Source organism: Megascapheus bottae, chromosome 9 (genome assembly GCF_031878675.1).
Source record: "Megascapheus bottae isolate mThoBot1 chromosome 9, mThoBot2.hap1, whole genome shotgun sequence".
In the NCBI taxonomy this organism is placed as follows: domain Eukaryota; kingdom Metazoa; phylum Chordata; class Mammalia; order Rodentia; family Geomyidae; genus Megascapheus; species Megascapheus bottae.
In genome coordinates, this window is record NC_143517.1 from 54,994,007 (window position 1) to 55,066,095 (window position 72,089).

Consider the following 72,089-nt stretch of genomic DNA (forward strand, 5'->3'; position numbering starts at 1 on the left):
TTTTCACTCACTTGTTATGTGCAAGAACATTTCTCTGGATTCATTAAGGTGGAGGTGATGGGTAAAGGCAATAAAAATCACTTAGGAGAAGCAAAATGAACTTTCATTTTTCTCCACATTTCCCAAAAGAAAATTACTAAGAAATGTGGAGTCTATCCAAAGAGAACAAATGGGAAGAGTCTCTTCCCGGCTCGGAGTTAGCTTTTCAAAGCCATGTGTCACTGCGATGGCAGTCTGCACAGACCCCTATTGTTCAGGCCTTGCTTGAGGCATACAGTGCAGGACTTCCTGAGAGTGGGCTGCTGGCTGTTGACTTGTTGCTACAACAAAGCTCTGAAAGAACTTCCTAAGAGTGGTTGTTCAAGGTTCTCCCATATCTCCCAGATCTGCTTGTGGTTGACCCACAATGCCAGCGCTTCCAGAAGTATGATAAACCCTAAATTAGGGAAACATGGAAGGTGAATTTTGTTGGAACTTATTTTTTTTTTCATCCTGTGTGCCAGACACATCCCACAAACACATACTTATCTCTAGCATTTACTAGAGCCTGGTAAGATTAGTATGGTTATCCCTGTTTATAGAAGAGAAACTGAGACTCATGGATAGAGATAATTCTGTGGCTCCTTAGCAGCTTAGAGGCTATGGAGGAGCCATGATGGGATCTCAGATTGACTTATTTTTAAAACCTAAATAACACTATTACCACTTTCCTAGAACTATGCTGGGATGAGGTCTTATGAATGCATACCACAAACTGTGGCCTCCAGGATTTAAAGTGGATTGCACAGAAAGATTTCCAATATAAGAGAAAAATTACTTTATCATTATAATGTTGTGACAATACAAGCCAGGTGAGGAATGTAGGAAGCAGCAGAGGTTGAAAAGATGAGACAGGGATGAGCTTGCACCATCTTTTCCTATATGACAATCCACTTCAAAACAGACTGACATAAAACATTTGGCTCAGGGTTCCCTCATTCCCAAATGCTCTGCTCAAGACTTTGGGCCTCAGTTGGGCTGACTGACGGATGAGAGGCTTCAATTGTTTTCTGTCTCTTTTATTGAATTTCATGGCCTTTTTTTTCTTGTAGGCTATGTGTGTCTCTTCCTGCTCCAAGATGATAGTCTATATTGCTTTATATCTTAGAAGTGGATTCTGACCAAATGAAAACAGAAACCATCACATCTCTTAAGGGCTTTTCCTACATATGGTGTGATGTCATTTCTGTCACATTCCATTGGTTAAATCCAATAATCGCCCAACTCAGATTTCCAGAAGGAAAGACTTCATTTCTATAGAAAATACATAATGTGTGCACAGAGAGAGAGGAGGACATCTTCAAAGTCATTTTGGGGGGAAAATCAGTACATGTACAGAGGCTGTGGGGAAAACAAAATTCACTGGTCCAAATGGCAGAGTGCCTGCCTAGCAAAAATGAAGCACTGACTTATCATTTCTGAATCTATGAGATCTGAGAAATTTGAAAAGCTGCAGTCCACCTTATCACCACAGAGGAAAAACCTTTATCTTCCATGAAACAAGGAGAAGTAGGTATACAAAGCAGAGCAATGGAGAAATACAGTGCCAAGTTGGAACATAATGAAGCCCTAAAACCAGCCATATCTGAAATTAGCAAACTCCGAGGCCAGACATAACTGAAGCTACAGTGTTGGGTAACAAATACCATTCTTTTTCTTTTACATTTTTAACTGTTATTATAAAGGTGATATAGATGATGGTTAAGGTTACATAAGTCAGAAGACTATTCCTTTCTTAAGACAAATTTCCACTATCATCTAGAATTGGCAGCTAAAAATTCCAACTATTTGTTTGTATATTTGCTTAGGCAATACTTTGGTTTGAACTAGGATCTCCTGCTTGCTAGACAAACACTGTACTTCTTAAGTACAGTTTTGGCTGTTTGTAGATTTAGTCTTGTGCTGTTTTGTCCAGGCTAGTCTTGGACCATGTTCCCTCTACCTCTGCCTCCTTAGTAGCTGGGATTTTACATGTGTATTACCACATCCAGCCTAATATTTGATTTAAATGAGTAGTCAAAGATGTCCAGAAATCAGTTAACATGAAAAGGTTCACATACACATTAAATGAAAGAATTGAAGTTCTATTCCAATATTAGTTCCGAATGCTATTGACTGTATCCCACCATGACCTGGAATTATGGACAGATTTTCAAATGTGCCTGTCTCCACTAATGCCCTCAGATTATAGAAGCCACTGAGGCACGCTCCCATGGGACCACCCCACCCCCTAGCTCTGTGGTCATGCAACTCTGGAAATTGTTGTTCTCTGGAAACTGTTGTTCTCTGAATCGAGGAAGAGCTGTGACTGCCTAGTGAGGAGAAGAAAATAAATCATACTGCTTTGGGATACACTACATGAAAAATTTCCACAATAGACTCTGGAGTCTGTGACAAGTCCCATTCTGACCAGTGGCAGGTTGCCATATTTTGACAATGGTCTCAACACAAGGCAGCCTGGTGGGAAGCAGGCTTGGTAATGCTACTGGAAAAAATTCCTTTTGAAAGATTCAACGTGCTTCCCTATTTTGCAAAGAAAAAGAGAAAATGTCACCCAGGGAATTGGGGGGGGGGACTTTTGAGACTTGAACAATGATATCCATTGATAAAAGTATGACTGTAGTGGTTCAATTAAAAAGAAAAAGGAACACTCCTTTCTCCCTTGGTAGAGATCTCAGAACACAGCAGTGTTCTTTGAGTACACTATGTCTGTGTAACTGGATCTTTGCCTTGTGGACAAATCAGTCAGACAGACATGAAGAAACACAAAGCAGCTCCTCCAAACACACACACACACACACACACACACACACACACACACACACACACATACACCATTTATATATTCCAAACAAATGAATTCAGCAGATGTCACCTTCTTAGGAGATAAACTGCAATGTCAGTAGAAGTACAACAGAAGTGTGTGTTGTCTTTGGAAACAGAAAGCTTTATAGTAATTCTGTCTGTGTCACCTTATGATTGTATGAAGAAAGCAAAATTGACTTAATATCTCTAAGCTTCATCTGTAAAATGGAGTTGTTAACGCTATTGCTTTGGCTTTGGGTAAACATTCAATAAAGCAGCATGAGAATATTCTATAAAATATGCCTCTTGTTATTTATTTTCCCTTAGGGACTTCTCACTCAGGTCAGGGCTCCCACACATGCCTTGAAGCATGTCACAAGGACGAATAAAACTTTGATTTGGGGTATATCTGGGTTCATATCTTAACATGATAAACTCCTCCCTCTGTGACTTAGGATAATATGGGATCTAGCATTTGCTACATAAGAAATAGCCACAAGATCTCAGTGGCACATAATTTCTTAATACCTGCGCAGTAGGAACAATACTAACCACATATTGAGATCTTTCAAAAATGAAGATGATATATTGATATACCCAGCATGCTAACTCATAAAATGACTCAATAAATGCAGGTCAATATTAGTAGTATGAATAAGTTGCACCCTACCCCACATATTTCCATAGTGTTTTGTCATGAAGTATTTCTTCAGTCACTCATTTATATACATTGCATTGAGAGACCAACCACACAGTTACCATGCATCAGAAACTTTGCCAACGTGCTGAATCCCCATAAAGAGTGATATCAATTGATATGATATGACATAAACTGATATTTACATAACATTCAGAGAGAGAGAGAGACTTTAGGATGGTCCTGTCTCCATGACCTTCACATTTCCATCTCACCTGGCATTCATAGATTCAAAAAGATATTAAGGATACATCAAACAAACCCTAGGCTGCATCCTATTGGTTCCATGTATTTTCTTATTCCTTCATTTATGAAATCATGGTGCTAAGCTTGCATCTAGAAGGTTGAAGTAGGAAAAAAGAGGATCTTAGAAGTGTCACACCTGTTTAAAGAAATAACCAGCAAGCGTCCTTCTACTCAGGTCCTCTGCAGAGATGATGGTGCAGATGAAAAGGCTGAATCTGGCAGAATTCATCTCATCCTTAGAAACAAATCACACAAGAAAACACTGTGAAGAAGAAATCTGATAAATACAGCATCTGACTATAGCATCTCTGAATCAGGGATCCACAGAGAAGAATGTTTTATCTCATTACAGATGTGAATATCACCATTCCCCACAGGGAAGTGAACTACCTGGGTTCATATAAGAGGGAACTTCCTCAACTTCAGACCAACTAAATACACCATCACCAACATACCTGAATACCTATTGTGTGCATTGTGAGGCTAGAGAGCCCTGTGTCTGCCTCCATAGCCCTAGAATGTTATTGTGAGTGGTAACATCCATTCCTCCTGTTCTCTCCAAGAATTGCTTCCTCCTTTCCTCCTTTAATCTGGGCTCCTATGGAGGCCAATGGGATTGCAGACACAAGATCACACATGGCCAGCACCAGCTACAGTAAAAGAAGAGGTTCCTCCATGTGATAGAATACCTAGGAAAAAGCCAAAACTGATGATGCTGCATGAAGAGGTCACTGTACAAACACCCAGGATGCAGCCAAAGAGCCACTGAGATAGCCCATCCGGCCTAATCTACCAATCTGTCCAATGTACATTGTCTTAATTGTTCCAACTCTGTTGCAGTAGTGGGTTCTTCAAGCAGAAAAGCCTATCAGTGCCTGACCAATATCTTCTAAACTTAGCCTTCCCAAGGCTGAGGAGTCTTCTGTCTAACCCTTTGCTGTGAATACTCAGTCTATATTCTTTTGGTCTTGAAGTTCAAGGTCTCCAAGATTTTTTCTTTCTGGTCCTGGGGTGTGAACCCTGAGTTTGGGATCAGACCCTGGACTTTATTTTTGAGCAACACCATCACTTCTGAGTAGTTTCTTTTTCTTTTTCTGAGTAGTTTTTTTGGAGATCAGAGTCTCATGGACTTTCCTGCCTGGGCTGGCTTCAAACTGCCAAACTGTGATCCTCAGGTCTCAGCCTCCTGAGTAGCTAGGATTACAGACACGAGCCTCCGGAGCCCATCTTCCAAGCTTCTGTCTCTCTACTAATGTTCAAAGCCACTAAAGTTCCCTAAACCTGATCTCTACTTTCCATCTTCGATTTACTAACCCAATCTTCCAAATTCCTCAACAGAAACTATACTTAAAACATACCAGAGACAGATGCTTTACTATAACAAAAAGGCAATTGTTACCATAAATCAGAAGGAAATAGAGGGGAAGATGAAAAGAATATATTTAAAGAAATACATCTGGGGTTAATAGTCTGTTGGCAAATAATCTTTCCTTGGTTTTTCCTAAGGCTTCTGAAAAGAACTAGTGTATTTTTTAAGAGAAGGCTCCTTTTGGAGCAAGATTAGCTGTGAAACAGTAGTTTAAAAAAATAAAAGGCAAGGACCCTGCTTCCACTCTAGCTCTCAGGTCCCCCCACATAATTTGTGCCATCTCTGTAGGCTTTGAGACGCTAGTCTGGAAAAGAGGGAATTGGGCGGGACATGTTCCAGGAATGTCCATGGTTTCAACTCAAATCTGGATAGAAAATTAGAAAGCAAAAGTTCACAATCCCAGGGAATTCACACAGCCCCTCTAAGCTGAATTGAGCCCCATTACTCTTCCTTTGTTTAGTCTCTGGGATTTCTTTTCTTGCCATGAATCTATCTACATCCTGAAATTTAAAGAAAAAAATTCAACTAAGCTAAGAGAGAGGACTGGTAGAAAGAAGAAAGAACCATCCTAGGTTAGCACAGATTAAGAAAATCTAAACAAACACTCTCTCCCAAATCACTTCCAAGTAAGATGGACAGAGAAATTACAGCATGGCTCAGAGGAGACCAGGGTTCTGAATCCCCTGTAAATGAGACCCAGGACCACACTGGTGTGTCTCCCATTACCAGCTTCCTTCATATCTCTGTGTCAGCTGAAACCCCGTGTGGTCCACATTATAGGACGACGCCAAGCCAGCTTGTCACTCACATTCTGAAAGAGTCCCTCTGCCCTCAGAGCTCTGAAAGCTACCTCACAACAAATGCTGAAATAAACCCTTCTAATGGCAGCTTCCATATACGTCAGAATTTCCACAGGTAGTTTTGAAATAGCCTAAAAATCACTTATCCCGTCTCCACAAAAGAAAAGATGCTTTAGAATAGGAACCCAAATTGGTGAGATATGTGAGTTTAGAGGATGTTGACACTGGGGACTTTACCCACAAAAATTGAGTAACTGAATATTACCTAAATGCAACCAAGAAGATCTCCTTTATAGAAATGGAGCTCTCTCATCGAGGAGGTCAGAACAGAAACCCAACAGTTTATGAAATTTAACAAAAGGAGCACACAAAACACCAGCTCCTTTGGGACACAGCAAAGGCAGTGCTCAGAGGAAAATTTATAGCTCTGGGTGCTTACATTAAAAATCTGGAAAAATCGCAAACCCACAATTTAATGTGTCATCTTAAGCTCCTGGAAAAAGGTAACAAACCAACCCCAATCCCAGTAGAAGGAAGCAAATTATTAAAATCAAAGCAGAATGAGATGAATCGGAGTCCAACAAAACTATGTAAAGAATTAACAAAACAAGGAGTTGGTTCTTTGAAAAAATTAACAAAATTGACAGACTCTTAACAAATCTTACCAAAAAAAGAAGGGAGCACACCCAAATAAACAAAATCACAGGTGAGAATGGTAATATCACAACAGAAATTACCAAGATCCAAAGCATCATGAGGGAATACTTTTCAAACCTTGATGCCAACAAAATTGAGAATCTAGAAGAAATAGATGAATTTCTAGCCAATATTAACATACCCACACTGAACCAAGAAGAACTAACCCAACTAAACAGGCCTATTTCAAACACTGAAATAGAAATGGCAATAAGAGAACTTCCACCCAAGATGGAGTCACAGCTGAATTCTATAAGGTCTTCAAAGCAGAGCTCACACCAATACTCCTCAAGCTCTTCAACAAAATTGAAAACAAAGGTCTTTACCAAACTCATTCTATGAAGCCACGATAACCCTCATCCCCAAACCAGACAGAGATTCATCAAAGAAAGAGAACTATAGACCCATTTCTTTGATGAATATTGATGCAAAACTTCTACTGGCCAACCATCTTCAACAACTCATCAAAAAATTATACACTATGAGCAAACAGGATTCATCACAGGGATGCAAAGCTAGTTAAACATATACAAGTCAATTAATATAATTCAACACATCAACAGGAGCAAGGACAAGAATCACATGATTGTCTCAATAGATGAAGAAAAGCAGTTGACAAGATCCAACACCCCTTCATGCTAAAAGCTCTGGAGAAACTAGGAATCCATGGAACATTCCTCAATATAATAAAGGCTGTGTATGACAAACCCACAGCTAGCATTATACTTAATGGCAAAAAGATAAACACATTTCCTCTAAAATCAGGAATGAGACAAGGATGCCCACTCTCTCCACTCCTCTTTAACATAGTATTGGAATTCCTAGCCAGAGCAATAAAGCAAGAAGCAAGCATAAAGGGGATCTAAATAGGGAAAGAGGAAGTGAAACTTTCCCTCTTTGCAGATGACATGATTCTGTATTTAACGAACCCTATAGACTCCACTGTCAAGTTGCTTGAGCTGGTTTGAAACTTTGGCAAGGTATCAGGGTATAAAATTAACCCTCAAAAAATCAACTGCCTTCCTCTATGCCAACAGTGAGAGGAACAAGGCAACAATCAGGGAAAGCAACTCCTTTTGCAATAGCCTCAAAGAAAATAAAATGCCTAGGAATTAACTTAACTAAGAATGTAAAGGATCTTTTTGATGAAAACTTTAAAACCCTGAAAAAGGAAATTGAAGCAGAACTGAGGAAATGAAAAAACCCTCCCATGCCCCTGGATTGGAAGTGGAAATGGCAATCTTGCCAAGGGCTATCTACAAATTCAGTGCAAGATATCCATCAATATCCCAATCTCATTCTTTAAAGAAAAAAAGAAGCAATCCAAAATTTCATATGGAATAATAAAAGACTCCATATAGCAAAAAAACAATTCTCAGCAGAAAAACAGTGCAGGAGGAATATCAATACCAAACTCTAGGCTCTATTACAGAGCTATAGTGACCAAAACAGCTTGGTACTGGCACAAGAACAGGCCTGAGGACCAATGGAATAGAACTGAGGACCCAGGAGGCAGGGGTTGTTGTCTACGTGGGGGGCTTCGTCGCTGGGCACGCAGTTTGTCAGCTTCTCGTGAAGTGCAGTAAATAATACACATCTCTAGTCACAAAATGATCCTGGAGTGTGCAGTTCAAATCTTTCGCTCACTGAAGAAAGCACCGGTGAAGTTAATCATGGAGATGATCCTAATGGTACAGATTGTTTTGAAGCATCTGCAATGACTTTAGATCCACATCATACAGTTCTTTCAGTTCCTAAAGAAGTAACATAGAAGGGACAAGAGGAACCTGATAACCTAGTAAAATATTTCAGTGTTGTTTGGTGTAACGCTTCAAAGAAAAAACACAAAAAGTGGGAAGGTGATGCTATTCTCATTGTTAAAGGAAGGTCATATTCATTGAAAGATTTGGAAGACAAAGACATTGGAAGAGGCATTGGATATAAATTCAGAGAGCTTGAAAATATAGAAGAAGGCCAAGCACTTACGATTGGTGGAAAAGAAATAGAAATTATAATCTCTTCAGATGACTTCATCAGTGGAAGGTGTTTCCAGCTTGGTGGAAGAAGTCCTGCTATTTCAAGTTCTCAGACTGCTAGAAAGTACTTTCCTAAGCCATTCAAAAGTGTTTGTGAACCAAATTCAAAGGAAAATAGAGGGTATGATTTCCAAAGTTGCAAACCACGCCATGATCCAAATACACCAAATTCACTAGTAATGCCACGACCAGATAAGAATCATCAGTGGATGTTCAATAAGAATTGTAACCCTCTCGTGTATGTGCTGGTAGATCCTCACCTTGTGCATTTCCTTCGACAACATCAGAAAGAAGGAATCATATTCCTTTATGAATGTGTAATGGGAATGAGAGACATGAAACATGACTATTATGATTAAGGAAAGTACAATTATTTCTAACAGAACGGATGGCAGATATGGAGCTATTCTTGCTGATAAAATGGGTTTAGGGGAAACGTTGCAGTGTATTTCACTCATCTGGACTCTCCAGTGTCAAGGGCCTTATGGAAGCAAGCCAGTAATAAAGAACACATATTGTCACACCTGGCAGCTTGGTGAATAATTGGAGGAAAGAATTTCAAAAATGGTTAGGAAGTGAAAGGATCAAAATATTTACTGTTGATCAGAATCACAAAGTTGAAGAGTTCATCAAAGCCACATTTTATTCTGTTCTTATCAGTTATGAAATGTTACTTCGTTCCCTGGATCAAATTAAGAATATCAAGTTTGATCTTCTAATTTGTGATGAGGGTCAGTCATTGTTTGAAAAACGCTGCCATTAAGACAACTACAGCCCTCATTAGCTTATCTTGTGAGAAAAGAATAACTCTAACTGGTCAGTGTTCACTTTCTGGAATCTTTGTCTTATGTGTCTATATATGACTTGTATTTTGATGGTTGACAACCAAAGAACTAGTAGTGTTAGATGTCATTAATTCAATCATGGAAGGATTCTGACTCTTCAAATCCATGTATAATTTTCTGCAGCTTTTGTTTTAAAAGTTTTGAGGAGTAAAAACAGAAGTAATATGTTATACCATTGTGAATATAGAAAATAGAACTGACATGCCCGTGCTTCATTACTGAGTCTGACATTTATAGCTGTGCAGCTTAGGCAAGTTATTTAACCTCTATGTGCCTCATTTTTTGTGAAATGGAAATGTAATACTGTCGGCTTCATAAAGTGCTTGTGAGAGTCAAAAAAAAAAAAGAACTGAGGACCCAGATATTAACCCACAGACCTATGGCCAACTAATCTTTGATAAGGGTGCCAAAAAAATAGAATGTAAGAAAGATAGCCACTTCAACAAGTGATGATGGCAGAACTGGTCAAGCACCTGTGGAAAACTAAAGTTGGACCCTTCTTTGTCACCCTGCACAAGGGTTAACTCCAAATGAATCAAAGACCTGGAGTTAAAAGCAGACACACTGAAAACTCTACAAGAAGGAATAGGATACACTAGGTCTCCTTGGCACAGGTTGAAACGTTCTTCATAAGGACCCAAAAGCACAACAAATCAGAGAAAGGCTGGATAAGTGGGACTGCATTAAACTGCAGAGCTTCTGTATAGTAAAAGACACAGCTAGCAATCTAAATAGAAAGCCCACAGAGTAGGAGAAGATTTTCACTAACCATACAGCAGACAAAGGCCTCATATCTAAAATATATCAACAGCTCAAAAATCACTCCAAAACTAATCTCCAAAGAAACAAACATCCCATTAAAAGATGGGCCAAAGACTTAAAGAGAGTCTTCTCTGAAGAAGAAATAAGAATGGCCTATAGACACATGAAGAAATGCTGGACATTCCTGGCCATAAAAGAAATGCAAATCAAAACAACTCTAAGATTCCACCTCACTCCAGTTAGAATGGCCAGGATCAAGAAATCTAATAAGAACAGATGCTGGTGGGGATATGGCTAGGAGGGATAACTACTACACTGTTGGTGGGAGTGCAAACTCATTCAACCACTATGGAAAACAGTATGGCAGTTCCTCAAAAGACTAAACATAGAGCTCCCCTATGACCCAGCAATTCCACTACTTGGCATTTACCCAATCATCCAGAAACAAGGATATACTAAATCCACTAGCACAACGATGTTCATTGCAGCACTATTTATAATAGCAAAGATATGGAACCAAACTAGATGCCCCTTAGTTGATGAGTGGATCAACAAGATGTGGTATTTATACACAATGTGATTTTATGCTGCTGTCAAAAAGAATGGCATTGCCCCATTTGTAAGGAAATAGAAAGACTTAGAAACAACCATATTAAATGAAGTAAGCCAGACTCAAAGGAACATAGGCTCAATGGTTTCCCTCATTTGTCATAATCAGTAGAAATCTTGGGCTCTCCTAGCAGAGATTTACAATAGAACAAAATCTAGAGACGTAAAGCCATCTAGTAGGACGCTAAATCAAAGGACCTCCAGGATAAGGAAACAAAAGCCATATAATGAGTGATTGTTGTCCTTAATGTACTATGTTATCTCTCATCTCTTTTGCTGTCCTTTGGTTATCTCATATTGTTACAATATTTCACCTTTTTATCTGATATATATTATATGTGCTTAATTGGTTATTTGAAATTGGATAGGGAAGGGGGGAAATCAAGATGAGCAGGGGAAAGGGGGGGAATGGGGACCATGACATGAAAAAGGGTATCAATGTTTATGAAGTAATGCACCTTTTATCTGGTGAATATAATCTAACCCTTCTATTAATTACAATAAAAAATATATGGAAAAAAAGAAAGTTTTGCTACCCCTCCCCTTGGCATCCAGTGATGGTCTTACAGTCTTATACAAGCACTTTCATCCATGAGTCTTAAAGAGGCTAGCAAGTTAACTCAAATGGAAGGACAGAGATATACTGGGTACTATTTCATTCTAGAAGCAGAATTTTCATTATCCATTGATAAATCTGTCACTTCAAGGATATCCTCTAGGTGCCAAATAGCACAAGTGCAGGTGCTGGGGACAAGTAAATCCATATAAAAATAAATGTCCTTGTTTAAAGTGTTATCGATGCCTGAGAGACAATAGGCTAGAGGTTATAATGCTTTTCCAGGGGACCATGTGCTAGAACACCTAAGAGAAAGCCAAAGTGATGATGCTGCATGAAGAGATCACTGGACAGTAACTGGGGATGCAGAAGAGCCACTGAGACCGTTCATCCAGCCTAACCCACCAGTCTGTCCAATGTACATTGTCTTAATTGTTCCAGCCCTGCTGTAGTAGCGGATTCTTCAAGCAGAAAAGCCTATTGGTGCCTGGCCACTACATTCTAAATGTAGACCTCACTTTAAGGAAAGACATCAAGTAACTTGACTTATTGCTATCATTTCTAAATTTATCATCATGTTCCACTGTGTCTCTTGAGATTTAAAATAAAAGGTGTAGAGTTCATGTATTTTTACATGGGCATAACTACCCATTACATATATATAGTGGCCAGTTCTTTTCTTGGGCATTTCAGGTGCTTCCAGGACCTTGCTATCATAAACAGTCCAGATGGGAACATTTTCATCTGCATTATCTTAGGCAAATACAGACTCCTCATTGAATTAGGGAGTATAAGAATGTACAAAATTACAAGCTAATTCCAGTTGTTTCTCAAAATTCTAGGGCTATTCCAGGGGGAGAAATTACGTTTATAAAAAATAATAAATTGCCAGAAAGAAATGATCATACTTTTATATTCTTTAGAATAAATAAATGGATATTTGTCTGTGTAATGTGCTATGTCTCATTTGTCTTCTTTGTAAAATTAAACAGAAGGAGGAGAAGGCGGAGGGGGAGAGGGGGAGGGGGAGGAAGAAGGAAGAAGGAAATTATTTCCCCATATTTTTTCCAGGAAAATCGAAAGCCAGAAACACTGGTATAACTGACTTTCCCAAGTTTTACATAAACCATGGCATTTGCATGTCCACACGACACTTGCTACCATTTTCGCTTTAATGATTGGAAGTAGGGCTGTGTCATCCAGAGACCTCGCTGTGTATTTACTGGTCAGCCTGTAGGACTTTATCTGCCTCTTGCTGTTTACCAGCCTCAGTCTCTCCCTGGAAACCAACCCTTCTCCACTTGTGACAACTCCTTCCAAATTTAAGACTCCACGCTCACCCACTCAGACACATGCATGTGCCTCCCACCCCACTTTCCTTCCATCCTGCAGAACACATTACAATCTTGTGTTAGCCTGGTATTGTGAGAAGAACACTGTGCTGGCTCAGAGCAGAAGGAATGTGTTTTCATCTGTAATTTGCATAGCTACACATTTTAGAGAAATCTTTCCTCTCTTTGAAGTTAAATTCTTGCTATAGTGAAGATCAGATGAGGCACAGTAATGTGACAGTATTTTCAAAGGTTTTGAGTACTCAATGGAACCAAGTTTTTGTGAATTGCTGTTGGCCCTCTTTTATATTATTTAAACTCTGAACAGAATGGGCATTACCTTGACACCCCAAAACCCTGTTGTGACAGAGCAAGGTTATAAAGAAGAGGAAAAGGTTGCAATAAAATACATTTGAGGGCCAGGAACGTAGCCTAGTGGTAGAATGCTTGCCTAGCATGCACAAAACTCTGGGTTCGATTCCTCAGTACCATACACAGAAAAAACCAAAAGTGGTTCTGTGGCTCAAGTGGCAAAGCTCTAGCCTTGAGTCAAAAGTGTCCAAGGACAATGCCCGGGCCCTGAGTTCAGGCAACAGGACTGGCCAAAAAAAAAAGGAAGAAAGAAAGAAAATCTGAATTTCAGCTGGCTCTTCAACCTACTAGGTGTGTAACCTTCAACTTTAACCTCACCTGAAAACTAATTATATGGTCTGCCTCCAAAGATTTTTGTAAGGCGTAACTATAGGGTTCACATAAAGAATCTGTGGTAAGTAGGATTCAAAGCTGGTCTCTGTCATTGTACACACCATATAAACCTACCAGTGCCCTGTGGCCAGAACTTGTGAATATCACCAAATTTCAATCCTTTGATTAAACTATGAACAAACTGTTCTTAAGTCAGTCAAAATGCAAAGTACCGTGGTGGCTTTAGTAGAAAAATTCATAAGAGGCTACTGGCCTTTTCAGAAGACAGACAGACAGACAGACAGAAAGAAAGAAAGAAAGAAAGAAAGAAAGAAAGAAAGAAAGAAAGAAAGAAAGAAGGAAGGAAGGAAGGAAGGAAGGAAGGAAGGAAGGAAGGAAGGAAGGAAGGAAGGAAAGAAAGAAAGAAAGAAAGAAAGAAAGAAAGAAAGAAAGAAAGAAAGAAGGAGAAAAAGGAAGAGAGACTGTTCAAGAGAGAGAGAAAGCAGAGAGTGAGACAGAAAGACAGGCTCCCATTGGCCTTGAAGTAGTGAATCACCATGCTATGGAGTAGTTCTTGAGGTGACTTCTGAAAGCCAAGAGAGGTCCCAACCAACAGCAGCAATGATCCTGAGCAGAGAACCTAACTGAACCACACAGAGACAGACTTTGGACTGTGGTATGTGTTATTTGAAGTAAGAAATGAGCATTGTCTAAAAACATTAATTTTGTAATTATTTATTACACAACAGAAAGCGAAAACAGTATGTCATAGACTGCCAAGCAGACAGTATGTGTGCAATGAAAAGAACAATCTTAATTCCATCAAAAATACATTTTCTGTATCCAAAATAAATATTCTCTGTCTGGATTCCTGATCTTTAGGCATGCTGTATTCTGTGCTTAATGTTCCTTTCTCCTTTTCCTTTACACATTCTACAGCCAACCAGCTCTAAATCACCCCCCTGAACTCATACCTATGAAAAGCTTCTGGTGGTAGAGTACACCAAATCACAGGGATTTTTAAATTGCCCAACATAGCTATTATATGTACATATTATATATTACACATGCATCACACGTATTAAATATTGTGTTTCATATTATATATATTTTATTGGCATCTATTAAAATGTACATAGTAGGGGTTCACTGTGACATTTCATCATGCATATGCTGTACTTTGATCATATTCACCCTCCCCACACCTCTTTCTCATCTCCGCCATTCCTCCTGTCTTCCTTTTCCCTTCTATCCCCCTAAGACTTCCCCTTTCATTTTCATGACCTTGTTTTTGCCTTCCTCTAACAAATGGGAGACGATATCCAATTTTTTTGTTTCTTTGTGGGCCTGGCTTATTCACTTACCATGAACGATTTCCAGTTCCATTCATTTTCTGGAAAGCAACTTGTTTTCGTTCTTCTTGATGGCTGAATTGTGTTTTATGGATAACTCATGTTTTTTATCCACTCACCTGATGTAGACACCTATGTTGATTCCATAGTTTGGTTGATTGCAAAAAACAGATCTTTAATGATTGTGTTGGGTTTAGACACGCCGCTAATAATGGAACTGGGGTCATAGTCCCAGTTTTCTGATAGCTACAGTAGTCAAAATCACTTTGCCTCATTTTCCCCAGTGTGCTCCCAGCTCTAGCCCTTCTCTTCTGAGGAAGCCAGGTTTCAGTTACCTACCATGCATGCTTCCTCCATGCCAGCTTCTCTTAGTAATTCCTTTGAATCAAGCATCCCTATCCTTTTGTCCCCTCAAAATTCATACATTGAAGCCCTAAGTGTCAGAGTAGCTGTGTTTGGAAATGAAGCCATGTAAGTAATTATGTTTAACTGAGGACATCCTAGTATTAGATTCTAAGGATTGGTGTCCTTATAAGGAGTATAAGAAATAGATTCTCTCTCTCTCTCTCTCTCTCTCTCTCTCTCTCTCTCTCTCTCTCTCTCTCTCTCGCTCTCTCTCTACACACACACACACACACACACACACACACACACACACACACAAAGTGCATGCATATAAAAGGGTCATATGAGAACGCAAAAAGAAACTGTCATCAACAAGCCAAAAAGAAAGATATCATTAGAAACCAAATCAAGTTCTGTTGTTTAAACCACTCAATGTGTGGTGTTTTGTTATGGAAGCCAGAGTCAGCTAATATATTTTCCCAGTGGCTGAGAGAAAACTTCCTTCAGATATCATCAGAATCTACCAACAAGTCCAAGTAGCCTTATCAAAGTTGAATAATTGAGATTATGATCCAGCCTCATCATTCATTTTATACCATGCATACATAGGAGGTATTTATCAGTAAAACAACTCTTTAGACAGGACACTGACTTTTATTGTCATGAGTTATGTTACAAAAAAAATCCATTAAAATGCATTGCTGTTTCTTATCACAAGTAAAAATTTCTTTAAGAGTGTTAGTCCAGGTGGGTGGTCTTCAAAGGTGGTTTACATATCAATGTTGCCCAAAGCAATGCAAAGCACTATAGTAATCTGGCTATTGGGAAAGTTTTTGTAAGAGAATCCAAAGCCTCTGACCAAGCCCCCTTTCTGTACAGTTTCTCAGGAGAGGCATAAATTTAAAAGAAAAAAAATCAGGAGATGATAAATACCATAGTTGAAGAAACTAAGAATGCTTACTTGGGAAAAAAAGACACCATGATTGTTATTTTCCCAGTATATTTATTAAATATTTATTTTGTGGAAAACACTGTGAAGATATGACCTCAACACAAGTCTCCTCTGCACTTCCATATAAGTAGAGAAGTAAACAATTGTTGTAGTATGAATGCTTGACCACAAATAATGATACACACAAAGAACTACTACTTCCCAGTTATCCTGGTTTTGTTTTGTTTACACTAAGTGGAGACTCCAGGAAAAATATCCTTCCTCAAAATCTAAAAGGATTTTCCTAATTTTTAGAGCTGTCCAAAAAACAGACTGACAAAAGGAATTTGAATTCCTGATCCCTGAAAGTAGTCAAACTCAAATTGAAAACCTATGAACTGAGATCGGATAACATAAGATATGCTCAGAAAGAAGTACAATTCCAGAACTGGGTTTTCAACTTTGAAGCTATTGACAGTTTAGAGGTTTTGTTGTGGTTATCTGACTTGCTTCAGTCAATGGAATATCAGCAGAACAGCCAGGGTACCAACTCCAAATCAAGATTTTCTAAGGTACCATATACCTCTTAAGTGTGTGTGTGTGTGTGTGTGTGTGTGTGTGTGTGTGTGTGATTTATCCAAATATGAGCAAGCCCCCAGGTGACTACATTGCCTTCATCTGAGTCTCAGAATGAAAACACATGAAGCAGCCCTGGGCTTGACCAGATACCTCGAGTCCAGATGAACCAAGCAAACTCTCCCTGAGACAAAATCCTGCCATCCTCTATGGGCATTCAAACAAAATACTGTAATTTAAATCACCAAGCATTTGATATTTTTGCAGCCAAACAGATCTATTGTCATTAATACATTCAAATAATACATAAGTGAGTTTGTGCTTTAAGCCAAGCACTGTTCTAGGAACTAGATATACATCAGAAAACAAAACAAACACAACTTTTCTCATGCATCTTGAAATGAAATGGTAGAAGTTGTCTACATGAAGAATTCTCAGGATCAATGCCCAGGCGGTGTTCTTAGATAGAGAAGGTATGCATCATACTTGACTTCAAAGACCTTTCAATGCATTTTTAACAACTAATATGAAAACTTTTGTCAGGTAACTTTCCCGTTAATCTACACCCGAGGGATTTACCAGAGGTGCCTTTGTGAATAGTTCTCCCCTTTCCTCAGAATTACCTGGAGAGTTTTTAAGCTGTTTGGTCCAGGTTACAACTAACTTCACTGATTCTGATTGAAATGGTTAAACATCAAGCATGGTGGCTTGTTTTGATTTCACATTATAGGCTATTTTACTGGGCTTGGCTGGATTTAGAACCACTACATTAGATCTCTCTGAAGAGTAGACAGACTGTCTTCAGCCAGCCGGACATCAAACACAGCCCATGTAATAATGTCTCTAAGTACAGTAATTGTTTTACTCCTAAAGCATGGGGAAAAATGGGGTTCAGGATACCCAAGTTCCTGCTGCAGACTGAGAGTCTACAGCCTATGGACTGTTACACCAACGGACATCAAAATGAGCCAATATTGCTCCTTTGTGATTATTCCTTAAAATGTTTGGCTGAGGATTTCTATCCCTCACCAAACAGTTAAACTTTCCAATTCAGTAAATTTCAGTTATTCTTAATCAAAATTGATATGAATGATATGGGGAAAAGATACTTGAAGCTATATTCTCAAAAGTGGTGTTTGAACAAAAAAGACCCAGAACCCTTTCAGCTAGGTCAGAAATTTCACCAGAATGTTATTAAAGTTATTTTATTGCCCTTATTTTCTTCCCAAACAATTTGGAGGGTAGGCTCCCTGGAAAGCAATCAAGATAGTTCTTCCCATGTGCCAGGAACTACGCAGTCTTATTCCAATTCTCATTGTCAGGAATATTTTTTGAAGTTATTATTTGTCAACAGTTTCAGGGATCTGAAAAATAGGCCAATTCAAGATGGAGGTTTTATACATTGTTTTCTCTTTTTCTGTCAGAAAACTCAGACTAATGATATAGTAGAGCTCACAGAAAAAGGTATTTCACATCTTCTCAAAGTCTTTCTCTCTCTGTTTTTAACCACATTTAAGTATTTCAGCCTTTCGAAGACCAGTTAGCCTACAAACTACGTAGTAGATATCAATAAAGAATGCGTAATTAGAATGAAGCCATTGGCTCAGGTCTACAAAAGGCTTCTTTCTGTTTGCATGCTTTGGGAGAGCTAATATTTGATTATGCTTATCTTTTGTCAGGTTCCCAGATTTGGACAGAACATGATCACATAAAGAAAGATGAAGACCATCAACACACACTTTGGTTCTCTGCTGTCTTTATTCTACTTTGGACATCTGCATTTATTCCAGGGCAGCTCCTCTCATTGCTCCATAAGAATGACAAAACAAAGATGGAGAGATTCCAGAAAAAAAAATTAAATTAATGACCAAAGCATTTGGCAGCTTGCCAAATGAATGCAGAGAAGTCCAAAAACAAAGATAAACAGGGTCGGGGGGGGGGGGAACACAACAAAGTCTGAAAAGGGATATGGTTGAAATCTATTAAACTATTACAGATGTGTACAAAATATCTATTGGTTCAACAAATCTCAAATAGAAGTTCTGGTAAATATCCGACTAGAATCCCTAAGGAAGACATTTGTACAGTGAACTCCACAGTGCTTTCCAGTAGACCAGGCAATCATGCTATGAGATTGGGTTTCATTTCCTCCAACAAATATAAATAATCTGAAATTAAAATTAAGTGACTTGTTCAGGTTTTCACAGCTAGGATATATGTATAAAAATAATATCTAAACCTTGTTAGATTTTTTTCCTTATACTAACTACTTCATTAATCATTTTTGTTCTTTATTTTGTCCATTTAAAATCTTGCAGCAATGCTTTCAATTTTGTGGCATTACTGTCTTTTTCATGTAGTAAAGAAGATTACACTGTAAGGATGAAGAGAATGTCTCAAAATTTGGATTGTGTGTCATGGAAGGAATTTTAAAAACCAATTCATCTGATTCAAATTGTCACAATGATCCCAGCAAGGAATTACAAAACCTTTAATCTATTTTATTTTAGGGTATATGCATACTTATTTAGAGATCCAAAAAAATATGATTTTAGCAACACACTTAGAATTGACAACACTGAAATCAAAACTTCAGACTTCTCTATAGGTCTCTGATCCCTTCCTCTAAATCACAGTTACTTGATTTTGTACAAATAAAGGGGAATTTTTATACAGCTAAGTATAAATATCATAAGCCTCATCAACACAAAATTAATGGGTCAGGATAAACTATGTAGTAGTTTAAGGAAATGTTGATACACCTGTATATTGGACATAAATTATCAAGGGAAGTTGGGACTTCAGAGTTCTCCTATGACCTTTGACACCAGCATCACGGAAGGAAGTTCTACCCTTCGCACCCTGCACTAGCTGACTTGCAGTTCCAGTACACAGAATTTTTCCTGGCCCTAAGAAATATAAAAGTAAGAATTTTCACACAGCAAAACAGAAATGAGAGGAATGAGGCCATCAGGTTTGGCTGGGCCTTTAGATGGAACTTGATTACCAGATCGCCAGGCCCTGGACCATCTAGCCCTAAGATCCATGAAGTCTAAATGATTTCCAGAGGCCATGAGTGTGGCCTAATGGTAGAGTGATTGCCTAGCATGCACAAAGCCCTGGGTTCGATTTCTTGGTACCACATACACAGAAAAGCTGGAAGTGGTGCTGTGGCTCGAGTAGTAGAGCTCTAGCCTTGAGAAAGCCCAAGGACAGTGCCCAGGCTCTTGAGTTCAAGTCCCGGGACTGGCAAAATAATAATAATTATTATAATAAATGATTTCTATTGGACGTTGGCTACAAAGCTTCTTTGAAAAGAAAACAAGAAGGATCAGAGCCCAGTGTCCCTGGGAGGGGATGGGGTGAGCCTAAGCTTCCTCAAGATACGTACCTGTGCTTACACTTTACTCTTAGACAATGGCTTTCCTACTTCTTACCTTGACCACGGTGGTTGAGTTGGTTCAAGGTCAGTATACTTCTCTCAACATTCTCATACTTCTCTCTGCTGTTACTTTCTCCAAATCCTTGATGGTTTAATGAAGAGCCATGGCTCAAGTGGTAGATTGGTAGCCTTGAGCAAAAGAAGCTTAGGGAATAGCACTCAGGCTCTGAGTTCAAGCCCCAATACTGGAAAAAAAAAAAACAAAGAAAGAATAACCTTTATAATTTGTGGTAAGCAATGTACCTTAATTATCTTCATCACATCCTATTTTACTTAATCTTCACCATACTTTAATATCAAAATAAAATAAACATCTTTGTTATTTTATTCTGATGATTGACTGAAATGATGCATTCAGAGATGGAAATGTTCATAAAACTATTGTAAACGTACTAAAGAGATCTCTTCATTATTTTCTGAGAGGTTGAGAGTCATTCTCTTATGTCAATGATGGCTTCATTACTTACAAATAAAATAAACTGTGAGAAGATTTGAACAAAATAAAATGTCCTTCCAAACAAAAGAATAACTTTTGCCACTACCAGAAAACAGACAAGCACCATCATGGAAGTTATATATTTATTCCAAATAAACATAGGATGCATTTATTATGTAATATACACTGAGTAAATTGTTGTGGAAAACATATAAATGAATGTTTTAACCTTTGGGCTCACAGAAACTTCTGTCCAGTAAAGAAAGCAAGCCTCTTAGTGGAGCAGTCACTTTAATATGGAATTCAAAGTCCTACCCATGAGCAATCATGAGACCACTTTGCTTCTATGCTGTGTCTATGCTGTTAAGATCATGTATGAAAACTAAGCACTATGGAAAGTCAAGGAAGTCAGCCACCACAAGACACAAGAACATAACCCCAGCTATAATGAGACCACAGGTGGCTAGGAGATTTTAGGCTGACATCTGGAGCATAATCTTCTAAAATGCATGCAAGATGTAAGAGATCACATTCACAAAAAAAAAAGATTACTGTCACAAAAATGGTTATTTCCCCTACCCATAGTTAGTTAGTTCCCTCTTCTACCACAGTCAATACGAAAATTCCCACTGTCTCCTAGAAACCTGACCTGCATAGTTAAAAGTTCAACAAAAAGAGGGGCCTGGGCAATTGAAAGTTTAACCAGGTCCATTTCAGAGGTGATGAAGTGGTTCTTGTGCTCTGCATTGGGTCCAGGATTTCAAACATCATTTGTTTGTATCCCCAAGCTGTACAGATTGGGAAGGAAGAGTATGCAACAGAACTCAAGCTCAAGTAAACTCCATCCCACAACCTGAGGAACTGAGTATCTCCGGATAGGTGTTCAACAAACATTATTCCTGCCCATGTGTACTTCTCCTCAGTTGGAATACTGGTATCCCAGTAATCTGGAAGACTTGGGGCTGCCTGGGAACCAGATGCTCTGGGTGGAGTTTAGAGATATTAGCAAAGTCTGGGCAGAAGTCCAACCTTCAGCTGGCCAAGAGAAGGAATGTTTGGAGGTGATACCCACGCCCTTCCCTGTCTCTTTTTCCCCTCCCTGTCTATTTTATCCATTCCCTGTCTCTTCCTCCCTCTTCTGTCCATAAATGAAGTCTGGCTTTCAAGATCTTGATAATGAACCTAAACCACTTGGTTATATCTATTCTTTTGCCAGATCATTTCACTACTTCCACCTCAGAGAGAATGAAACTGTGACAATTGTAGTGCATGCTTCAACAAGACTTTATCAAGTGCGCTTGACATCATTTCATACCTTTGATCCTGGAAATGTGCCAGTAGGGTCCACTTCACACATCCCATTTTATGGAGAAAGACCTGAGAATGACAGAAAATAAGAGACTTGATAAACTGGCAGTGAAATAGGTGGTATGACAACTCAAACTCTCCAATTTCAACCTTGCTTTTCCTTTCCTATGCCTCAGGGACTCTCTACTGAAATTAGTAAGATTCTGTTTAGGGAAACAAATGGAGCCAAAACAAAGATGTACCCTCAAAGTAAAATAGCTCAAGGAACTTAAATATCCCTCAATGCAATATCCATCAGCAGAACTAAGAGAAGCAAAAGAGAGGAACGGGAGTCAGCCTCAGAGAGTATCAAAGCACATATAACTGATTCTAACTTACTTTGTCCTCCCTGTCTTTCCATTGCAAATGTTTTGGTTTCTTCTCAGAAATATTTACAGAGTAAATACTCTGGCTAAGGAGTGACTGCAAGCAAGCTGTATAATTGTATGTCCTCTAAATGTGTCAATTATAAGAATGTCTCTTATGAAAAAGGATAGTATTCTGAAAAGTTCCCTTGTCTATCTGACCAATTTGTCAAAAAGAGAACACAAATGCTTTTAATCTTCTTATTAATATTCCATCAGCCAGAGAAAATTAAACTCCTATTGTAGAAAAACTAGTTTGTCAACACATCTGAACAGTCTTGTCACATGCCATTTTCCTCTATTTCGCTTCTTTTAAGAATCACTTATGCTCATGCCTGTAATCTTACTTATTCAAGAGGCTGAGATCTGAAGATCACAGTTCAAAGCTAGCCCAGGCATGAAAGACCATGAGACTTTTATCTCCAATTAACCAGAATACTGGAAGTGGTGCTATCTTTCAAAGTGGTAGAGTGCTAGCCTTGAGCTGAAGAGCTCAGGGATAGTACTCAAGTTCAGAGTTCAAGCCTCATGAAGGAAGAAGAAGAAGAGGAAGGAAAAGAAGAAGAGGAAAGGGAACCAGAAGAAGAAGAAGAAGAAGAAGAAGAAGAAGAAGAAGAAGAAGAAGAAGAAGAAGAAGAAGAAGAAGAAGAAGAAGAAGAAGAAGGCATTGCCCAGGCCCTGAATTCAAGCCTCAGGACAGGCAAAAAAGAAAAAAGAATCACATACAATATACTACTATCTGTTCTCCAATCCAGCAAAATTGATCTCAGATTATTGCACGTTTTCCAAACCCATTGAGTTCCCTAAAAAGTATTTCCTGTCCCACAGACATTTCCTTTTCTCTCTGTGCCCTATAGAAGAAAAGAAACATGACCTACGAGTTTCTAAATCAAGTTAGACTAGTAGATAATCTGGGTTTTTCCCCAAGATACCTGATATTCTAACAAACACATGTGCCTTTTACTCTACTTCATCCATACACTGCCAGCTTAGACATTTGCCCTCAGCCAGTGTTTGCCAAGGACACAATGCTATAGGAAGATGGAGTCCAAGGACATTTTCCAAGACAAACTTGGATCCACCTGTGTGCCTGGTTAGCCCTTCCCTCTACTTGTATTCTTGTCAAAACAAGAAAATGGATCAAAGAGACTATAGCTCAAGAACTAAAATGCTAACATTACTTAAAGTGTGGAAAGGAGGATCAATCAAGGACAAATGGTGTATGGTAGTACCAAGAGATGATAATGGAACTAAAAAATAGTTCTATCACCTAGGGACATTATAGCCATCAAAATGTTCCTGCCTCAGATAGTTAAACAAACTCACTGCTCTACTAGTTATGTGAAAATATAGAACATAAAACTATGTAACATACATAATACTTGATAATGGTAATAAATGACTTATTGGTTTATGTATTTGCTGAGAAAGAAAAGAAGATTATTTTATTGCTTGACAATGCACTCTTCTGTTTATTTTAAAAATACTATAAAACAAGCTATTAGGCAAGGCACCAGTGACTCACACCTATAATCCTAGTTACTCAGAAGAACCATAGTTTGAAGCCAGCCAACACAGGAAAGTCTGACAGATTCAATCACTAACTAGCTAAAAGTTGGACTGAAGAAGTGTCGCAAGTCATAGAGTATCAGCCATGAGCAAGAAAGTCAAGTCAGAACCCAAGGTCCTGAGTTCAAGCCCTGGTACAGGCAAAAAAAAAGTCTGCTGTGTTATGCTAGCCATAGCTTTTGGTTTATCATATCTTTTGGTTACACTAAGAAACTGCACGAGTGATTGACCTGTGTTAGCTAGCTTTGTGCAAGCAGATACACACTGTGATGTACACACAGTAGCAAATTGGCTAACTATTTTTCAGTCCATATCCTCCTCATTAAGCAATGATGCCTGTTTTGGAGAGAGTGGCTTATGTCTGTGAGTGAGTTCAAAACACTGAGCCCTGGAACCAGAAAGGCCTACCCTGAAATAGCACTGATCTGAGCTGACTCCTGACAACTTGATGAACACAGGAACTGTCCTAGAGATGTAGTACAGCCTCGTATGCCCAGGAAAAGCCTGTTCACATGGAAAACAGGAAGGACCAGAGTCCTGCATGCCCTCCTTGGAATTAGCAGCTCATGAATTGCCAGCTGGACAGAAAGAACCTGTGCACAAGCATGGCAAAGGAGTAGAAATGCATTTCCTTATCTAAATTATATGACAACTAGGAAAGAGAGAATCTTTGCCATTTTTGTTTGGGTATTTTCATCAGTTTCACAGGTCTTTATTGGGCATCCATATTTTTCCTAGCCTTTGTGCATAGATTTCCTAGCCTTAAGCTGGAAATACAATAGCTAACAGGACAGACAAAGTACCTGGCTCTGCCAAATTTGTGCTCTCATTCTGGAAGCAAGATAAAGAAATATCTGGAAAAGTAATATGCTGACACCCCAATATGAGTTATTTCTATGAGGATCCAATAAGACATGAGAATGTCTTTTACATAGCAAGGTCAGAGAAGATCTCACTGAGAAGGTTATGGAGTCCAGCCACCTGCACACATGCCTGAAAAAGGACCTATCCCCACAGAAGGGCGATCCAGTATAGAGGTCTCAAGAAAAACTATCAGGAAAATCTAGGAGGTCAATGTGTCTGTAGCTCAGTGTGTGAATGGAAAGGAGAAGGGGTGGGGCAGGGGGAAGCCAGAGAAGTGGCTATGGAGAGATTAAGTAGTATAGATGCTGTTAAAGTCTTCCTGAGCTCTCTCCCACAGTACTTGGACTTTAAGTTTTTCTGTCTAGGCAAACAATGCAGGCAACTTGAATATTGAATCTCATCATGGTAGTTTTTGAGGAAAATCGATACATCCATGTTTAAAATGTCATTCAGGTGACTCATTCAGGCAGAATTCTTGTGTTTGGATATATAATGTAATTCAGAATGGATGAGAAAAAAAATGATGTCTTCCTGAAGTCAAATGGAATCTGATATGCACGTTATTAAAAACCATCCCTTAAGTCTAAAGTAAAATCTTCTTGCTGTCATTCAGGACTGTTTCTTCTTGTGGTTTCCTAACATCAGGTAATAAACCAATGAATTGCTTGCAAAATAGTCTCTGAGGAACTGCACTTCCAGGAAAAGTTCTACCAGGTCACTTATGACAAAAGACTTGAGCAGCCTACCTCATATAGCCAATTTATACTTGAAAATGTTTCTCTCCCTTCCCCATTTTCTCTTTCTCTCTTTGTCTCTTTCTCACTCTCTGTCTCTCCATCTCTGTCTTTCTCCCTTGCATTTGACTTTACAAACATTATTTCCAGATAAACAATAACGGGGATCAAACATGCCAGTTTTAACAGTGTTGAGCTTACATGGTGCAGGCTAAGATTCCAGAGTCTCTCCCAAGTACACTAACATTCATAAGTTCTCTGACAAAAATATTCATGTATGGGTACCAGTACTCTGGGGCTTGAACTTGGGTCACCATGATCTTGCTTGGCTTTTGCCCTCAAGGCTAGCACTCTATCATCTGAGCCACACCTCTACTTTGGGTTTTATTTTTTGCTGGTTAATTGGAGATGAGTCTCACAATATTTAGAAAAATGCTGGCTTCCAACTGAGATCTTCAGATCTCGATTGAGTTGCTAGGGTTATAGGCTTTTTGAAAACTAAATTGGAGACATTCTCTCTTCTCAGTCTAGTTCTTTCATTTGTCCTTCTACATTCTTTCTCTACCTTTCTCTGGTCTACTGAGACAAGCACCCAAGCTCCTCTATCCACTGACATTCCCCTTGGTTTCACAGAAAGGGGAGAAGCAGTAAGAGTTCAGGATGTTGGTTTCTGTCCTGAAGGATCAGTATTAACACTAAGCTCTAGCTTAGCATCCCTTCTTCCATGCTACTGTGAGCTTATAACCCTTCCTCATCCCTTTGTTCCTTCAGTCCTGGAAGTGCCAACTGCATCTTTCTGTGGCTTGTCTGGTTTTATCATCACTATTCATGAGTCCCTTAACTCTAACCACATGGTTGTAGGTGGCTTTGATGTTCAAATCTCTTCAGGAAGAGTATCTTAATGGAATTGTGTTTCTTTTCAGAAACCTCCTCTCTTAGTCTGTTTTGCGCTGCTATCACAGAATACTTGAATCTGGGGGAAATTGCAACAAGCTGAAATTCTAGTGGCTGATGAGTCCAAAGTCAAGGCCTCTAGCAACCAGAATTTTATAAAGATGGTCTACTTGGTGTATCCTCACAAGAAAATGGATGGTCTAAAGGGCATATGTTTATGTTGCAGAATCATTGAAAAGAGCAGAAACATTCCTTCACCTAGCAGTACTAACCATTCAGCAAGGCTCCAACCCCAGGGCCTAAATATCTTCCATTAGGGGATGATATTTCCCCTAATGTTCATTGGGGATTAAATTTCCAACATATGAATTTTACAGGGACCAAATCATCCAAACAAGCTTAAATCAATTGATACACCAAACCCAGTCTATGTCCCATTCCTTCAGTCCCTCAATAAAAGTACCAATTCCTTTGGAGAACAAATCCAACCCTTTGCCTCAATCTTAAATGTTCATCAGATTTAGAGACAACAGGCTAGGTCACTCAACACTATACTTTCATTGTATCTTCTCCTTTTCCTTCCTCAATTTTTCTAAAATTCTGTGGGTTTTTTTGCTTATATTTTTCAGGGGTTGGGGTTGTTGTTGCTGTAATAACAGCAACAGAGTGAACTCGAGGCCCGGGCACTGTCTCTGAGTTCTTTGCTCAAAGGCTAGTGCTATATCACTTTGAGGCATAGTGTCACTTCCAGTTTTCTGCTGGTTAATTGGAGATAAGAGTCTCATGGACTTTCCTGTCCAGGCTGGCTTTGAACCATGATCCTCAGATCTCAGCCTCCTGAGTAGCCAGGGTTATAGTCAGGAGCCACTGGTGCCCAGCTTAAATTCATGTCTGTATTTTGGCCAGTCCTCGGGCTTGAACTCAGGGCGTGAGCACTGTCCTTGGGCATTCTCAAGGCTAGATCTCTACCACTTGAGCCACAGCACCACTTCTGGCTTTTTTCTATGCATGTAGTACCGAGGAATCAAACCCAGATCCTCACACATGCTAGGCAAACACTCTACCACTAGGCCAAACTCCCAGCCCTCATGTCTTTCTTGAAACATTGACTTAGGATTTAAAGATATAACCTTAAATTTAATAGTGAATAAAACACAATCCTTGCTTGAAATAGTTTGATGTCATGTGAAGGAAAACATAAACAAACTAGAAAAGAATAATAACAAAGAGAAGAAAAGATAGACAATGTAGTTCAATGTGAAGAACAACTTAAACACTGGACATCAAAAAGAAGTGTACACTACATTTAGCATCTGTTAACATGTGATACAGAAGAAAAGTCATGAGAGAGAGACAGGGTTGGAGAAGAGCCAGAGCAAATCACGGAAGACTCAGCAAGCCTTCCCTAAGTGTTTGGATTTTATTCAATCATCATTGTGGAATAACTGGAGGTACAAAAAGCAAAAGAGCTATAAAGAACAGAATGAAGAGAGCAAAGCTAATCCCAGCAGTAAATGGTGGTGGCCTGAGGTCTACAGTTTTAGTGAGGATGGGAAGAAATAGGCAGAATTAGAAGAAGTATCCAAGGAGGTGCGGATGGCCTGTGACTGTGATCCTAGCTACTAAGGAGGCTGAGAACAGAAGAACTGATACTCAAGGCTAGCCGTGCAGAAAAGTTTACAGGATCCTTTTTCAGTTCACTGGTGCATACCTGTTATCTAAAGGTATGTGAGAGACTGAGACTGAGAGAGGCACAATTCTCTCTTTAGTTATAGAAAAGTTCTCAAGCCTCCATCTCTACAAATAGAAGCTGGACGCAGTGGTGTGTACCTATGATCTCCACCAGGATGGGAAGAGCCAACAGCAGGCAAACAGAGGCTCAGCTCTGTCCCCAGTGAGTAGAATCCATCTCAAACCTAACCAATAAAAAGGCGGAAACATGGCTCAAATAGTATCACCCCAGTACTGCCAAAAAGAAAAATATTTGAATGTTGTGATTAATAGAACACCATGACTATTATCAGATATAGAGATGTAGAAATAGTCACACAGAAAAGTAGCTTAAGCAAGAGTATACTGGTACCATTCACAAACACAGAAAACCCTGGAGGAGAGAAGATCAAGGGTCAATATTCCTTAATACATCTATTGAGCCTGCAGTTCTGGCTGGACTTGCGGCAGGAGTGTTTCCATAGGCAATTGAGCGTACAGGTCCAGTGCTCAGGAAAGATGAGTGGGCTGAATCATCTTTCCCAGGTGGCCATTTACTGAGAACTTCTCACTCTCCTATTGCCTTGCTTTGCTGTGAATGTGTTTCCAGTTGTGATTGCTAACCTTTCCAGATGTCTAAACAGTCCATTCCTTTATAATGTCAACAACTAACCGGCCTTAGCAACCCAGAATTCCTGCCTTCCTCTCTAGCCTCCAGCCTCCACTTCCAGGCTGGCATGAGACCACCAGCCACCCAATTCCCATGAAGTGCCCCCCCGACCATTTCCCCCAGAAAAATGCAATTCAAGTTCACTTGCTGGTTCTAGCTAAGCTGATGACCTTCAAGTGCCCTCTGACTTGCAGGTAGGTATTGTTTTCAATAAGTTGTGGCCATTGGAATAAAAGATAAACATCTCCACCTGGAGATGTTATCAATCTTCCATTCACAGAGTAACGGCTCCTGCATTGGGAGTGAAACAAAATGAAAAGAAGCAGCGTCTTCTGCTGCAAGCAGGTGTACATAAGCTACCAAATCCACCCCCAAACCTTTCCCACTGAGCACAGCTCCCAAAGGCCCAGGATAAATCTAAATCAACTTCCCTTCAGCCAAAAGCAAATCCTTGCCAAACAGTGACAAATGCGTTGATTGGCCCAAGCTAAATTTTCATCTCTGCTTTTCTCATCTTCTACACCTGTGGCTGGGCTCTTGCTCTCTCCCCAGTGGCAGAAACTAGAGGAGGAATGTACTGAACCTGACAGCAACTGGACATTAGTGCTATCCTACCCTTGCTGGCCAGTGCATCTGATTCATTTCAATTCAGTATGTGTCTCTTAATACCCATTACATGCCAGCCTCAGCAAACAGTCTTTTGCACATAAAAACATAACTAAAGTTAGCATTGCTACATTATTTGGAGAGAGGATGAAAGTGTATATACATGCATTATATTTTTGTGATAAACTATCTCAAAAGTGCTAGGGGGGATATAGGCAAGGAAGCAATAAATCCTTCCTAGAACAACAGGTGTTGAGGCAAGAAGACTGTAAGGGAATGAAATCAGTAAAGCAGAAAGGAAAACAGAAAACCAACCAGCCCCACCCCCCTCACCAAGAAAACATCATGAAGCTAGAGTGTGGAAAGGCCCCTGCTGTCACAGTGAAGAACAAGAGTTTTAGTCTGTATTCATTTCAAAGCACCCTAGCTTAGGGTGTCACTCAAACTATGGTCTTCAAACCACTGCATAGATACCAGTTCACCAAGGTCAGGGCCAGAATTGAGGCAAAACCTTGACATCAACATGACATTCAAGTATCTAACCCATGAGTATGTCAGGGTGTAGACCAGTTCAGCTGTGGTCACGTGTGAGGTGACGCTGCACCCACAATAGTATAGCCACCAAACTACAGGGTGGTTGCTATAGAGGTTCTCTCCAGCACCTCGTGAAGATGTTGTTCTAGGAAGAAACAGAAGAGAGCTTTCCTGGAAAAAAGAAATTGGACACAAACTCTTGTATGAAGAGTGGGTGGGACTCGTCAGAGATCAAACGGGAGGGAGCAGAGAGAAACTGGACTGACCCCATGAGGGGAACCTTCTAATGAGGTACCCATTTGTAGTGCTACCCAGAAAGGATTCTCTTTTGAATTTCTTCAGACAAGGATGAAGTAAAATTCCTGATGCCCGGAAATACAAACAAGGGTATCATAACATGAACATTATTAAGACAAGTCCTTACTAGGAATAATTGAAACTTGAGCTTGCTGGGGCCTCTAAAAGTCACTGACTCATCAATTCAAAGTAACCCCAGCTGAGGACAAAGGAATCACATAGGTGGTTACTTATCAACATACACAAGCCATTAGTGACAGCCACCAAGCATCAAAAGCTAGGACTCTAGCCTCCAGAAAAATGTCAGCTAGTTAGAAGTTGAGCAACCAATCACCTTAATGGTAGACTTCAAGGAGACCTAAGTAGCAAAAGACAGTAACTTCAGTAGGGTTCTAAATATTTGAATGCCCTGTCCATTCATTTGTTCAATTAATCATCTATTTATTCACTGGTCACTTAATGAGTAGCTATTCATTAGGGAAACCTAACATGTAAACATATAACTTCAGAAGTGAAAGTGGCTTTATAGTTTTTTTAACTGAAAATTACACATGTACTAATAGAGGTATAGATATATAGATATATATCATCTGAGGAGCTCTCTCAACATGCAAATTGTTGGGCCTGGCCTGCATAGTTACAAATAAGCTAGACATAGAATGCCTCTCACAAGTTTTCAGCTCAGCGATCCATGGGCTTTGAGAAACTCAGATTATGTCCAATCCCTCCATGCCCTAATTTATCAAGAAATGTGAGATTCAAACATGAAGCTAATAATAACATATCTACAGCATTTTATATAGTTCCAAGTCTTTTGCTGCCTTTGCTTTCCAGTCTGTTAAGATCTTCCCCACCTCCAGTCTCTGGGGTAGCTGGCAAGTTCTGACTCATGCTGAAAGATCCAGTTCTGGTATCTCTATCCCTGAGGAATGCAGTCACAATCCTCTCGGCTGTGCTTACCTAAGTCCTACTATACACCTTTCCTATGCTGTCACTCTAGTTCCTATAATAACTCCCATCTATTTCCCACTAGCAGACTTTTAGGGCGACACTTAGGATTTACATGCATTTTATCGCCAATAGCAGCATAAATGCCTCCCTGACCTCCAAAGAGGAGACTTTTGGTTGACTATCCTGGGTCATAAGAACCCTGTATACATCAGGGGGGCTGGGAGGAAATCTGTTTCAGTTGCCCTGCATTAAGTGGCATGGAATCCCACAATCCTAAAGGTGAAGAATGAGGTGCAAGCCCTGCCAATCATTGTGACTCCCAGATTTTTCTCCACAGGAAGAATAGAATGCTAGCATCAGAAGAAAGAGCTAATCTGAAGTATGAACAGGAAACAGCTGGATGTTAGATCTCACCTATTCACATATCAAGGGAGATTATTAATTTAAAGAGTGGTATTATCCACAAAGCATCAGCTTCAACTTTTGTTTTCAATAGAAACTACACGTTTATTTTCTAGGGTGGAGAGAAGCAGAAAAGGGCTACAGAAGGAGCATCTGAGACACATTTTTTCCATGGGTGGAAGGTTGCAATGCTTTATTGCACATCAAGAGAATCTGGTTTGGACTCTTATCCACCCAACTATAAAACTGTCAACAATACAGTATCATTTATACTCATTTTTGAAGTACTGTTTGTAATTTCCAATATAGGCTAGCCAGCTTCCTTTCATTCTACCGATTCTAAAGTTTTACCATTTATCATTCTTTCCAGGGGTCCCTTCAGAATGTCTAACAAGTGCCATAGTGGATAAAAGAAACCTCAGTTCATTTTCCAAAGCTTGCAAACAGGCAAGAGTCTGTAGATGGTGTTTTGGCTCCCTTTCCACATAGCATATGCTTGTTGGGTTCTTCCTTAGTTATCCTATGAGGGGCGGGACCCCCAGACTGGAGCAGTCAACACAGAGAACATGATACAATGAATTCCTTGCTCACTTTGCCTCCTGAGACTAGAATTTTAAACAGAGAACAACTCACTTAGCCCTAATATGTAACAGGCAACTCCCTAAAAACTAGGACGATATCTGCCTTACTTCCTAATACATTCTCAATTTCTTACATGCTATCTGAAACATAGAAAGCACACAATTGAAAACATGAATGAAAATGCATGTGAATAAATGAGTTCTAAAACAGTTCTGCCCTTCCCGTGAAAATTACTAGGTAAAAAATCAGAATCATCTACAAAGTTAATTAAAGTCAAATATTAAGAGTAATTTCTATGGCATATAGTATACACATATATAGTATGTGTACACATAAACACAGTGTATGATGTACACATATACAATGCACACATGCCTCTGTGATTCAGCCACAGTCCTAGTGTGACTGGAGATCTCCCCAAGGTGTTAGTAAAATCTTAACAAGTAGTAATAAAGACAACATCTGGCTTGGCTAGCCCTGACTCTTATCCTCTAATCCACTGTGGTATTCCCTACTGGCTTGGGAGCTATGCTGATTTTCCCAGGCCTAGTGAAATGTGTCACTCACCAGCTTGATCAGAACCGATTGCTGCTCTGTGCATTGATGAGACTCTCAGCTCTTTAATTCTGTTTCTATTCAGAGTTCTGTCTTTTCTCCTTCCTATCTAATTACCTTTGTATATATCAAAAAAAGACAGCTAATATGATCTCTGGAGAAAAATTGTAATCAAATGGAAATAAAAATGGGAAAACTATCATCTATTTAGTTGGGTTTTTTTGTTTTGTTTTGTTTTTGCTCACAACAAATAATAGTGATAAAAGTCCTAAAGTCTTAGGGACTAGCTAAAAATTCCAGTCCATGGGAACAAGGGTTTTCCTGACAAGGGTTTTCGGGTCCTGCTTGAGGACCGAAAGGAAATCAAAGTGTCCGAATGTGAGGGGTACAGTGGTTAAAATCATGGAGGGAAAATTGGGGATCCTAGGCTCCTGGGGAAGATTTATGATTTCACTGTAAAAGAGACAGAAAGCCACAGGAAGACTTAGAGCTGGAACGGTCTCTTCTTAACTTTGAAAACAATCACTCTGGTAATTGAGAAGATAATAGATTTCAGGGAAGGACAAGAAAAGGGATTTAAATTCAAATGCTGTTGAAATGAGTAACCATGACTTGGACAAGTTTGTAGCCATAAATATGTGAACCCATTAACCCATTAAAGTACCAGGTACTGAGCCTGGATGATTAAGAAAAGCCCTCAGGTAGCCAATAATGATTATCAATATCATTATTACCCTATTATAGCATGGGTCAAAACCTAGAGACAAAAATTCCACAGATGAACCATTGTTTCTTTGGGGTATGTGATGGTTAATTGTTCAAGTCAACTTGATTTTTATTGAGAAAAACCTAGATTTGTTCAGCACACTTCTGGTGTGTCTGGGAGAATGTTTCCACAGACAATTACATTCAAGAGTCTGACCAGCTGAATCCATCAACTTCTTTTCTCCACTTCCTGACTGCCACAGTGTGCACTGTTCTCCCTCACACTCTCCTCCTCATGACTGACTCACACACTGGAGGGGGTGACCTCCTTTGAAATTGTTCTGAGGGATTCTGGTCACCTCAATAAGAAATCCAAGTAATACAGAACCTAAAAGAGACCGCCATCCCCTACAAGGTTTTTAATCATGATTTTGGTTGATCACAAACCTTTAGATGATAACAATCTATTAACTGTAACATGTTAGAATGAATGTCAATGTAGTGTTTTTAAGACAAAGTAGGCATCCAGTCCCTACGGGTCTGTGATTCTTTTCTTGGACTGTTTGCATCAGTCGCATGGGTGATATTTTAGGTAATTTCCATAACCAAACGCCACAGTTTGAATGATTTAAACAACAGAGATTTGTTTTCTGATCATTCTACAAATCGCAGATCAAGGTGCCAACAGATAGATTCTCTTTCTAGTAAGAAATTCCTTCCTAGCCGGGTGGCTCACATCTGTAATCCTAGCTACTCAGGAGGCTGAAATCTGAGTATCAAGGTTCAAAGCCAGTCCCAGCACAAAATTAATCTCTAATTAACCCCTAGAAAACAGGAAGTGGGGCTTGGCTCAAGGGTAGGATGGTAGCCTTCAGCTGAAGAGCTCAGGGACAGCGCCGAAGCTGAGTTCAACCTCCATGACCCACAAAGAAAAAAAGAAAAGCAATTCCTTCCTGACTTACAGAGGGCCACTGTCACCATCTTGCTTTGTGCTCACATGGACTTGCCTTGTGGTTTTCCCATGGGGCAATGGGACAAAACCAGCTCTTAGATGTCTGATCCCATCATGACTGCTCCACCCTTGTGATGTCATCCCAAACTCAGTTATTTCTCAGATTCCCCATCTCTTTCACAATCACATCATGGGTTAGGGTGTCAATATACGTCTTTAAGGAGAGACAATTTAGTTCATAACATGTGTATACGCCCAGCCAAGCTCAGTGTCACCAACACACACCCCCAAAGACTAGCATGACTGGTTTTGGTTTGTTCATGTCTTTGCTGGCATTGCCCCCAGCATCTCTGAATTCTGTTTCCCTCACCCTGTGCAATTTCACAGAAGTGTCCTCTTCACATTTCTTATCCCTTTGGCAGACATGCTAATTCAAGCCCTAAAGCAGAAGAAACTGGTCACTGCCATTTCCCACTTTGCCTGGATTTTTTTTGAGCACACACACACACCACACACACACACACACACACACACACACACACTCAGGCAGGGTGTTGCCTCACCCCTCTGCTGAGAGTGATTCTCCCTCACTTTGATGTCTTCCAAATGTTACCTCATAAATGTTAGAGAACCCATCTGGGGCTAGGGGAGAGCTCCCTGGAAGAGATTGCTTAATCAAATGTCATCTGTGATTAGGGGAGATGGATGGCTTGCAGGAGCACTCCCTGGGAGTTATAGACCAGAGCTCTATAACTGAAGCAGCAGAAGGATGCTCCTTTTGATCCACCCATCTTTTTCAAGTGGGTTCTTTCCCCCTTGGACCTTTCTAAATGTACTCAACTCCTCCCCATCCCCCACCATCTATATGCTTGTTTATTTTCATGTCTTGTAAGGAGTCTTGCATGGAGCCATACCATGAACCAAAAATGATGGCTGAATGAATCCGCAGAGCTCGGAATCAGCTCGCTGAGCCTGGGTTCCAAACACCTACCAAAATAGCTGAACTGGGGAGGATGATACTCAGAGGGAGGAGAGAATGGAACTGACTGATGGAATTGCATCATTCAAGCTGGGAAATGGGGAAATACTATAGGAAGGAACCAAGTCAAAATAGTTGATTTGGAGCCGTGATTTTATTCTATAACTTGTTGGCTAAGGGATTTCCAGGACCTGCCTTAATGTCCCTAAGTCTCAGCTCTCATGAATATCTGTGTTCTTACACATGCAGAGCATTAATGCAGGACTCCGTGTCAGCAAGCAAAGTGACACTGCACAGCTGTGGGAAGCCCCATCCAAGCAGACACAACAGCAGTCTGCCAGCACTGGCTGTCTGCCTGGACCTCACTCTCCTTGAGGGAAACTCAATCCCTTGCTTGATTCTTCATACTATCAAAAATCTTCCTACCATAAAGACTTTATGTGTTTGCTTGTTTTGCAGGGAAGTATTGTATGCATAGGTACGATGAAGTGACAATCCTTTCTGAGTGAATCTACACAAAGAATTATAAATGCTAGTAAATATTTAGGAAAGCAAAGAATGATATCAATCTTCAGCAAACTCTTGCAGAAAAATTTGAGAGAAAAGGATGTTCTCCACATAGTATAACCTGACTATTAAAATCTGGAAATAATTTATAAGAAATCATAATACATTCCAGTATGCTCCATGAATGGGTAGTATACATGTGTGTAAAGTTACTTTCTCATTTCCACAGGTGAGAAAAAAACAAAGCTTGGAGAAGAAACTTTTCCAAAGGCACAGAGCTAAAAAGCAGCAGGTCTAGAATATAAACCTGGGTTTGTGAACTCAAGAACTCCTGCTCCAAGGGACCTCCTTTTAGCTTGATGCCGGAATGAGCTGGAATCCACAGAAATGACTTGCCTACAGGTATGCCTGACTTGCACTTGATGAGGGAGGAAAGTTCTTAAGCCATTCTGATGACAGCCTCATTCCCAGAGCGTAGCAGTCCTTACCACGCTTTCAAGGTTACTTCCAGTTTTGCTCTGCCTAGCCAGAGCATGCTCATCACCACAAGCTAAAGACTCTAGGTCTAAGAAACGTGGTGCCAGTTCAGTTGGAGCCACCAAAGTCACAGATGTTTAAGAATTTTAATTCCTTGCAGACACAGATGTTCTAGAAATGCCCATTTGAAGCCAAATACTGAGATGATCTGACACGTGGCTCATTAATGGCGTAGGCCTCACAACCAGGGCATGGATGTAATTAATTAGATAAGTCACACACGTGAGAATCTCAGGCCCCTGGCACCTTTCCCAGTCTGGGCCTATTTTGTACACTCTCCAGCAACCCCTCTTGAACCTAGAGGGAAACATGCAAGACGGAGACTGAAGTCATTACCAGAATCACCATCTGTCTAGGAGTCTGTCTCCTAGTTTGCTGGTACCACCACGACCTGTATCTGGGGAGGGGGTGACTTCTGTTCTCTTCCATTCAAGTCTAGGATAGGCCCTCCTCACTGAACTCCCCACTGACTGCTTCAGAACATGGATGTAGGACCTTAACTTAACACCCAGCTCTCAGAGTCATCCTCACTATTCACTCAAAGGCAGAGATGAGAAGTGCTGTTGTTGTTCAATGAAATTTAAAAGTGTTCCTAAGAAGATGAGCCCCTCTAAGACCTCAAGGAACCTCAAAATGCCCCAAGTCCACACAATTGTACAAGCTTCCAGAACAAACTTTTCATTAATTTACACATCCCTCTTAAGCACAGAGAACCAGAGATACCCTAGATCTTTCTCCTAGCCTATCATACAACTTTGTATGGCTTCTAACAAAACACTTCCCTCTAGACAGGTACGAGCTCCAGAGAAAGAGGCTGCTCATGGCATAAGAAGGTAGTCTAGAGCATTCTGGGCCTGTGTTTTCATCCCCATCCTCCCCACCCCAGGCAATCATAAGCAACTGTTTGGCCCTCTAGCCACCTCTCAATGGAAAGCCACCTTGCAGTGGAACACTAAGACATGCCAAGAAAACTGTGAGATATGATGTGCTTTTTTTGTCTTTCAGAAGCTAAGTTTGGGGGGTCATTTCTTATGTAGCCATAGGTGACTAACTCTCAGGCCTTAAAGAAGAACTGGGAGGATTTTAGTCCTCTGAAGTGCTCATGGGGAGGCCCTTAGAAATAGGAAGCTGGGAAAGCACAGGAGAGACGAGCAAAGAGAAACAGAGAGCAACACACCTAGAGAAAGAGAGTGCGCCCCACCTCCACGCACTGAGGATTAAAAGTCCTTTAACTGAGGGCCTTTAATTTCAGGGGGAGGAGTCTCCCAAGGGAAAGAAACCCAGTTTCGAGTTTTATCAATTGCTACAGCATTTTCAAACCACCAAGGAACACACAAGTCAAGGAGCATTTTGGCAGAGCACACCCAGAAGTCTTTCACCCTTAAGTTCACAGAATATGGTAGCTTGATGTTGTCATACTCACCTGATGTATATATAATACCATAACATAATTGTGTATATAATAACATCAAGTTATCTTGAGGCAATTCAAGTTTAAGGGGAAAAATCATTTGTGAGTAAAGAAACATCAGATGTGTCTCCATATCCCTCTGAATGATTCTGCCACCCAAGGCAGTTAAAAGCAATTCCAGATGAATGTAGTCATAATACTCAGTGAACATATGTGAACATGCAACCAGGTAACAAGGGAACCAGAAGTGGGCATAGATGGGGGAGAATGAGGGAAGTGTACTGTGGAATTAAACCCTTTGTGCAACTAAAGACAAATAATAAGAATAAAAATGACTCTATTTGTTGCTGTGTCCTTCCCACTGAATAGCTAATGAATATGAACCCATACCGCTTTATACAATAATTGAAACACTACCTGCTCCTCCTTCAGGCCAGCCCCATCAGAGGATTGCACTGCCAGTCTCTGTGGCACCATGTGCAGATATGTGACTTCATTAGCCAGTGAAATGTGAGGGAAAGCAACGAATCCCACGTGCCACTTCAGAGCAGAATGTCCTGCTTCTCCATTCCCCTTTTCCACCTGTCAGGATTTCAGCAACACCTGTCCTGAGGCTGTATGTCTGCCTAGGTCTCTCATCCAGATTGAGGATGGAAACATACAGTGAGCCAGAAATAAAACTACATTTGTAAGTCCCAAAGGCTTTCTATTGGTAAGGGTCATGGATGAGGCAGGGTCACATTATATAGCCCAAGTGGCCCTTGAATTTGTCACCCTTCTCTGCCTCCTGAATGCTGGGACTATAGGCACGTGCCATGCTACTCAGCAAGGTTTTCTTAATTGATTAAAATTTAATCTGTTCATAAGTTATGACATATGCTTTTAATAAATCAAGCTAATTAGGACATCTATTATTTCACATGCCAACCTCGCTTTGTAGCGAGATCCCTTAAAGCCTACTAGGTTAACAATGTTCTAGCGTGCAATGTATTGTTATTAGCTTTCCCTCACTGCATTAGACAATAAGTTAGTCCTCCTCTCTGAGATTTTTGAGGTCATGAATTACAGTAGTATAACAAAGCCTCAACTATAATCATAGTCCAGATTGATTCTTATCTTAGCATCCTGAGCAAAGGCCAAAAAGAACTGAGTGCTCTCTGGGCCAAATATATTTTAGATATTAGCCTGTAAGTCAGGTACCTGTGTCTCTCACCTGGAATCCTAACTACTCACAATTCAAAGCTACTAGAAAAGTCTATGAAATGCTTATCTCCAATTCATCACCAAAAAGCCAGAAGTGGAGCTGAGCCTCAAGTGACAACACCAGCCTTGAGCAAAACAAAGCTTAAGGATATAGTCTAGGCTTTAAGTTCAAGCCCCAAGATTGGCATTAAAAAATAAATATTAGTGGTATAGTTCCTTCCTCAATCAAAGCAGCCTAGTGTAATACCAAGAACTCATGGGATCCCAGCCAGTTAGGAAGCATATCCTAAACTTCAGCTACTTCTTTGCAACGCTAATAAAGTGTTGTAACTGAATACAAACCATACCTTTATTTAATTGGTATTGTTTATTTGTTCATGACTGTATTTGAAGTATATCAATTTCAAAGAAACTTGATGGCCCTGAAATCAGTGAAACATCTTGAAGCTAGAAAATTAAATACCTATTTTTTTGCCAGTCCTGGGCTTAAGCTCAGGGCCTGAGCGCTGTCCTTGGACCTTCTCAAGGCTAGAGCTCAAACACTTGAGTCTTAGCACCATTTTTGGCTTTTTTCTATGTATGTGGTACCGAGGAATCGAACCCAGGTCTTTGGGCATGCTAGGCAAGCACGCTACCACTAGGCCAAACTCCTGGCCCTAAATATCTATTTTTAACATATATGTATCTCATTCTATACACATACAAATCTTTTTAGGGGGGACTCTTGGAGAATACTGCTGTAATGAGCCAGACCCAAATTCAGAGGCCTGGTTCTGCTAGAGATCTATGCCATTGTAAACATGGACAGCTTTCCCTGAACCATAGAAAGAAGTTACACCACAAGGTCCATTCTGCACTAACTTCATGTCATCTGCTGTTCTAAGATTCCTGACCCACTCCTCCCCCAGCTAAGAGAGCTAATACTGCTATGTGTAAAATCATAAAATACTCACGGGGTGGGGGAAGAGAAATTAGCTCAACCGGAGGACAGAGCCTGTTTTGGTTGTACATACATCTCTCTTCCAAAAAGATCCTATCAAAATTATAAAGCCCAAACAAAAATTCAATTTATTTCATTTGCCTTTATGTGTTGCCAACAACTCTTAGTTGAAATTCTCTCATGGATCCAAATGATGTTTCTTCTCTTTCTCCATGGGGTGACTTAGAAGCAAAGAGACTTCGGAGACAGAGGAAGGAAATCATCATTTCACTTATCAGGCAGATGCTGGCTATTAGTTAGCAGTGAATTCCACATTGGTTTATGCCAAGTAAAGGAGTATCTGAGCCTCTGAAGAACCTTCCCCTTTCTACTAATTCCAAGTTTTTAAATCCTTTCAATGCACAAGTTTAAAGGACTCCCATTCTTCAGGAAAATGAACATATGCAAAGCAGGCTCACATCAAAATTATAGAATTGGAGCCTGTAAGGAAATTTGGGAATCATATGGTTCAATAATATTATACAGATGAAGAAATTAAGACCCCCCACCAGCCCCACACCATGCAGCTTAGAAGCAGCAGAACTGGGATGTAAAGAAGGATCAAGTTCATAAGACAGAGTAACAGTGTCCTCTAAATATTGCTTCTATTGCTCGGCTCTATTGGCTGGATTTTTGTTCATGTCTATTACCACCCTGGATTTCAATTGTCCCACTTGTAAAATGGTGACCTGGGTAGGATTCTTCTAGGAAGAATAAACTGCTCTAGCTCCAATTTAGAGGTAGCGATGACTTCATACATTCTGATTCAGTAGTTTCAGGCAGGAGGAGAGGGCATGGTCCAAGATCCTGCATTTCTAACCATCTCCTAAGAGTTCTAACCATCTGCCCCGTCACACTTCTCTGAGTAATCACAGCCTCGAAGAAGGTCAACAGTCAAGGCCCTGAGTTGCAGCAATGAGGTCAGGTTGAGGATGAGGAATGAGTCAATGGTTCCACATGGGTATCACAGGCTATGTACTGGAAACATGCCTCAGACTCCAGGACACGTCCAGATGACCAGCAAGCACTTTGATCCTAACAATGAGAGAAGTAACAAGAAGAAAGAATTGTTGTAACACCTTGCATATCACTGTCATTGCCTGATGAGTAGGAAGCCTCTCTGGTGCAGGAGGAAGGCCATGGATGCATATCTGTGTCCCTCCAAAAACCCAATTGGGTTTAGATGAAGTCACAAGAATGGACCATTCTGATGAGATTAATGCCTGTGTAGAAAGAGATCAATGAGAAGAGTCTCTCTCCCTCCTTCTCCCTCTCCCTCCTCCTCTCTCTCCTTCTTTCTCTCTCTATCTCACTCTCTCCATCTTCCTCCCTCCCTTTTCATCTTCTTTTCCTCTACTTCCTTCTTCCATTTCTTCTTCTTAGTTTTCTTCCTCCTTTTTTCTCTTTTCTTTCTCTCTACCACCCCTCCCATCCTCTCTCTCTCAGACATAGCAAAAAGACAGCCATCAACACATGAGAAAATGGGCCTTCACCAGACTCTAAGTCTGCTAACACTAGATCTTATACTTTCCACAGCCTAGAACTGTGAAAAACAAATGTCTGTGGCTTAATCTTTCAGGCCTATGGCATTAGTTATAGCAATCTAAGCTGACAAAAAACAGAGTGGGGCTGGGTGTGGTGGCTGACACCTGTAATCCTAGCTACTCAGGAGGCTAAGATCTGAGAATTACGGTTCAAAGCCAGCCCAGGCACTATAAAGCCATGAGACTCCAGTTAATCACTAGAAAATGGGAAGTGGAGCTGTGGCTCAAGGGTGGGGCAGTAGCCTTGAGCTGAAGAGCTCAGGGACAGTGCCCAGGACCAGAGTTCACCCCATGACAAAAAAAAAAGAGCAGGTAATATTAACCTCATCATGAAACAGAGATTTGGATCTTGAAGTCTCTTCAATGAGCAAATGAGCAAATGCTCATCAAGGCAAATAGCATCCTCCTGTCGGTGCACCCAGTCCAAGGACACATGGAGAGCGAAAGAGGTGATATTTTACAATGGCATCATGAAAATCAGAATGAACCATAATCTGTACCAGCCAGGTACATAATGCAAATGGGCAGAGGACAACCCTTAGGGCTTTGTGAAGAAGCCAGGGAGTTGCAGAAACACTAGAAACAAAGTATCTGCAGCTATTAGATGCCAGAATATAAAATAAGTAGGACATTCAGCAAGAGACTACTCAGCATAACTCTATAAATAGCAACAAAGGTCTGCAAGCCTTTTTGTGCAAAGAGCCATATATAAGTCTTTCAGGCTTTGGGAGCCATATACCACAACTATCACATATTCTTGTTACTGTTTAATATTTGTGAAAATTATTCTTAACTCACAGACCGTACAAACCACATGAGCTGGGTTTGATCTTGAGTTAATAGCAAAGACTGTATTGAAACTGACTAGATTAAAATTCTGGCTCCATTTACCATTTATCATCAAGTCACTTAACTCCTCTGTATCTCAGTTTCCTCGTTTATAACAGGTAAATAAAATTACTATTTTATTGGATGGTGAGTAAGGATTGAATAAAAGTACGGCTTTCAAATACTTCCTGACATGTATGTATGTACATATATATGTATGTGTATATACATACACACATCACCATTATTACATTTAACAATATGTTAATATATTACATATGTTTGTATTACATATATGTGTCTGAATGCACATATAACTATATGATACAGGTAGCAATAACACAATATATGAATAGTGCCCACTCAAACAATGACTTCCAGTTCCTCTCCTGAGATACTAGTCTATTTCTAAGGGAAAAGGAGGTAGGCTTTGATCTCATTCAGACTCTTCTGGAAAAGTCGGAAGATCCTTTTCTGGTGTGTGCTGTATAACCCTAGTCTTGCCTACTTAATCAACCACAAGCCAGGCAATGGGAAAGCTATCACTCCTGTGTGCATGAAATGAACATAATGTGGAAACAAGATGGGTTTTCATCTACAGCTTTTGTAAACAAGTTAGCTATGCCAAAAATATAATACCCTCTATCTTCCATGCCTAATTAAATTTTTTAAAGTTGTATGAGCAAATGAATCCAAGATTTTAATCAAGTGAGTACATTATAAAGGGAAGGAGGCATTCCGTTGTTTTGCTTTGTTTATTTTAATTCCATTAATAGATAGCTTCAGACCATATGGTTGACTCAACAGCCCATTTCAGGCATGGCTTCAGTTCAAACACCTGCCCTTCATCTAACAGAAGATAAGAGATGTGCTCAAGAAGATGCCAGCTCAGAAAGACAATAATCCCTCTCAGTAAAATCTCCTTGTTGCTGAGAATGCCAGTTTTCAAGGAAAACCAGATCACCAAGTTATTTGAGACCCAGCGCACAAGTGTCTCTACCACCTAGAAGTCACTTCCGGATTAGGCACATGAGAGCGTGAGACTGTGGCATTTATAGTTTAAAAACAGAACTAAAATAAAGCACTAATGAGAATCCTGGGTCTGAAATGTATGTTAATCTATCACCAAGCCCTGCCATTCTTAGGACATCACTGTAGCATTATTTACTACAGCCAAGATATGAAATAAGTCCAGGTACCCTTCAGTGGACAAATGGATGGAGAAAATGTGGTGTATATACATAATAGAATTCAGCCAAAAGAAAGAATGATATTGTACCATGTGCATGGAGGTAGTAAGACTGGGAAAAAATTATATTAAGTGAAGTGAGCCAGACCCAGAGAAACACAGGTTACATAGATTACTTTATTTGTGGAAGCTAGAATGTGCCTATAAATCTATAGGTAAACACACTGAGCGGTAAGAAAGGGGTTACAACTAAACTAGCTGAAGTGCAATAGACTTTATGGAGAGGGAAAATGGTGTAATTCCTTAGAAAGTCTAAGTCAAAGCCCAACAAAGTAAGTACCAGGAAATGAGTACTTGTAAGAGGAGAGGGTGGGGCCAGGTAGAGAGGAGGAGAAGAATGAAGAGAGAGAAGAACAAAGTAGAAGAATGAAGGGAAAATGCAGGCAAGATTCATTGTATATATCACAGAATCGAGAAATATAAGGGATGAGGTGAGTCCAAAGGGGGTGAAGAGGTTGAAGGGATTACAGAGATAAAGCTGCATTGTATACATTAAATTGCTTTGCTAAATGGCAAAAAAAAAAAAAAATTCAGTACACAACCTAAACTTTAAGAAAAGTAAGGGAAGGGTCTGGGGGGAGGGGGTGAGAATGTTGAAAGGGATGACACACGTATTCATAAACTGCTCTGTTGAGTGGCAACTCCTTTGTACCACCACTTAAAGGTAATAAAAAGTATTCAAACAAGCCAACATATGCTGAGTCTCAACATTCATTCTCTGTTTTAATTTATTTTCTACCATTAATTTTAAAAAGGGTTTTGATTCAAGCAGTCAATTTATACGTGTGGGACATCTTCACTTCTGTTACCACTTTCCTCATTCTTCCCCCTCGCCCATCTATTCCAATCACAGCCATCCCTTCATTTCATTCTCATGAATGTGCTTTGAGGATTGTGACTATATTCACACACAATCCCTCACTTCCTTATCTCTTCCCTTTTTTCATTCCCACCCCTTCTCAAAGAAGACACATTTCAGCCTTCTGCTTTTCATTTGGTTATATTGTCTGTTAACTGTTCAAAGGGGAATTGTTCACTCTGGAAATCCACCCTTCAGCATGCAATACTTCAGTCAGCGTGATCATGTAAATAAGTGGATGGCCTTGTGTGCGTTCTCATATACGTTTATATTTTAGATGTAGCCTCCACATTTGAAGGAAAATATGCATCCTTTGTTCCTCTGAGCCTGACTTACTTCATTCTACATATTTCTTCAAGATCCACCCATTTCCCTGCTATTGACATAATATTATCTTCTCTGATGTATTAATAAGATTCCACTGGCAACCATGCCATATTATCTTGATCCATTCGTAGGTCATCTAGGTTGTTTTTGTAAGTTGGCTGTGGTGAATGGTGTAGCTAGGTTTGTAGGTAAGCATAGGTATGCAGATATCTTTATTATATCCTGATTTCCAGTCTTTGGGATAAATGCCCAAGAGTGGTATCAGTGGATCATTGAGTAGGATAGTCATAATCAAGAATACACACAACAGCCAGGTGCTGTGGCTCATGTCTGAAATCCTAGCTACTAAGGAGGCTGAGATCTGAGATGGCCTTTTTGAGGCCAGCCTGGGCAGGAAGGTACATGGAAGATTCTTATCTCCAGTTAACCACTGAAAAACCCAAAGTGGAACTGTGGTTCAAAGTGGTAGAGCACTAGCCTTGAGGAAAGGGATTGCACCTAGACCCTGAGTTCAAGCTCCACAACCAACAACAACAAAAAAAAAGAATACACACAACAAAAGCTGGCAAGTATGTGAGGGAAAGGAACCCTATTACTTTTTTAGTAGGAGCACAAATTAGTGTGATGACTATGGAAGATAGATTCCTTAAAAAAAAAAACTAAAAGGAGAAATCAACTTTTACTTTGCAGTGTTAAAATAATCTGACAATTGCTGAATATCAACTATGTGCTGGCATCATGTCAGTTCTTTATAGATCAACTCATCTTGTGTGAACAGCCTTGTGTGGCAGAGTCATCCTTTCATGGGTCTAGTGTGGTTTGGATGTGGTTTGTCTATCATCTGTGGGTCCAGCATTTGTTCTTTACAAGGAAGCTACTTAGAGGTCAATTAGAGGCTGCTTGAAAGAGCTTAGCTTATAGAAGGAGGATGTTTCCTTCTAAGTTAGGCTTCTCCAAATGCAAAGCATTTTTACTGTTTATTTTCGGCAATACTTGGTGGTCAATGGAAAATGGCATCTTCTTATGGGAGGCTTCCTCCACAACCCAGTCTAGTATGTACAGCTCTCTTGTGACATATAATCACACCGAAGACACCTGGTCCTGGATCTCACACCTGAGGGGTTATCTGAGGTACCTCTTCTTCCTCTCTTCTCCTCAGGGATTCTCCATAGAGGCTCAGGCCCAGCCACTGGGGTTATAGCTGATCCCATATCTGCCATGTCTGTGCTCTTTGGAGCTCTATTAATCATTACTAATTAATCTTCTTACTTCTCCACTGACCTAGTAATAATTCTTTAAAGTAAGACTTTCTTAATTTCATTATGTGTGTTGTCTATCTCCTCACTGTATCCTGACTATACTATTCTCCATCTTTAAGAGTCCTAAGAAGTAATTTACATAAATATTGATGGATCTGTCCAGGATAGAATGAATGGAACAGTGAAAAAAAATCGTTGCTCAAGATTTTATTACTGACTAGGTGCCAGTGGTTCACACTTGAAATTCTAGCTACTCAGGAGGCTGAGATCTGAGGATCATGTATCAAACCAGCCCAAAAGGGAAGTTCATAAGACTCTTATCTCCACTTAACCACCAGAAGAGGAAATGTGGCTCAAAGTGGTAGAATGCTAGCCTTGACCAAAAGAACTCAGTTCAAGCCCCATGCCTGGCCAAAAGGAATTTTTTAAGGTTCTGTTGCTGGAATTGAGGCCTATAAGGGATGAAAGAAAGTCAAAAGGCCAAATGCAAATATCTACTGAATGCCCTTTCTACCAGTCCCTTGTACACATTAACACAAAACCTAACCATATCTCTGAGAGCAAAGTAATGTGACTACCAATTGTATATAAAGCAACTGAAGCCCTCAGAGGTTACAGTACCTGTACATCTATCTATGTGACATACAACTAGCACTACCTGATTCTTCTACCTGATGGTGCCTTGTCAATTACATCTATCTTGCTTAGAAGTATTTATTTATACACCAAGCCTTTCTTATTTGCAATACTAGGTATTACTTACCCTTGTTACTTTCATAGCAATTAGCAGGATTAACAATCAACACAGAAAACACATATGTGTGCTTTCACACACACACACACACACACACACACACACACACACACACACACACACACAGACATTCACCAGTCTGTGTCCACTTCAATCATTACTGCCTCAGGGAAACCAACAACTAAACGCTTTGCTACCAATATTACACGAATGGACTCCGCACTGACTTTTGAACAGTTATATAATTTTCCTTCCTAGTACACTTACTTTTCATGTATGTATCTTTTTCTTCCTCTCATTTATCTTAAATATATATTTGTTCTCTGTTGCTGTTCCTTATGAGAAAACATAGATATCAAAGCTAGTGATTAATTAATGATTACGTAATTCAACACCCACCTCATCAGCTCTTCAAGCACTGGGAGCTAGATATGGAGCTATGAGAAAAGGCAGACTTAGCTCTCACTCTCATGGAGCATCCAGAACAACTGGAGAGATTGGCTCTGGGCTCACTGATACCTGTGAGTTGAGTGGTAAGAAAATAGAAGAGACCTGATGCTGGAATGATCCCAAAATGCCAAGCATCTCCCTTTGTGCATAGAACCTTTCGTGAGCAGTACCTTCTACACAAGATGCTCTGTGGAAAGGTCTTGATCAGAGCGTCAAGCAAGTCACTAAGGAGCATCAGATCACAGTCTCCTTAAGTGGGAAATCTACCACCTTCCATGACTCATGGAACCCTTGGAACCTACTTCTGGGTCTAGAGAAGAAGTGGGAGTGAGTTTATCCCTTTTTCTTGAGTATTTTACTCAGTTTCTATCGCCTAGCTTGCTAACTGGACAAGTCTCCTTCCCACTGAGCGATTGATAACACATGTAAGGCAACTGTAAAGTGAAATGTCAAGACCTCAAAGACTCATCACCTCTGCAAAATTGGTTAATACTTCCAACCTCGGGACCCAGGCACCACTGAAATGAGTGATGAGCAAGTCTGTGGCTCTTTCGGAAAAACAAGATACTAAGCACACTAGAAAGCAGAAGATCCAGTATCAAATTTATGATCCAGCATGCAAGCTTTGGGCTAAGAGCCAGATTCTCCTGAGTAAACTTATTTCAATTTGACACTTATTTTAAGTATCATTCTCTGACTTCCTTTTGGAAGAGAAGGATTTGCTGCCAGTAGCATTAGACCACAATGTCCTTGGCTCTGTCAACTCCAACAAGAATGAGGCTCTCTAGGTTTCTGCCATAGTTCTAGCACGTAGCAAATGTATATAGACTACAGCAAATTGATGTTCAGAGGAAGGAACTAGGCTCCTGCTGAGAAACAGATTGAAGAGCAGATTATATACCACACCCAACTTGCCATTAATGAGAAGAAGATGCCCGGCAGGATACTATTAGTCTTTCATCACTATACTAATATTTGTCATGTGCCCACTATTCCCAAGACGCATCAAGAAGAAGGAAATGGGCTCAAAGAACAAAAGGGAAAGAAAGGGCAATAGACAAGAATGGAGCATTGCTGAGCTAGCTCTCACAGTTTACTTCATTTTAGTTAATCCTCACTCCCACAACACATGCAGAAAATGAGATTTAGGAAGGTTGACAAGTTGGGCAAGATCACACTGATGGTTAATGTGAGAAGTGGGATTTAAATAACTGTTAGATTTTTGTTACCACCTTCATCTCCATATGAGATTGGTTTTCTACAACGCAAGTAAAATGCTGAACTCCGTGATTCTTCTTCAAGTTTTAGGGAATAGGAAGAAAGAGCCTGTGTTCTGAAAACCCCGAAAGCAAATTTAATGAGCATCTGCTTTATATGTGACCTTTGTTAAAAAAAACTTAGGGAACAGGAAGTCAGCAAGTGACAAAAGGTGTGACAGGCAACTACAGAAATCAAGCGTGAAGCCTCTTACCACCAACTTGCACTTCTGTACTCACTCGTTTACCCACTTATGTAAGTACCTGAGGGTACACAAGGAGCTTTGGGACATAAATTTGTAGTTAAAACAACAATCAATATGAAAAAAAAAACAATCAAACCATTAGCTAGCGGGTGGCCACTGCCTATAATTTTAGCTACACTAGAGGCTAAGATCTAAGGATCTCAGTTCAAAGCCAGCCCTGGCAGGAAAGACTCTTATCCCCAATTAAACAACCAAAAAAAAAACCCAGAAGTGAAGCTGTGGTCTAAGCAGTAGAGCACTACCCTTCAGCAACAAAGTTGAGAGATAATGTTCACACCCTGAGTTCAAGCTCCAGGATTTGCACACACAACAACAACAATTAACTGTGTTAAATCCAAGTTGCAGTATAGCAAAGGTAAAGGAAAGGGGTTGATGAGAGTTTGAGTTCAGGGCAGTCTGTTCTAGATTAGTATTAAGATAAATCTCTCCAGGAAACTGACATTTAGAGTAGCTCCTGAGGGATGACTACCATTTTGCAAGAAATATGGACTAAGTGTGTCCAGGCAGAATGAGCACAATCCAGATGGCCTCTCATGTGTCAGATAGTTGAGCAGCTCTCAGCTAAGGTGACAGGGCAGCTGAGCCATGTGTCTCACATCATGTCATAAGCTGGTCTAAGAGTAGGTGCAGAGAGCAAGAGAAGACACACTCCAAAGTACAAGCATTTTACAGCCTCCACTTCCATGACATTCTCTATTGGTCATCGGCCACAAATCACATGACCCAGAGTCAAGCTGAGAGGACAGGATAACAGGATACGAAGGACAGTGAACAAGTTCAAAGCTACTAGTGAAGAAAAGTACAATGCAAGGCCAGAAGGGATACACTTAGCCTACCTGAGGAAGATAGGTGATCCTGCCCAGGGCTAAGAATCATCCAAATTCAACCTGAAAATTGTTAGGCATTAACTCCATGCAATAAGAGTTACTACTGGAGCCAGCGCAGTGGCTCACGCCTGTAATCCTAGCTACTCAGGAGGCTGAGATCTGAGGATCAAGGTTCAAAGCCAGCCCGAGCACAAAAGAACCTGGGACTCTTATCTCCAATTAACCCCTAGAAAATGGGAAGTGAGGCTTGGCTCAAGAGTAGAGTGGTAGCCTTGAGCTGAAGAGCTTAGGGACAGAGCCCATGCCAAGTGCAAGCCCCATGACCCACACACACAAAAAAAAATAGCTACTAATGGTTGGGAAATATTCCTATCTCCTGTGACTAGGAAAGAAAGAAAAATATCTTCCTGGAATAAGCTTGTCTAAAAGTTTGGAAGAGAAGTAAGAATGCTATGTAAGGAGATTAAAGGTGTCTGATACCATTAGATAATACAATGTGACAATATAATATATTAATATAATATGATGGAAGTGGCTATGAATAAAATTTAAAAGACAAAAATGGATCATATCACAAGGGTTGAAAGCTGAGGATAGAGATTCAAAGCCAGCCAAGGAAGGAAAGTCCATAAGACTCATTGCCAGTTAACCACCAGAAAACCAGAAGTGAAGCTGTGGCTCAAAGCCTTGTAACACTAGACTTGAGCAAAAGAGCTCAGGGACAGTGCCCAGGCCTTGAATTCAAGCCCTACAACTGAAAAAAAAGAACAAAGAGAAAAAGAGGGAGAGAAATAGAGAAAGAAAGAAAGAAAGAAAGAAAGAAAGAAAGAAAGAAAGAAAGAAAGAAAGAAAGAAAGAAAAAAGAAAGAAAGAAAAGAAGGAAGGAAGGAAGGAAGGAGGAAGGAAGGAAGGAAGGAAGGAAGGAAGGAAGGAAGGAAGGAAGGAAGGAAGAAAGGGAGGGAGGAAGAGAGGGCAAGGGAGGGAGGGCAAGAAAGGGAGAGAGGGAGAACAAGGAAGAGAGGAAGGGGAGAGTGGAGGGGAAGGGGAAGAAAGGGAAGAAACTGGCTACAGTAAATGTGGAGCTATGTGTTCAGCTTTTAGATAAAACAAAAATAAAGTTCAAAGGACTTCATAAAATAATGTGTGTGGAAAAGATGAGTCAAAACAATGATGAAGGAGCCAGGAGTTTGGTCTACTGGTAGAGTGCTTGGCTAGCATGCACGAAGACCTGGGTTAGATTCCTCAGTACCACATACATAGAAAAAAGCCAGAAGTGGTGCTGAGGCTCAAGTGGTAGAGCTCTAGCCTTGAGAAAACCCAAAAGACTGAGCTCAAGCCCAAGACTGGCAAAAAAAAAAAAGTGAAGATTCTCACTTGGGAAAACTGGGTAACAGAAAATGACATGTACTGCCAAAGATAGCATAGGAAAGTAGAATAATCGGGATGAGGGATGCGTATCACTTTGGCTATTTTGAATGGGAATTCCCCATGAAATAAGTACGTGGGCATAATAGGCACCTCTGATGAAAGAGAGATGTGAGAGATGAGAGATATGAATTTAGAATTGGTAAGTGCAGCCATCCGGGGAAATAGGCTCAACCCATCCAAGCATATGCAAACAGAAAAGGGTGAGCTATAATATGAAGCCTGGACACCAAGTAAGTGGAGCCATAGGAGACAAGGCCTTTCCCCTAATGGTGGTGAGAAGGTAGGAGCTGATAACAAGACAACAGAATGAATGCTGAGGGCAAGTGTATAGATGAAGAGTCTTGTTATGTGAGGAAGAACCCAAAGGAAAATCTTTGGCCACAGACCATGGAAAGACCGGCTTACAATTAACGTTAGCAATACAAGAAAATTGGCTTGATCACAGAAGAAAATGCAGGAAGCAAGTGAGAGAACTATTTCAGCAAGTTTGGTTAGGAAGAAAAAAAAAAGAGTAGAATGGATGATTAAAGGATGGTGACTAGTGGGTATTAACCACTTTAATTAATGGGCTTCATTGTGATATTTAATACATATGCAAATAATGTACTTTGATCATATTTACCCTCATTTTCCTCTGTTTGTTCTTACTCTCCCTCTTATTCACTTCCATGTCCCCAGAAGTCTCCCTTTTACTTTCCTGGCTGTTCTTTTCTCAAAGTTAGCATGGAGAAAACTGGAATACCTGTCTGTCTGACAGGTATTTCATTTAACATGATGATCTGAAGGTCTGTTTTGATGCAAGTGATATAATTTCATTTTCTTTTATGTCTAAATAAAACTCCTGTGTAAATAACTAAACACACACACGCATACAATCTTAGCTATTAAGAATAAATAAGAATGACCTATAGACACATGAAGAAATGCTCAACATATCTAGCCACACCAGAAATGTAAATCAAAACAACTTTTGAGATTCCATCTCACTCCAGTTAGAATGGCCACGATCAAGAAATCCAATAACGACAGATGCTGGCGGGGATGTGGCCAGAAGAGATCACTACTACACTGTTGGTGGAAGTGCAAACTCATTCAACCGCTATAGAAAGCAGTATGGTGGTTCCTCATGTTCCAGCAATTCCAATCCTTGGCATTTACCCAAATGTCCAGAAAGAAGAACATACTAAAGCCATTAGCACAACAATGTTCATTTCCGCACTATTTACCATAGCAAAGATATGGAACCAACCCAGATACCCCTCAGTAGATGATTGGATCAACAAGATGTGGTATTTATACACAATGGAATTCTGTAATGCCATAACAAAGAATGATATCACCCCATTTGTAAGGGAATGGAAAGACTTGGAAAAACTCATCTTAAGTGAAGTAACCCAGTCCTAAAGGAGCATAGGCTCAATGGTTTCCCACATTTGTAATAATTAGTGTGCATCTGGGAATCTCCTAGCAGAGGATTACCTAGTTCAAAACCTAGGTACATAAGGTCATATAGGAGGAGACTAAATAAAAGGCTCTCTAGGATATGGAAACAAGAGCTTTATCTTGTGTAAGTGTTCTCACTGTACTATGTTATTTCTCTTCTCTTGTTTTACCCTTTGGTTAATTTCATATTGTTACTGTATCTGACTTTGTTACCTGGTATATTGGGTATATTGTGTACACGTCTATTTATTTATTTGAAATAGGAAAGGGAAGGAGGAAAAACAAGATGATTGGGAGGGGTAGGGGGAAAGAAATGGAGAAAAAACATGAGAAGGAATATCAATGTGTGAGAAATAATGCACCTACTACCTGACGAATGTAACCACTTTATATATTACCCCAAAAATAAAAAATAAAAAATAAGAAAAAAAGAATAGTGCTTTTATATACATAACTGTGAAGAAAGCTCCACAGCAAGCTGACTTTGATTCTGTTGCATATATGCTCAAAAGTAGTATGTGGATCACATGGAAGTTTTATTGACTATGCACAGGACGCTCCATACAGATTCTCATAGTAGCTTCCCTAATTTACATTCTTACCAACAGTGTAGAAGGGCTCCTTTCGCCACATCCTTACCAGCATTTGTCATTGTTTTCTTTATAATAGCCATGCTAACTGTAAAGATCTCACTGTAGTTACTTTGCATTTCCCTGATAGATAATTAGAGTGAACTTTTTCCATATGTGTACTGGCATTTGTATTTCTTCATTCAATAGGTATCGGTTCAGATCGTTTGCTCATATAATTCATTGGACTGTGGTTTTCTTCATATTTAGTTTTTACATTTTTTAATGTGTTCTGGGTATTAGTGTTCTATCAAACGAGTATTTAACAAAGTTATTCTTCCATTCTGTAGGCTATCTTTTCACTCCAGCAGCCATTTCTTTTACTGCATAGAAGCTTTTTAATTTGGTGCATTGATTCATTTTTAAGGTCCTTGACATGTTGAAATGTTAATGACAAATCCAGAACCAAAGAAAAGTATAAAACACAGAAAAAAGAGATTATTAGTTGGTTTTCTTGAAGGGCAATTACATTAGACTTATTCCCTCTGGGTCATTCTCTCCCAACTTCATCTCCACCAGCCGTAGACCTTTTGTCTGACCTTACTGTGTACAGTGATCAGATTCTAAGACTACACAAACCACAACTGCCTGGTCCAGACCGCCCCACTCCAGCTAGTAGCCCTCATTTCTCTGAGTTTACTGATCATGTCTTCTCGGGCTGCCTGATGGGAAAGCCTATTCATCACTTTAAACCTTGCTATGTGAACTGGAAGAGAATAGTCTGCTGACAAATTGCCCAAGGAACAGCACCACCCAAGGAAACAAAACACCCCTCCTTCCACTGCCCACACATCCCAGCCTCCTCCCCCACCCCAACCCACCCCTGCCCCTCCACCCCATGATATCTCCCATTTTCATCACTTGAAAAGCGGTCCTGCAGAAACCACACTGCAGCACTAAAAAGCTGGACAAAAACATTGTGTTGTAAACAGAGTACAGATGCCAAAATGTGTTCACCCTATTTGTATGTAATGAATGAAGACCAGAAGGAGCAGTCATTATGGCCTCTGAGCATGTAGGGGAAAGACAAAAAAGAAGCAAACAATGCTTCGCACTGCGCATTTGTGTGGTTTGATTGCAATCTTTGTTTCTCATTCTGGTTGTTTATGGATAATAGTGATTTTTGTTTCCTTAAGGGTAAGCTGAACAAAACGATGCATCTTGAAATGATCATTTATTCTGCAGAAAGGGAATGGGATAGAAACCTAAAAGCCCATCCTGCAGCCTTTATTCCAACTTCCTTTTGTATTTATAGGATTTGCCAAAACGTATTTAATCCTATAAAACCCTGAGATGTACATTATTTTTTTGGCTCATGTAAAGACAGCCTTGCTCGCCTGGAAAAAGATTCCACGTATCTTCCATTTCTAAAGCAAACTTCTCAGAGTGGCCTGGTTGGGTAGAGCCAGAGAAAACACACAAAGGCAGGTTCAGGGATCTGTTTCAGATGGCCCAGCCACATAGGGCATGGCCAGGGAAAGGGCCACAGGAAGTTGGAAGAAATTCTACCAAGTGATAGTTAGCTATGGACTATGACTATGGCTGCCAAAACCCATTCCTAGCAGGGAGAAGAAACTGTGTCCCAAAGAGCCATCTGAGTCCCAGGAATGGTGACCCTTCTCTGAGGAAGTCATTTGCTATCCCACATGGACCCTCCACAGAAACTCACATGGGAAGATTCTTCAGGCTCATTAGCCCTACTCAAATTCACTCAAACCCATTAGCAGACATTCTGTACACTGATGGAGCCCCAATCCTGTCCTGCAGAGAATCACTTTGCCATGTCTCCCTGATGCTGGTACAGAACAGGATTCTCTTCCAGCCCTCAAGCCCTGCTGGAACTCCATTTTTCTCTCCTGAAAAAAAATAAAATAAAATAAGGGGCCAGGAGTGTAGCCTAGTGGTAGAGTGCTTGCCTAGCATACATGAAGTCCTGGGTTCGATTCCTTGGTTACCACAGGCATAAAAAAAAGACGGAAGTAGTGTTGTGGCTCAAGTGGTAGAGCACTAGCCTGAGAAAACTCAGTGCTTAGGCACTGAGTTCAAGCCCTACTACTGACAAATAAATAGATAAATAAATAAATAAATCTATCTTAGGAAAGATTGAGGGTAAAGGGTGATATTATCTGAAACGAAATGTATTGATTACCTGATTTATGTAACTGTAACCTCTTTGTACATTACCTTCATAATAACAATAAAAAATAAAATTTAAGAAAAAAATTCAAGGTGACAGCTACTTGGTGACTGTGCTGTCCACTTGTCTATACCAGGATGGCCTTGGGATTAATATAGATATAATCTCTGTCCTTCCTTCCCGTCCTCTCATGCTCAGCTTTTCATTCCATTTCTCTTCTCTGTGACTCTGACATGAAGGAAGTTTTTTCCCCCCTTACTTTGTTCCCGTGCCTCATCAGCCATATTAAGGAAATTGTATTCCTTGCCCTACAGGACTATGTGAGATCAAGTTTCAACAACAAATTTATGCATCTAAAGCCCTAAGCCATGCAATTGACCCACAACTATACCATGAATATCAATAGCCATTGTTTTCCTACTTATTTTTGTGAACTCTGTTCTTTTGCTACTTTTCCCTGGTAATCATCAAACCCCTTCAGGGCAGAGATTGCATATCATTCTCTCTCTCTTCCCACAATGATAAGCACTATGTATTATGGATTTACATTTAATTAAAAAAAACTGCATCCAAAGAAGAAGGAGAAAAGTAGAAAAAAGGGGAAAAGGGAGAAGTGAAGGGGAAGAAACGGAATAAAGGGAGAGTAGGCAATGAAATTAGCTCATGTCTATAATCAGAATAGCATTAAGGACATCTAGATCTGCCAAAGCAAACACAATAACAAGCCACAGAAAGAACAGTCCTGTGTGAAACAGAAATGTACCAAAGCTAGAACTACTCAGCTGAGACTCTACCACTAACCAGCCATGCCACCTCAGCCAAGTTCTTCACGTTACCTAGTGAGTGTTCAGACCTTCTAAAGGAAAATGGCAAACAGCTTGATCATGAGGTTGCTGATATCTGGGAAGGTCTCTACCGTAATGTAATTATGACCTTCTGGAAGCAGGCCAGTAGTGTTATGGAGAATTCAGTGAAGAGCAAACTTGTCAGTATAAAGGTCTGTGGGTGGAGCAGCCAGACCTAGAATGTGATGGTGATCACACAGAGAAGGCGGGAGAGAAACACAAATAGAACACAGGGAGGGCATAATGGAGCCAGTGAATGAAACTCATAGACATCACTGACCACTTTCTGGGCATCAGACATGGTGCTTTGTTTACAACTCTAAGTTGAATGTGTGTGTGTGTGTGTGTGTGTGTGTGTGTGTGTGTGTACATATATGTATGAAAAAGAGGAGAGTATAATTTAGCCAGTGTCTTTAGAGCCCATAAGTCAGATGGGAAAGAATGAGAAAATTCACAAATCATTGACATCTTAGCTATGTAAGAAGGGAAGGGCTGCAGATAAAGTCATTAAGAACCACAGAGCAAAATGGTCAACTTCACAGGAGAAAAAGTGTTAATGGGGCCCTTATATGTTAAATTGTGAAGCTATTGATAAACTTTGATGACTAGAGCCAAGAATTTTATTTTATTTTCCTTTTTTTTGCCAGTCCTCAGTTTGAGCTCAGGATCTGAGCACTGTCCTTGGACTTTCTCAAGGTTAGAGCTCTACCACTTGAGCCTCAGCACCATTTCTGGCTTTTTTTCTGTATATGTGATACTGAGGAATTGAACCCAGGTCTTCGTGCTTGCTAGGCAAGCACTCTACCACTAGGCCAAACTCCCGGCCCCATAGAGCCAAGAATTTTAAAGAGGAGGATTTCTTCCAAGAAAAGTCTGATTACAATTTGATCCTGCCTTTCTTCTATATTTTAATATCTCCCTGCCTTTCCTGTCAGAAACTAAATACAGCTCCTTTTCCAAACTTTTTTCGCGTCTCCTACTCCAGTATACCCATAGTCTCTGGCTTTTGAATCTTGCTAGCTCTGATTCCTCATCAATTGCCTCAAAAATGTGTATCAAGTAAATGAACTGGGCTAGCAAGTCTTTGCCTGGCTTGCCAGGAGCCTCATACATGTCATATAGCAGGAGATGGCCCAGGGAAGGGTAACCTATTCTGAGAATAAGGGAAATACACTAAACCCATGTGCCTTTCAGTGTATCATTTGCATCTTTTACTCTTCCCTTCTTCTAGAATATTCTAGTTTTCCACATTCATCTAGCTTTTACTTCTTTTCTTCCATTAGAACCAAGCCTACATGTCTTCTTGGGATTCCTTCTCTTCTATAACCCCTCAGTCTAAGATAAACAGCTTTCTAATATCTTGTCCATTTATGGCAGAGAACTCATCTCAGTTTACAAGTATTCCTTCATCAATGTAATTACTTAACAGCCCTCCCACTATACTGTAAGATCCGTATGGACAAAGAGTTGTCTCTTCTCCTTGCCCAGCATCTTGTGCAATAACAGATGTATATGGACTCAACACATGTTTGTGGAATTTATAAGAAAATGAACTCATACTGTCAGATAAGAAGATTTCTAGATTATTCCAAAAGCACAGAGGTAACAGCTGTTCAGAGGTTAAGATCCTCACTGTCCTGGTCCCAGAATTTGGGGCTGAAGTGATGATAGTGGTTATTTCATCTACTCTGCAATTGAACCAGGAAACATTACACAGTATCAATTACTACTATCTGGACACTATTCATATGCTTAACTCCAGAGATGTATATTGAGACATCTCTAAATTAATATCCAAAGGTCCAGGAACTTCTCAGATGAGCAGACTCAACATGAATACAAATGACATTTTTAATCACTAAAAACCAAGACTAGATGAGTTAATATGTCAATCACTCCTTGGAGAATATGATCAAAGTAGACTCTCAATATGGAACAGAAGACTCCAACAATGCCAGCATTACATATAATAGTCCCTCCCATACATCCTCTGAAGAAATAAGATGCCTGCAAAGAGCAAGTCATTCAAAAGTGTTTCCATAATGGTATGAAGAGCAAATGAACAGCAAATGAACACTTAGGATAGTAGTTGGATTGCATGATTTCTCAATAGAATAGAAAACCATGAAAGAGCTAACCCTAGTCAATAGTGAATAAAATAAATATTGCAGAATAAATGCACAGGGAGTAATTTATACAGAGCCTAAAGAATATTTACACCCACCATTTAATCTTTCCAAAAGGTCACTGTTGCCCACACAGTGGTATGTGATGGACCAGGCATAAAACCACAAGGCTAAGATTCATGTTGGAATTTCCACTGGAGGACATCCCCCTAGAAATCAGCATATTATCTCCCCAAAAGCCCAACACCATCATATTTCCTCTAATTTTAGGAAAGACCGTCATTTCCTTGTTCAAATGTCAGATGAAAGAGCCAACCAGCTTTTAGGGGTCCTTACATGTGAAAATACACGTTTGAATGTCAAGATTGCATCCGCTGTAGCAATGTGAGAATATGCAGGAACTGAGACCAGTTCACCAAAAAGAAAATTCATGGGCAGAGGCTATAGCCCAATCATAGACCACTAGCTTAGTATGTGAAATATCTGGGTTTCATCCCCAGCACCACAAAAAAGGAGAACCAAGAGCAGGAGGAGGATGAGAAGGAATGAAGACGAGGAAAAGAGGGAAGAAGAGCCATGGCATGCCAATCAACAAAAGGAGGAGTGAAGTCTTGTGGTTTTGTTGACTATAGACTTGTTCTGTTAGGTTCTCTCTTTCTCTTTTGTCTCTCTCTGCCTCATATGTACACACACACACACACACACACACACACACACACACACACACACACACACAAATGCTCACTAGGATATGTACTTTACATAAAGTATAGGCTTCTATGACATGACAGGATCTCTTCATCTCTCCTCTTGTTATCTACCCCTCCCCCTAAAAAGCTTATCGCAAAACATTTAGAGAGTCACAGCAGCCACTTGATCATGTCCGTGGTTTTGTAAGTCAGCCATTTGAGAAGGCTCAGCTGATGACTAGAGGATCTTTCCTGAATCATATTCAGATTTGGGCTAGAGCTGTCATCCAGGAATGATGTCCACAATGCCTCACTCACAAAGTGGACACTCAATTCTGACAGCAGGCTGAGCGCTCAGCCATATGGCCTGGTCTGTGGGGATCTCTCAGTGGGGAAGTCACATACAAAGAGGGGGCTTCCCAAAGGCAGTATTCCAAGCGAGTGTTCCGTGTGCCCATGTGGCAGCCTGATTCCTTCCAGAACAGCCTCAAATGTCACACAGCCCTCTCCTGCAAACTGTTGGATACACATCCACAAAGCCAGTGCAAATCCAAGGTAAGAGGGACTGAGACCCCACGTGTGAATGGGAGAATCTGCAGCCAGCTTTAATCAGTCATTTTCCACATGAACAACCTCGTTCCCACCTTCAACTTCCCTGGACTCTCAAGTTCTCTGGTTGTTGAGTCTTGTCTCCCTCACATAACAAAACCAAATTGTGCCATATTAGGAATATTTTATTTTACCAGCCTGAGCTCAAGGCCTGAGCACTGTCCTTGGGCTTTCTCAAGGCTAGAACTCTACCCCTTGAGCCACACTTCTGGTTTTTTCTGTGTATGTGGTACCGAGGAATAGAACCCAGGCCTTCATGCATGCTAGGCAGGTACTCTACCACTTGGCCAAACTCCCGGCCGCAGGAGTATTTTTAAAAGTGGAGTCACAACATTCCAGCCATGCATCGAGCTCACCCAAAACCTTCCCACGTGCAGTGTTCACTACATCCAGTGTAAGCCTCAAAAAGACCCCAGAGTACAATCCCACTGTCTCCTGCTGGCTGCCGTGGGCATAGAAAGGTCTCCATATGTACCACTAACTGAGTAGCAGCAGCCATATATTATTGGGTCTATGGAAATGAAACTCATGTGTGTGGGGGGAGGGGTATGTGTTATCATTTTCAAGGTGACTTTAAACAGTAGACATGTGTTGCAAGCATGAATGACTTGTGATTTCCTCGAAGAGGCAAGGATTTAGGCATCAAGTTCATCTGGGACGTGACTCTAGGGAGCACCTCAGGGAATGGAGAAGATCAGACAAGGACAGCAAGCCAGCTAACCAGCATAGATTGATGAGTCTCTGAGAGACTATGCAGTAGAATCTTGGTACTGGCCCACTGAGGCATGAGACTACCCAAATCTCTGCATCTTGATGGGGAATGAAATTTTTAGTGCTACCAGGCTTTTATCCTAGTAGTCAAATGAGCTTCTAGTACTCTCTGAAGACCAGAGACCACTATCAGGCAGATGGCAGCTTGCAGGCAGTCTCTAGACCTCCAGACTAGACTGAAGTCTATGAGTTGCATTTCCCACGGTGCTGGGCTAAGAGTGCTCTGAGTTTGGTTCATCAATCCCCCTAATCTTGCTCTTATTTACTATCTTCTTGCCTTAATTGCTGCAGGAGGAACAAAGGAGGGAATGAAGGCTCTGAAAGATGAAGCAGATTCCTCAAAGACTGTGCAGGTTGTGCAGAACCACACAGCAAAATGCAGGTTTGTCTGTTTTCAACTTCTATAGTAAAGGCCAGAGAATGGAGACACACAATACCTACCACATGCCATAAAGAGCATTGTCACCTCTGGCCTCCTGCCAGTTGGTGCCTTTTGATCCTCTCATGCTGAGCAACATGACTTGTGAGTACAAACTAGTGAATAGCTTAACCAAAAACACTTACGTGAATTCTTATTCTTTTTTTTTTTGACTCAGCAGCACAGACAATACATGCTGTAAGTCAAAACACGTGTCATCTGTGCTGTACATTAAGAATCGGGGTGCTTTTTCTACCCCCAGCTGGGTGGAAACAACCCAAAGAGATCTCCCTGGCAGAATCAGGATGTACTCTGGATACATGGAAAAGAAGGAACACGGAACACAGATTCTGCCAAGCATGGATCCACCAGGGCTTTGCTTTTTCCTGGAATTCTACTTAAGAACACAGCACTGGCTCCACATTGCAGACCTGCAGCAGAGTCCTGAGCAGCAGGGGAGGAGTATTTACTAGAACCAGACTGAGCCCTGGAGAGGGGCGGGCATGGAGGTGGACGGTGACATATGAGGGAACTCGGCAAAACCAGAACAGAGTTGGACAGTTTATAAACAAATCAATAACACAAGAAAAAAATCAAATACATTTTCTAAGTAGTGAAATATTCAACTCAGTCCCCTGGAAGTAGCTCTTATTGCATCCATGATGAAGGTGAGAATCTGAGGACACATCACCATTTGATTGTGTGCCAGACTTCATTCCCTAATACATCATAAGCACCATTAGATAGGTAATAAGCTCCTGCCTGTGTCATGGGGAAACCACAGTGCTCAGATAAGACTATGTCATGTTAGATGTTAATGTGCTCATGGCCAACTACGGGGTCTGGCCCAGCGGGAACGCTTTCTGGGGTTCACAAGACTTTACAGGAAAAATAGACTTTCATTCAGAAGAAAATAACCATCAGTGGATGGTTATAGAAAAAGCCAGTTCATTCCCAGGTATTATGATTTTCATCAGAGATATCCTCCCAGAGATAGCCTTCCTCTATGCTGAAAGCCAGGGCATTACCTATAGCATTTATTGCAAGGTGGTGGAACCTTTAAGAGGTAAACAGTCCAGAAGAAAGTTAGGTCCATGGGGACGTATCATTGAAGCGGATATCGGGAGCCTGGCCCTTTGCTCTCTGTCTTTGTTTTCCAACTGCCATGAGGCAAAGAGGTTTCCTCTACTCCATAGTTTTCTGCTATGGAGTATTCCACCAAGGGCCCAAAACATCAGGGCCAAGTGACCAGGGACTGAAGCCATGTCTGGAAGCATGAGCCAAAATAAATATTTCTTTCTTATATGGTGATGAACTTCAAGTAGCTTGTCATGATGACAAAATACTGACTGATATTCCAGACTTGAGTATCGTTTTGTGGCTTTCACAGAAAAGAGGCCTAGAAGGAGGATAGAGAATGGATATGTGGCTATGGAGTTAGAATGGAGATTCTAATTCAGGAATGGCCACCTCATAGTCAGGAGACAATGAGTGGACTTGTCTATGTAGAGTTGTGATTTATGCTGTTCTCACCATCTACAGCAGGGTTTCTCAGCCTGGACACTCGTGACCTTCGGGACAGAGCAGCCTTTCTGTGGGAGCCAGTGCTGTGCTTGGCAGTACATCTAAAACATTGCTACCTTCTGTTACTGGATACTTACAGAAGCTTTCTCCCTGTGGGGACAACCAAGACTACCTCCTCACATGGCTAAATGTTCCCCACAGAGCAAGATCAGTACCGGTGAAGAGTCACTGCTCTAAGTTGTGCTGTCACTTGACTTTTATAACACTATAAAATGGTTGGTATTGTTAGCTCCATTTCACAGAGGACGCAGAGGCAGAGATATTATGTAATGCACCCAAGTTTATAAGCTACATCATGACGAGACTCCAAGGCACACTTCAGAGCCTGTGGCCTTCTTTACCATGGTACAATTAACATACCAAGGCATAAAATTTTCTAACAGAGCTCCCCTATGACCCAGCAATTCCACTACGGGGCATTTCCCCATTGGTCCAGAAACAAGCACATACTAAATCCACTAGCACAATGGTGTTCATTGCAACACTATTTACCATAGCAAAGATATGGAACCAACCCAGATGCCCCTCAGTTGATGAGTGGATCAACAAGATGTGGTATTCATACACAATGGAATTCTATGCTGCTGTCAGAAAGAACGATATCACCTCATTTGTAAGAAAATGGAAAGACTTAGAAAAAATCATATTAAGTGAAGCCAGACCCAAAGGTTTCCCTCATCTGTAATAATTAGTACACATACAAAACTCTCCTAGCAGAAGATTACAATAGCTCAAACCCTAGATACATAAGGCCATATAAGATGAGGCCAAATTAATAGACCTCCAGTACATGGAAACAAGAGCTTAATTATAAGTGACTGTTATTCTTTATGTATTATGTTTTTCTCTCTTCTCTTGTGTTGCTCTTTGGTTAATCTCATATTGTTACAGTATTGCAGTTTGTTACCTGGTATATTCTATAAATGTTTACTTGTTTATTTGAAATAGGAGGGGAAAATGAAGGGAGGGGTAGGGGGAGGAGAATGGGGACAAACACATAAGAAGGGATATCAATGTGTGAGAAATAATGCACCTTTTATCTGATGACTATAACTGTAACCCCTCTATACACTGAAATTTAAAAAATATATAAAATGAATAAATAAATAATTTTGTGGAGCACTGGTGGCTCATACCTGTAACCCTAGCTCCTCAGGATGCTGAGACCTGAGGATCACAGTTCAAACCAGCCTGGATAAGAAAGTCTGTGAGACTCATCTCTAGTTAACTACCCAAAAAGCCAGAAATGGCGCTGTGTTTCAAGTGGTAGAGTGCCAGCCTTGAGCAAAAGAGCTCAGGGACAGTGTCCAGGCCCTAAGCTCAAGCAGAGGACTGGCACAAAAACTAACTAAATAAATAAACAAATATAAAAAGCAAAGCCAACCCAAGGCAGACAAACCCAAACAATTGTCATTTTCAATTAAACAAGAAAAAGTTAAAATGGAGCTGTGGTTCAAGTAGTAGAGCAAACTTTTAAATTTAAAAGGTTTGAGTGGGCTACAGACAATACTTTTAACCATATTTCTTTCCCACTTTTCAAAAACAATTAGCTGGAGTGAACACTGTCCCTCTCATTCTTTGTGACTTTTACCTCATCCTCCAGAATGTCCTTTCTGCTTCTCACCCACTCTCCACTCTGCCCTGTAACACAGTTTCATAGCCTTATCTGGACTGAGTCAGAGCAGTAGACTTCTACTCGTACCACAGTACAACTCTTACTCTGTTTCTTATTTGATATGTAGTTGTCAGATAATTCATGTATTTGAGACTGGACAAACTTTTGAGTCCATCCCTAGCTCCCAGAAAGACAGTGGGTGTGTTCTGAGGTATAGCTGTTGTGTAAATTGACAGGTACACCATTTCTACAAGGCCAGAGTGGCAGACACAATACACCAGACAGTCCAGTAACAAGTTTAGCACCTGGGCCATATCTTAATGGTGTGGATAAGCCTCACCCTCCTAGCTAAACCTGTCCCACTGAAAGAACAACACACATGATGAACAGGACAAAGACAATGGGAGGTGTGGCTAACTCCTTCCCCTCCCCATGCCTCTTATTTCATTAGACTCCAGACTTCTGCCTTGGAATAGAAACGGACTAAAATAGGTCAGTCCTTTGCAAAATCCAATACCAGAGTGTGGGCTACTATGTAAACGTGGAGACCAATATTTTCTCTGCCTCTGACAAGTATGCCTAAGAATCAAAAAGTTGACTCTTCCTGTTAGAGGTAGCAACATGCAACCCAGTTATACAGTAACAGTTCCTATGTATTAAACTACTCCATTTAATATATACAATGACAACTCTTATGTATCAAATATATATTTCCCAAGATATTGTAATCTTTCCTTTTTAGCCTTACAATACTGCAATACTATGCCAACCTGATGTATATCTCCTTTGTATATGAAAGTGGGCTGCCCCAGGACTTGTTCACAGGGCTGAACTCACCAAGGGGTTTACTCACCAACAGATAAGATGTGAGAGAGAGTGATGAAAAAGAGGTGGCACTGATCAAGACTGTTGTATTCACAGATGGACTTGTTGACTTGAAAACCCTTAAAGACAATGAGCATTTCGCATGGAGTAAGCCCTTCATAAATGCTACTATGTACCCACAAGAAACTGAGGCAATTAGAATTCAAATCTTTGTCTTTCCCATCCTTCCTACTAAATGATTCCTATCAGAAAATGAGTAGCTGATGCAAAGGCTTTGACCTAAGAAAGAGGGCACCTGAATCTTTGAACAAAAGAAAACCAGGAACCTTACATACATGGACTCCTGTCCCTTGTGTTTTGGTGCCCTCTTCTGGCCAGAGGACTCATTGCTGGGAAGTGGCATGTGCCTGGGGACAGGGAAGGATATATTGAAGTGGCCTGGTTCTTTTTCACAATGAAATTGCTGCATGCCTGTTTGTCCATGTGCTAGTTTTTTAATTGATTTTACTTTTTACATACATGAACAGAATAGCCTGTCTTCTAATGCTGAAGAAAACAAAACTCTTAGGAGGAAAATATTTAAAATTAAAAAGAACTGAATCCTGAGAGGCCCCATAAATAAGACATTGCCTATGGTGCCTCTGCCCACTTAACCCAGTTTAGTCTGGAAGGCAGTGTGCAGGCACAGATCAGTAAGCACTGAGGGAGAGGAGGACAAAGGTATGGACATTGCCACACGCATGCCTATTTTGGCATACTGATAAATGGTTGTTACTCAGATCTTCAGGAACATCTTCATGAAAGAGGAGTGACTGTCTACTGAGAGCCACATTGGTTGGGTTGCATTTCATTGACCCCAATAAAGTAGGAGGTAGCATTCTCACTTTGTAAAATCGTGAGCAGTTGGGCAACTTGCCTACATCCACAGTTAATGGTGCAGAAAAGCTAAACTTTCCCTGTGCGATCCCCTTCCTTATGCCACTTCTCCTGCAGCATCACAGAATCACACAATGAATTATCTCTCAGCCCCATCAAGGAGAAAGAGACGGTTATCCTGGAAGAGGAGAAGCTGGATGCTGAAGAAGAACTCAGATTGCCTTTCCTGGGGTGACTCGGTTGCTCTGAATCACCCAGTGAAAACACGCCTGCTGCCATCTGGTCATCGCCTTGGGGCCAAGGTGTCAATCCCTTCTCCTTCATCTGCCCTCCTTAGGAAAACAGTGGCTCTGGGTGGTCCAGATGGCTGAGGCCCCCGCACAATGAACAGAGGCAGCGGACACACACGCCATTCTTCTCCCCACAGGAAGTCCTCCCATGCAGCGGGATATCCCAGGCTTTCCTCCTTAAAGGCTCGTTAGACAGTCAACAACTTCTGGGAAGAAAAGCCTTCAAAGACCCAAGATTTAGACATCACCCCCATCTACGGGGGGCGAGTGTCAGATGGAAGTACCCACAATGGCTCTGAACACCCCACTCTGTTCATTCCTGGGGTGAGGAAGACCAAGAGCCCCACAGGAAAGGAGGAGAGCATCTTCTGAGAACACGTCTCACTCCATCCCAGGTCTCCCCCTCTCTTCTGCTGCTCTTCTTGACCCTGATAACGGTTGTCAATGGCAAGTCCTTCTTGCTGGGCTTGGCAGAGCCAGGGGGATCTCAGGCTCACTCCGGGAAAGTCCCGAGCTGCCTCCCAGAGGGAAAATCTGATGCACAAAGCCTGATTACCTCCATTTTCTCCAAGTCACACAACAGTTTCTAGAAGGTTCTTTGGAAGTTCTGGATGGCCTCCTGCTGATCAGCTCAGAACAGCCTTCCTGATACTCGAACAGAAGGAGAGGTAGAAGGGAGGAAGAGGAAGAGGCTTCCCTCGGAATAGTCTGTACCCCAATGTCTGTCTAATTTCCCCGAGCCTTGTATTCATCCTATAGGAAAAAGGAGCAGAAGGAAGCACGTCAAAGGATTATTGGATGATTCAACTTGTGATCATGCTTTCTCCAGATGCATAAGAAGTGTTTAATCAAAATGTCACTACAACATTGATGTGGAATTCATGTTCATTTTTTACCGGCATATGGACATGAATATTACAAAGGTAAAAGCATATACTGTGTGGAGCCCTGAGTATAGTTGGTCACCCACTGCAGAATTTCTAGCACCACTGACACTTTGAGCCAAATGCTTCCTTGTTCTAAGGGGCTGTCATGTGTACTGTGGGGTGCTTAGCTGTAGCCCTGGTCTCTAGAAAAAGATAGCATCTTCCCTTCAGTTGTAACAATAAAATATCAATGCTAACAACCACCTGGAAGAGGATAAAATCTTCCTGGTTGAGAGTCTAGATTCCATTACAACTTACATACCAGTTACTCAACTTCTTGTATGGTGGACCTAGGGTTGGAACTCAGGGCCTCATTAACTTTCTAAGCTGGTAACCTACCAGTGAGCCACATCTCCTGCCCTGTTTGGTGCTGATTATTTTTAGGATAGGGTCTCCTATCCCCTCACACATCTGAGTCGCAGGGCGCCCCTTGCAGGCTTCCCTGTCATTGCTGGGTTCACAGGCATGGGACTGCTGTTTCCAGATTCCCCCTGTTGAGATGGAGTTGTGCAAACTTCTCTGCCTAGACTGGTCTAGAACTGTAATCCTCCATTCTCAGCTTCAGGAGGAAGGGCATGCGTCACTGCATCCACCGATAGGCTGAGAATGGGTCTCACAAACATTTCTGCGAGGGCCATTCTCAAACCACGACCCCCTCAGAATTAGCCTCACAAGTAGCTAGGATTACAGACATTCGCTGCCAGCACCCAGCCTCAGTGACCTCATTTCTTACCATCTACTTTCTTCAGTGGCCAAAGGAGAAAACCTCCGTTTATCATTCAAGTGATTACAAAGGGGCTACTAACCTTCCATGTTGGCTCATTTTATTCTCCACAACTATATCCTATATAATGTGACCATTTGTAGACTTTTTTAAAAAGAAAACCTGTGGAAATCATCTAATTACCTGGGTGACTTGAACTAAATGCAGACAATACTGTGATACAAACCTTTAAAAAGAAGAAAACGAAGACGAAGAAGAAGAGGAGGAGGAGGAGGAGGAGGAGGAGGAGGAGGAGGAGGAGGAGGAAGAAGAAGAAGAAGAAGAAGAAGAAGAAGAAGAAGAAGAAGAAGAAGAAGAAGAAGAAGAAGAAGAAGAAAAGAAATAGAGGTTTGGCAATAGGTCCTGGAGAAAGCAGAACAAATACAAAAGCCAGAGGTAGAGGACAGAATAAATGTCTTAGAACTAAAAGACACCCATCCCAGCATGGGTGTATTGACTCAGGGGTACAGGCTCTGGACAAAGCTCAGCCAGAAAAGCAAGGAACAAGGGCTGTGCCCACCTGAAGCGGACCAGCTGACTTTCCTTACATGTGAAGAAACTCTCCAGCTCTATAAAAGCCAGTGTGGCCAGTGGAAAGAAAACCAGGCAGGAACTGATTTGATTGGAAGCAACAGAAGAATTCTGCCTGCGTGGAATTTCTACCTGAGATTTGTCGTTCTGGAGGAAAGCAGGTGCAGACCCTAGCCTATTCACTAGGGTGGAGTGACTCCTCCTCCCACAAAAAAAGGAAGGAACTGTCAGGTATGGCTGTCTAAGAAACCTAAAGCCTTGTTCCTGGGCTCAGGAAAAAAGGAGGGATGAGATCTAGGATGCTTCTGTGGGATTGGCAATGGGTGCTCAGAAGGAACTGTTCCAGAGCCCGGACCTTCAACTAGCTAGCCCTCTGCCCAGCCAACCCTGGATGGATCATTTTGCTCCACTAAATTGCAATTTCTTTAACAACTGACACTGGGTAATAGCATTCACCCTCTCCAGGAGAGAATTGCAAGAAAGGAAATCATCATATCGATCTTGACTGAAAAAAAGAGTCTTGGCACTTTATCATTACAACAAGAAGATGGTTCCAAGGGCTTACACTGAGATTCCCAAACTATGAAAGAGCCGAGTGGTCAGCCATCCTACCTGAGGGGAGCCACATCCCCGGGCCTCTTTATGCATCATGCTTCCCAGACCTTTCTTCTGTCCCGCTGTCTCAGTGGAAATCTACTTTCCCAGAAGAGTCACTGGCGTACAATTCTGCATGGAAGGAAGAAAAAAAGCAGTCTTGATCTCAACTCAGCCCTTACTACTACCCTATCTTGAAAACCCCACTGCTGTTGAATTCTAGTCTCATCATCCCCACCCTGAGACCCTGGACACAGATGCAGGGTTCAGGGAGCTACCATAGCTTTGTCGATATGTGCTTTCAAGGTCAGTCTCCCATTGCCTCCAGGGAATATGTCCAAATGTGTTCTCAAACCTAGCATTCAGGAAAATATAGTACATTCGGTGAAGCACCCCCGCTCCCATTCCATCTCCGAATCCAGAGACAGTTCATCCATATGTTTCCTATTCATTCAAACATAACTCACTCAAAACACTACTATGTAGTACAGGGCTCATACAGACAGCGTTGCATGCGAGGTCATTTATTAACTCTGTTTTTACTCCAGAAGCAGTAAATTTTATTTTCCTGAGAGCAAATGATTTTCAGCCCTCAAAATATTTGCACTTAAGCCAAACATAGAACTTCCCCCAGTACTATGTTTTAATCATGAAGACATACCTACTCTAGCTCTAGAAGGGTGGAGATGCTCTCATCCACTGCCTGGAAAAAAAATTCCAAATGTTATAATAGAATTTTATCGTTTTTTAAAAAAGTAGATTTGCATGAAGCACATGAAGCATAAAATGTGCCAATATCTTCTTGGCTGTTAGAAATTGGCAGGAAATGCAATGTTTGCACACAGTTGGAGACATTGGGAAGAATAAGGTGTTTATATCCATCAGTAGACAAATTGAGACCTGAAAAACACTGGTCTGACAACAATACTGCCTTTGCTGTTTCTTCAGAAATGTGAAATCTCTGTGATCATAATTAGCTTCTTTCCAGAGCACTTTGCCTTACAAACCATGTGCTGAAATGAAAATGGAAGATGGAAGATGAAAGATGGAAGAAGTTTCAGAAGTTGAATCGATGAGTGAACAAATTACAAATCCATCAAACTCTTGTCTCCAATGAACCAGCAAAATGTCAGAAGTGGAAATGTGCTTTCGGTGGTAGGGTACAAGACCTGAGTGAAAAGTCCACACAAGAACACAAGGTCCTAAATTCGACTCAGCGCTTTCACACAAAAATAGAAAAATAAATCAGGTGCTAGTGGCTCATTCCTGTAATCCTAGCTACTTAGGAGTCTGAGATCTAAAGATCATGGTTCAAAGCCAGCCCAGGCACTAAAGTCAGTGAGACTCTTATCTTTAATCACTAGAAAGCTGGAAGGGGAGCTGTGATTCAAGGAGTAGTTCAGTAGCCTTGAGCCTAAGAGCTCAGCGACAGCAACCAGGCCCAGAGTTCAAACCCCACAACCAAAAGAAAGAGAGAGAGAGAGAGAGAGAGAGAGAGAGAGAGAGAGAGAGAGAGAGAGAGAGAGAGAGAGAGAGAGAGAGAGAGAGAGAGAGAGACAGAGGCAGAGACAGAGACAGAGACAGAGACAGAGAGAGACAGAGAGAAGTGACTCTGTGACTCAAGTGGTAGAGCACTAGCCTTGAGCTCAAAGAGGCAGCACCCAGGCCCTAAATGCAAGCACCAGGACTAGAAAATACATACACACACACACACACACACACACACACACACACGCACAGAGAAGTAAGAAAGAGAGCAGGAAGGTCCATTCTCCCAGTCAAAAGAGTCCAGTAGCCGTCCAAGGCCTGTCTCACATGCTTCCAGGCCTTCGCAGGTCCCCACTGGCCATGGCTTGTTCAGAGTGACAAATCAAGGGAGAGAGGCCCCCAGCTGGAGCTAGTAAAAGAAAAACAAAAAATAAAATAAAATAAATAAGGCGCTGAGTGGGAAAATTTATGGCTCATCAACCTTCCATTCTCCACTGAGATAAATTGCCCCCCCTCAGCTCACACAAAAACCTAGTCCACACCACTGTCTTGAAAGTGATGTAAAATTTAAAAGCCCATTTCCAAAGATCTCATTCCAAAAAGTCAAAGCCAAGTAAAATATGCAATTACTTCCAAGATGAATGGCTCTGTTGGCAAGCATCCCCATTCTCCAGCTGTATTTTGGGGTTCCTTCTCTTGATGCAGTAAATTGACTTTTCAATCCAAACTTTATTGTTTCTTGAATGGGAAAACACCTTCAAATTTTAAATGAAAAAAAGAAAAGAAAAATTTCTCCCACATACAAAATGCCATAACAAGTTGGAGTCTGGGAAGTTTTAACTCAAGAGATTAACCCTTGGTTTTAACCCTCAGCAGTTACAGATAGCAGAGGCAGGCTCCATTCCCCAACTCCACCATCACCACACATCCAGGAAAGCTACCTTGGGTTGGGATTCTAGCACTGTCTCAGTGGTTGTGACCTCTTAGAAAGTCAGACCCTTTCCTGGGCCTCAATTTCCTCGTCCTTGTTAGGGATGATGACAAGTCTTCCTGTTTATATTATTTTTGTTGCTGTTTTTTTATTTTCTTTTCCTTTTGTCTTGTTTGTTTATCTGTGTGGAGAAGGTAAAGGGGGGCACAGAAAGAGTGGGACAAAGTTGTGAACAAACACAGCAGTCGTGCTCTCTAGACACGTCCGTGGAAAATGAGCTATACAACTTGTGGGTAGGAACAGCAGAGAAAAACTGGGAGAGAGCTAGGGAAGGGGTGACATGGCTCAGAAAGAAATGTACTCATTACCTGACTTACATAATTCTGTATATCACCTTTATAATAACAATTAAAGCAGCATGAAAAAGAAAAAGATGTATTAGTGCCAATGCCAGATGCAGACATTCCTACATACCAAGGCAGGGGTAGGACTCAAATCAGATCAGGATCCTGTACTATTGCCTTTGGGGAAAACACATTGATAACCTAGCAGTTGCTTCCAGGACTCTTACCTCTGGTGCAATTATACTAACACAAGTGATATCAGAAGTACCCATCCTGAGTGCGCGTGCAGCACTTTTCTCATTTTCACATTAACTCTTCAAGGTGGGTATTGGTGATGCTCTTTACATGGAAAGAAACTTGATTCACAGACGTTCAGTTACTTCCTTAAGAATTCAAGACCTAATGTCATTCCAAGTACCCTCTGTGTTCAGAGTACCACACCGGTACAATGGGCCCTGAAGACTGATCTGTCTTTCTTGAAATCTCTTCTAGCTCCTATTCTACCTCCCTGAACTCCCAAGGTGTTTGGGGGTTTCTATTCCTTTTTCTCTTTCTGTCAAAGCTTACCTGTTTTAACGCTCCCCTTGGGGTCCTTCCTGGAAGAGCAAAGTGGCATTTGGAAAGAGCAGAGAAAGAACAGAAGTCAGAAAACTAGGCTGGATGCCTGGGTTGCCCCCTCCTAGCCATTATTTCCACAT

At 40.8% G+C, this 72,089-nt stretch overlaps 1 long non-coding RNA gene and 1 pseudogene across 2 annotated transcripts; one reads left to right on the forward strand and one right to left on the reverse strand.

Moving 5' to 3' along the window:
• The first annotated feature begins 5,787 nt into the window (after nucleotides 1–5,787).
• Nucleotides 5,788–9,551, forward strand: LOC150059194 (DNA repair and recombination protein RAD54B-like; annotated as a pseudogene).
• An 8,347-nt stretch (nucleotides 9,552–17,898) lies between these two features.
• Nucleotides 17,899–56,131, reverse strand: LOC150059195 (uncharacterized). 2 transcript variants are annotated; one of them, XR_016536608.1, is made up of 4 exons: nucleotides 56,003–56,131; nucleotides 54,699–54,885; nucleotides 20,071–20,306; nucleotides 17,899–18,043 (listed from the first exon to the last, which is right to left on the reverse strand). It is a non-coding gene; the product is annotated as an uncharacterized LOC150059195 (long non-coding RNA). The 2 variants fall into 2 exon arrangements; XR_016536609.1 differs by lacking the exons at nucleotides 17,899–18,043; nucleotides 20,071–20,306 and adding an exon at nucleotides 52,991–53,399.
• Between the last annotated feature and the right edge of the window lie 15,958 nt (nucleotides 56,132–72,089).